Source organism: Ambystoma mexicanum, chromosome 4p, assembly GCF_040938575.1.
Source record: "Ambystoma mexicanum isolate Mex_15411 chromosome 4p, UKY_AmexF1_1, whole genome shotgun sequence".
Lineage (NCBI taxonomy): Eukaryota > Metazoa > Chordata > Amphibia > Caudata > Ambystomatidae > Ambystoma > Ambystoma mexicanum.
The window spans coordinates 1,226,464,560-1,226,536,648 of NC_090927.1; positions in this window are offsets into that span (position 1 = coordinate 1,226,464,560).

Here is a 72,089-nt window from a genome sequence, read left to right on the forward strand (position 1 = left end):
GAGGCAATGTCATTATCGATGACATCGTCTCTATTTGTTGTATTTTTTGTGTCTGTAACAATGGCACTGATCCTCCAATTGCTTTGAAAAAGGCATTAAGGGTGTTTTTTACACCTCTTCTACCAGGCATGTTCTAAGATTTTTTCAAGGAGGACGTAGCCCTTTTGGTAGCTGTTGCGTAGACCTTGTTTTCATGTTGTTCGCAAGTGCAGTTGGGTCTTTTATGGCGTGATCATTATTGTCTGACCCCATCATAGTTGGACCAACAATATCCAAGCTATCAGCATTTGTGTGAAGATCATTATTTCCTGTTGTCTCTTAAACTGGGCGAATGATATCCACAGACAGTGGTAGCAGTGGTTCTGTTTCAACTCATGAGATTATTGGAGGTGTTAAGCAACAGATGGATGCTTGTGCAATGTTATTTTCACATGTAATTACTGAGTTCCCCGGTGTATTTCTTTGGCTGGATGTGTTAAGGTTATAATCCTGGAGTTTCTGGCCATTATTATGAATCCATTGCACTAACTTCTCAAGCTGGACTGCTTGTTTGGTGATTTTAGCATCTAAAACTTCAAATAATTTATATAGGTTCAAGACCGTTGTATTGATGGCAGTGAGTGCCAATTCGATCATATTGGGGTGCTGCACAGGGCCTCCCTGTTGTATTTGCCTGTGTGCCTGAGGAGATGGCTGTGTGAAAAACAGTAGATTTGATCGAGCCTGAGAGGAGATGGAATTATCCGCTTTAGATGCTATGGAACTCGTTACAATTTCATCACGCATCGAAATCGGAGATTTGCACTGGCTTACATTAATTGATAAGCCAGTGCTATCTCTACTAGAGCTTCGACACGATATTGGTGACAACGCTGGTAACTTGCAGTTACTATATTTCTTTTTTACATCTTTCGTTTTTAAGGAATCTACTATGGTTTGATAAGATACCATGGGTTTGTTATTTACATGAAACACTAATCGACTTCGTTTGGCGTGTTCAGGATTTAAGGGAGTGGTAACTGATCCATTAAGGGCCCTCTCCACGTGTACCCTTGAGGGAGAACATAAAGCCATATCTATCCGGGGTGCGGATGATATTGCAGAAGGGTTCGTATTTCTGAGGGGTATGCGTGTATTAATTGGCCTGAGGGTAATGGGGGAAGATGGGACTGAAAAATCTTCGGGGTATAACACGGTAATCGCGCTGATTCAATATGAGCAGGCATATTAGATTTGAGTGAATACGCAGCAAACATCATGTGCAGTTGATACAAAGCAAACAATTACCTCAAGCTCTTTATCAGAAAACAGTCACAGCAATACTTTTTACAGAATAATAGCCCCCTGCTGCTGCATCACGGTAAAGTGGCAAAGCAGTACTTATCCGAGTACTTGCTCGAGTGCGCACACGCTGTGCGCGTGCATGCTGACTTTATGAGCAGAGACCAATCCCCACAGTTCGCAGGCGGGACAAACACCTGTGTCAATCAAGCAGTCCCACTGTAATAGAACAAAGAAGCGGTCAGCTTCATAAATGTAGTTTGTGACAAATATAAGCAGTAACAAAGATCAACAGCCGTGTGAGGAATGAAACGGAAGTCTGGTCACCTTCAACAGCTTTCTTAGACTCTCCAGCAACAATCCAAATATCCATGAAGGAACATTCCCAACAGAGCTTCAGAGCAGCAAAGCGGTACTTATCCGAGTACTTGTTAGAGTGCGCGCACGCTGTGGGCGTGCTTGCTGACTTTATGGGCAGAGACCAATCCACACAGTTCGCAGGTGGGACAAACGCCTGTGTCAATCAAGCAGTCCCACTTCAACAGCTTTCTTAGAGTCGCCAGCAACAATCCAAATATCCATGAAGGAATGTTCCCAAAAGAGCTTCAGAGCGGCAAAGCAGTACTTATCCAAGTACTTTCTCGAAGCTGGTCCTCTACATAATGAAACAGTCAAAATATGAACATTGTGGATAGGTGGTAAGTGGGGGCTTTCTCCTGGACTTCCGTGTGAGCAGCCATATCTCCAACACCACTGAATTCCTTATGTGTTTGTCTGCATGCTGGCGATCATTCAGTTGTGAAGTGACGTGTAACACCTGAACAGAACAGGCACCCTATATTTTAGGACATTCTTCAGAGCACTAGTGTGTGCTGTGAGTTCTTATTTTAGATAACAGCAGCAGTATGTCTGGATTTTCTAGCAGTGTTGGTGGGTGACTTGTCTAGCCTCAGTAGCCCCATCACAACACCGTCATGGGCTAGGAAGACTGACTGCCCCGTGCCACCAATTTCACTTTCCACCAGATCAAATCTCTCCCATGCACATGGGTCTCTCAGCACTCATACCCCACAGCACCACACCGACAGGCCCAGGATCATTCCCACTACAAGGCATCCAACATGCAGGGCACTCATACTCATTACCTCTAATCCTGCCTTTTCCTTTTCATAAAGAAATTGAAGGTCAAACTGCCCTCAAGAGGGACCACCTTAAACATCTAGAGTAAAAACGTTATCCCCAACTTCTAACATTCCTGTATAAAATGCTCCCTCCCCAGCACACCCATTTTTCTGTGTAGCAAAATACTTCTGCTTCGGAGCTGACACTGAAGCTGTGTGCAAGCAACCAAACCATGCAGGTGTCTTTGCAGAGCACAGATAAAAGTTGGTCAACACCCACACCCCCCTTGGAGTTGCTGCATTGCAGATATGAGATGTGGAATTGGAGTGGGTCCTGGATGCCCAATGAAGAATAGGCTGTTGCGGCCTGGTTTGAGGGAGAGGGAAGGACTTCCAATTACTGTACCTCGCTGGACAACTGCCAGTCTATTGGGAGGAAATATACGTTTTTTGATGACAAACAGACAGCGCTGCTGTGAGTCCAATTACATATTGAAGGGAATATAGGTATGCTGGGAACTCCTCCCTTATTATTATCTAGTAGAGGAGCGGCAGGGGCTCTATAGCAGCCACCCCGGTTACCAGCAGAGAGACACTTGGGCCCATCAAAAACTCCCCACCACAAGAACGGAACACTCAGCCAGAGGGCAAAGTTTACTGTCTTTATTATCTAACAAAATGACAGGGATCACACTAGAAAAACATGAATTCTCCAGAGCTCACGTCTTCTGAGCATGTGTAAACCGGTTTTATCCGAAGTGATGTCACAAAATCAAGTTCCGTCCCCAAAACCTATTGGGTGTTCAGAACGGTCAGTTTAGGCAAACTATATATGTGTTCTATAAGGGTTAATTCTAGTATTCGGTAGCCATATCTGGTGGCTCCTCCCGGGAATAACTCTACATTCTACAAAATACAAAGTTGCAGGAAGGTAGGAAGACTATTGGCTCCTGCAACATATTGTACCTTCACGTGGAAGGTGACTCAGGACAGAGTGGGTGCTCCCAGCCCTGGGACACTGGATGGTTACCAGGCTGATTGTACCATGAAGACAATGAGAATGAACATGGAGGGGCTACGTGTTTCCTAATGTTGCCATCTCTGATCACCTAAGCACAGGAGTGTGCATTCAGTTGTTCGTTTGTGAGCAACACTTGTATCATTCCACCTCCGGTTCGATGGTAACAGTTTCTCTGTGTCTACCTTGATTGAATGGACATTGTTTCTGCTCTGCTAGGTCATGTGGTGTTGAGACCATGAAATTGAACTCCCCTGCCTGTAATTATGAGGATGTTAGCCTGCATTTCTTGCAGGTGGCTTATCATCTTGGTAACCAGGAACTTTCCATCTCCACTCGTCCTTGGATGGGGTGCATCATTTCTGCTTGCCTCAGGCTGCAGCGATTGTTTCAGCCCTTGCATGTATTCAAAGTCTGTCTCCCCTTCCTCATTCACTTCAGTGGGCCTATATATTCCAGGTTTGTCCTTATGGCTTTCCATGTTAGTGGCAATCAAACATGTGAAAACTAGGTACTTGTACACTTTGGTGTCTTGCGGTTTCGCTTTGGCAAATAATGCAAATATATATATAGAGATATGTATGTGTGTTTGTCCTCTACCTGCGTGAGTCTTAAGCATGTTTTTCATATCTATATGCAACAAACTAATACATGTTTGTGTAACTTTGTGAATAGATGGCTATGTACTTCATGTCTAAGTGCAGCTATGTCAAGTCAGTGATGACATCTTTGCTTTCTCGATTTGTAGTCAGTCAACTTGTTCGATTGGTGGCATCTCCATCTCTTTCAGATCATTGATCGGGTATGGTTTAAATGGCTGTCTGAGAGTGTTTCTCACATCTGAGATACGCTGATGATGTTGATGAAGGGCCTAAGAATGAGGTGCATCTGTTGTGTCTCTATCTTCAGGCTGAGAGTCGTGTGGGGGTCATGAGGGCAATACTTGGACCTCCATCTTCAATCCCCCTCTGGTTTACGAGTTGATCAAATTACCTACATGACTCTCTCTTTTCACATGTAACTTCGGGAGCCAAACCTTTGCTATTCCTCCAAGATGTCCATGGTACTTTGTATGGTCATCTCAACTCCATGCCAGGTAACTACAGTCTCCCTCAGGGTTGTACCAGACCCATTTCCCCCAATAGTCACAGGTGTTGAATGGCAACTCGAACACCATTCCTGCCGGGAACAGAGGACACTGCGTCAGTTGTGATTTCAGTGCATTGCGTATCCTTGTCTCTTCATCATCTTCAGTCTCTAAGTCTATCAGTACTTTCATCCCTATGGTCTTTTCAGTAGTTTTTGTGCATTGCGTGATGGCTATTCTGATAACACAAAAGGTGAATAACACTAGTATCAATCCACCACCCAACACCTTCAGTCCGTTGCCCATTCAAGTTGGTATACAGGAAAAGATGTATGATGGCCAGCCTTTGTCCTTTCCCACAGCGTTAGTTTCTGCCTCCATTTTAGCATGCAGCTTTGATTGCTGGGTAATGGACTCTGTCAGGATCCCATTGTTTTCATCGTGGGCAGGGAAGAACGTGTAGCAGGAAGACTTGATCTTGGCGCACACTTCTCCATGGCCATGAGAAGCTGTGGAATATTTGTTCTGGAAGGCCATTAACCTCACTGCTCACAGCTCTTCCTTGATGGCATTGAACCCTTTGATGATTGAATTTATCATCTTCATCAGCTCCCAATGAAGCCATTTACCATTTGTTCTCGTTTGGAGTGCCGGAATGATGAATGCAAAGAACATCTCAGTTCTGCTGAGCAGTCTGTGTTCTGGTGGTATTGCATCCAAGGCCTCTTCCATTTTTAATGATGCATAGTTCCTTCTTTTCACTCTGGTCAATGCTACAGATCTCTTCTTTCTATTATGAGTATCAATTTTGGAGAATCCATCTGCTTGTATGTCTTTCCGGGGGACTACCAATGCTGGTGTATTCATCAGTACGAGTGAGCATATTCCTCCCCAGTTGGGTGGCAGCTGCTTGTATGCCTTCGGCCCGCAGGCCCAGTAGTGGTTCATTAGCGCTGTGGTTCCAACCTTCATGCCTGGTATTTCCAAGATCTGCTTACACCCTTTTTTATCTCCAACCTTTACTAGACCATCATTCTGGAACCATAAAGACGTGCCCTCAAGTGGTATAATAGGCATGGTCCCTGCTTCGTTTTCCACCCATGTGAGCATGTTTCACACTTGCTTTCCATTTCTTGAGGCAATTGTCATTTTCCTTTTGCTCTACTTCAACTGGAACTGTTAGGAGCGCATGCGCTTTGCTGCCAACCACTCATTCCTTCCACCCATCTGCTGTGTATACATGTACATACACTTTAATCTGTGGTATTTCTGAGCATCATGGCCTTCCTCCTATCTCCCTTGGTCCTGTCTTGTGGCACTGTAACTCCTTTTGTGTCACTACCTTTGTTTCTCCGTTGTCTGTACCTTCAGTGATATACTCTATGGTTGCGTCTGTACTCCAGTAATAATCCAATTTTTCTTGTGTCTTTATGTAACTATCTTCATACGGGAATATCTTTTTGGACATCCGCTTCAGTGTGCCTCGTCTCCCTTGAAATTGTCCTCTTGTTGTGCAGAATGATGAATGCAAAGAGGCATTGTGCTGTCGCCTGTGGAATTTCAGTTGCTATGAATGTCCGTGTTGCACTCGTGGCGGTGGGGATTAGAGAACCTACGTAACAGCTCTCTCCTGTAGTTTATTTCCCTACCTTCTCTATCACTGCTCTCCTAAACACCCCTTGAAACCATCTAAATCTCGACTCCAACTCTCCTGCGGCTCTCATTCTCCTCGATCTCTGCTCCGCCTTTGACACAGTCAACCATTCCATCCTCATTAAATGACTCTGTGACACCCTCTGCATCATCCACAAGGCCTTCTGGAGGCTGGGACCACACTATCTCCAACTCTCCCTCCCTAAATACTGCCCTTTTAGAGCCCTACACTTCTCTAATTGCAATTCTCTGACTTTCAACTACTTCTCCAAGCAGAGAGTGGGGGTCAGTCTCTCTCCTTGGCTGTTGCCTCCCACTGGAACAGCCTCCCTGCTCCTCTCACACATGAGCTGGACCTGCTAGAGTTCCAGAAACTGCTCAAAACCCTGCTCTTCTCTACCTCTTTTCCTCTTTCCCTTCCCTGCTAATCACCCCACTGCCACTGTGAATGGTGGCCGGATCCTCTTGAACCTCAGTGGATCTCAGGCCCTTCCTCAGAGTCATTACCTGCACCCCCCCACCCCACTGCACTTAGGTGGAAGCCCTGCTCCTGGCTCCCCTTAGCACTTCCATGGCCCTCACCCCGCACTTATCCCCTCCTCCTCTTCCCCTTCCATCCCCTTCCCCTGCACTTCTCTTCATTGCAATTGCACGGCCGAATATCACAGGCCTAGTAGGACCCTGACTGTATATATATATATATCATTATTGTTATTATAATGATATATTATTGTTGTTTTTATTTCTGCCACGTTTATTATTTCTCTGTTCCCTTCCCATTTAGTCTTGTGGCACTTTGAAACACAATTCTGTTGCATAAAGAGCCTTACAAATGTACAATAAATAAATACGGACCGAATCACTTCGATGGGAATTTACCTGGCTGAAGCCTATGTCTGCACTGCGTCTAAGTCTCTTTACTCCTTACCAGTGCTTATCGCCTGCCCAGATATGGCTTTCATGACAGCATGGCTAGGGGTTACGTTAGTAAGGGTCAAGGGTTGTGCATCTGAATAGAAAATCCTTTGTAATATAAGGAGGATAAAGAGACATAGACTACAGACGGCACAGAACATTATCACAACATGTCTAATTATGCTTCCCATTTTGTGATTCCCAAATGTTCTCTTGTGTTGCTCCAAGGGTCTGTAAAACTCACATGAAAAGCCTCAAAAATTGCTTATTATAATGTTAGTGTTTGTTAAGTTAAGCTCTGTGTCTATAGTATTGTGCGAATGCTGCATAAAACAATCGATCTCAGACTATGCAGCTTCTCGAATCACTGAGTAAGTCAGTGATGGATGGGTATCCATGGGTCTACTGTGGCTAGGTCTGGGCTACATAAAGCAGAAAGGTATGGAAAAACAATGGAGGAGGAATCATCCGCTCTGTTTCTGATTGTACCATACATCTAATAAAGTACTCATGAAAGGACATATGCCGAAGGGGGACCATGTATCTAGGACAGTCTGTACTTTCTTGATGAATACCTAATGTAAAGAAAAGATATGTGCCTAATCTAGGTGTGCATAGCGTCCTTTCCTAACTCTTTGGTCTGTGACTGGGTTAGCCACGGTTGTGGTGTTTCTCCTTTATATTGTTCTTCTTCTGTCATTCAATCATCTTCGTTCCGGTGGGAAGAGGTCTCACCTCGGTTGGGCTTAACATTTCCAATATAATTCCAAATCTTCTTGCCACTAAGTTTGACTGCATGGTCTGTAGCCTGACCAATGATGTACCGCCCCTCAAACTTGGGTTTATACCATGGCCTTGTGAAACTCCTCAGCATGGCAGTGTACTCGGGGTAAAGTAGTGGCAGCTTTAAGAGTCCTTCATTCATTTCTGGGATGATATCTTCCTCACTTTTCTTCGACATCTCCCACCGCACTAGCCACAAAAGAAACAATATACTCATGCATTTAATTTCCAAATACAGTGCCCTAGTAGGAGGAGCCAGTGGGAGTCAAATGCGTCACCCAGTTACTACCTCATGGGGCATTATGTGGTGGTCGGATCCAGGCTGATTACGCAATGTGAACAGGGCTAAGGGAAAACAATGGAGCTATCCCTTTTTTAGAGTGGCTTTTATTTTTGCATTCTTCTCTTTGAGCAGGCCGTTGAGGTGCTCACAGTTCTCATTTACTTGTGGGTGATGTCGTGATATACAAAATACAAATTTGCCATTCAGGGCTTTAGATGACAGCATTAGCCACTGAAAGCCGATAGTTTATTCAAAGTATGTACTAAATGCTGACAGTAATCTGTTGTAGCACCTCCATTACGCAGTAGTGAGCTGCAAGGAATATGCAGGCCTAGTAGGGGTGGTAGGTCACATTATGCATAGTAGATAGACAGGTACGGCGGAGGCCCCAGTTCTGTAGCTAATAGAGACATTATTGGAGTGTTTGGAGCATTATGGCACCTATATAGCGCTTAGATAGCCAATCTTAAGTGCTATGGACACTAAGCTATGAGTGCATGCCTTTTAGAGCTTGCTCACATGGGGTTAATTCATCTTGGCTTCTGTTAGAATATTCTGCTTTTCTAACTGTAGCCCTGCATGGCTTTGTAAACAAATCCTGTTTCCCTGAGAAGGCCTGGTACGGCCTTGCCCACACGCTGATAAGGACATTCCAGTGCTTTCGTGGAGAGGGCTCCAAGGGAGGGGTAGGAGCGAGCAGAGAGCATCTCAGAGAGAGTTGGGTTTTTCCATGAGCAAGCCTATATTTTGCACAGGGAAAGTTCTGGAACTATGCGTCATGGTGACTGACAGCATGAGATTACAAAAAAAATGCATGCCCACATGACTCAGGTGGGAGATCGATCCGTGGACTTGGTTCGAGCAAGATCGAGTGTCCGGAACCTGATGCTCTGTCGGCACTCTGCAGCGCTGTCATCTGAGCGGGGCTGGCAACAGCTAGCTTATGAGGGCCAGGGCCTCCCAGCGCTTATTGAAGGGGTGCAAGACTGTGTTTCCCTATGTTCCTCTAAGTTCTATGTTTCTCTATATTTTGTATTTCTCTAAGTTTTGTAATCTTCTCTAACTTGAATCCCAAAGTGTTGCTAAATTTTACTGTTTATGCTTTTGTCTAATAAATGGTAACCATCTTGAAGGTGTAATTTGTCACTAGCATGAGTTCACTGCTCGGCACAATAGAACCTGTATTTTGGGCTGAATTGGGTAATTTTTGCTCTCAAGGGCTGGTCCCGAGGAAGATTTTCCCCTTTTCAAGACATTTGGTGGCAGCTTGGGGATTTGTGCAGAGCAATGCCTTGCTGTGAAATGACAAATTATGTGAGAGAACACAGTGCAGAGTGAGGAGCAGGCTGTCGCATTTCCTTGGTGGTCTCACTGCAGCTCTGAGACGTCAAATAGACAGCACTTTTGTATCGGCTTGCCGCGGCCGATAGCTTGTGTGGTTAAGACTTTCCCCTCCAATAAATCAGTCGTGGCTGACTTACTGCTTGGGAAAAGAGCCAGGGAGCACAAGACGATAAACACGCAGAAAATGGCTATGTTTAAAGCGCTCCGATGAATGTTGAAGAAAGATTTATGTTTAATTAGGAAAGAATTTCTTTCATGCGGTTTCCCTAGTTAAAGTTGTAATTTGGATTGCAAAGTGAGACAGAGTTCTCACTCTATTTTGTCATGAGGGCAGGTAAATAGTTGTATAGGCAAAGAAACAAGCTTGCCGCATGTGTATGGTGCTGACATGTGCACAGGAAAGATAAACAATGATATTCCTGCATTCCATCCCCAGTGAGAGACACCGTCAGTGTGAGCAAAGACAGAGGTGGGGCTGGGAAGCCAGAATGCTGAAACTGGACTGAAGGCAATAATTGCTGTGAGTGAGGAGATGAGAAAGAGCGCAATCTACCTTACACATGCTGATGTACGCATGCTTTCTGACATTGGCATGCAATAACAGAGCTGATCAGAAGTAAAGAATTTGCCCAGTATCAACACTGGAAGGAAAATAAATGCTGTATGCAGATGGCAGGCTGGGCACATCGTGCATCTGAACATTTGGGGAAACTGTGCATCTATGAATGGGCTGAGAAAAGACAGCTGCCCATTTCAATAGACATTGCCGTGCAAGCTGCATCCCAGTGCCCCATGTGATGTGAACTGAAGTAAAGCGCTGTGCACTGGAGAAGAAACCTCCAGGCGCTTTAAGAAGTGAAAATATACAGCTGGCAAAATGCAAGCTACATTGCCAGGGCTGGAGAAACTGACAAAGACATTATGGCGATCCAGATGGAAGCAAAACTGACAAAGGTAGCCGTTTTGCAAGAGACAACATGCAGAGCGGGGTTTTGGAGTATAACATGAACACTGCACATTAGCCATGATCCAGAAGCCTCACGGCTTAGTGCAAGAATGAATTATTTGTTGAAGCAAATAAAGAAACTGACTTAGACTATCGCTCTCAAAGGGGTGGCCCAAGAAATCAGCAGACACCCTTTGGGAAAATGACAAGTGGAAAACCAGAGGCTTGAAAGACACTAGCTGTATGGAGAAAAATAAACAAAGCTGCTTGTGCAACTGCAGACGGTATTGGACCGAAGGACTTTACCTTTGAAATATGGAGTGATGCCAGCAGGGCAACCTACATCAAGATCATGCAACACTGGAAGCAAGTTGGCGCCTGGCATTCGTGATCGCTTTGTTGACAAAGAAAAGCATTGATCCATTGAGAAGTGCGACCTGGGTGCTTATTATATGGCTTTTGTAAAATCACAGATCAGTTTGAAGTACCATTGACCAACTATGATCGCATTGCACAAATGAGTTGGCGATTAGGCAGTTACACCCCGTATGGTTGAGTGCAAATAAGCCCCCAGTAGCAGTAGCTACAGTATCAATGATAAAGTGTGTAGTTACCTGATGAGACTTCTGAAGGTGGGGGTGGTGTTAAGGGAAGGGGTGGATAACGCTGATATTGTAGTTTTGATGACATCCTAACGTGGATAACAATGATGTTGTACTTTTGATGAAATCCTAACATTTCTGTTTGTATTTTGCCTAGGCAAAAAACCAAGACAGTTGCGTGCCATGATTGGGGTAAACGTGTGCAATTGCGGGTGATACTGATCAGTCAAGCAGATGCATTCTCAGAGAAAGCGAGTCACTGCGGGGTGATGTGTGAACCTTGAACCTGTCCTGCACCGCACTCAATGCTGCTAACGTGCGTGACGCATGAGGACATTTGTTCTGCAACCTGCGAGAAGTGTCCAACAGAGTAATAACTTTTGCTGAACTGGCACAGTGCAGACTTGGCTAGTTATCAAACATTTGATGCTGCACATTCAAATGATTCAGTTGCTGGAAATAACCTGGTTGATATGTTTTGCCTTTCTTGTATAAAGGACTGTGAACAATGGGTTGCGGACTGTGACATCATGCACCACAAACAGCTGTGTGGCACAGTACTTGAATTCTAACTCATTGAAAATGGTTTTCAAATGCATTTTTGAGATGAATCTGAAAAAACGAAATGTTTTGCTCTTCCAACTTAATTGCTTTAACCAGAGATGTTTTGCCTTTTCTAAAACTACTACGTTGCACGTAGCCAGGAAAATGATTTATGAATTGTTAAGGCAGGAGGATTATGCAAGCAGGAGCGTAATATTTTTGAGATAAAATGAGTGCGCACACCAAAGTTAGCTGTGCGTAGGTTAAGGTTCTTAATTTGTAGTAATGCTGCCAAGTGTGTGAGCTCTAATTTGAGATGGTAACCTTTGAAACATTGGATACTTTTACAGCCAGCCTTAAGGTGGGTAAATGAAACCAAGACTGACTTGATATTTGATTTTATGACACAGTGTGTGCACACGGTTTTTGTTAAACCAACACGTTTCATGTTTTTATGGGGACGGCTGTCTCCAGCACACTGATGCAAAGAGTCACCTTTTTATTGTAGACATTTAGAGTAATTCATTAGAAAAGCGCTACAAATGAGTATCCACATGGAACTGCTAACGTACTGGCCTGGCACATTGTCGGGCATCTTTTGTCACTGACTCATATGACTGGTGCTTATGAAATATGAGGCCCAAATGTTTCATTGAATGGATCTGACCAAAGAACTGCAGCGAGTGTTCTCGCCAAGATTTTATGGACTATAACTTGACTAAATGCATTTCACACAATTGTACGATGAAACAGCCACTGCCAGATGGTAGTATGGTGTTTGTATCTAAAACTAATATTGTATATGGTAGGCATCCCACTTGGAGAAGGGTATTCTCCAAGTCACACAAGGTAGAAACTGTGAACATGCTAGATTTTCCAGTAGTAAGGCAACATTTAAATTTTAGGCTGGTAATGCACACCTCTATTGTTACAGTGATACACTTAGACATAGATTTATTACGAGCCAATGTTTCCTTAGTACTACCAAGCTGCTACAAATTGAGTAAATTTCTATGACCCATCACCAAAGTGCGCGTAGCTAAGGAGCTAGATTAATTAATTGCGGGAGCAGCGGGTGGTAACAGGCGCTTTAAACAATAGAAACTGTGTGCAATAAGCTAGCCACTATGGGTTCTGATACCAGCTCTGCTATAAAACTTCTAGCCTAGTGGGGCCCATTGATAAGCCCTACCCTGCGCAACACTGCTACAAGTATTGGCAACCAATGGAAATGGCAAAAACATTAGCTATGAAGACATTTTTCTGCCATAGAGCAGGTCAACAAGATTGCTAAATACACACAATGCATTTTATGGCAAACATTGTTAAATCAGCAGGTGTTGGCTTTTCGCTCCGAGTGGGGGCGACCATCCTCAACCCACTGGCACACAGAGCTACAGCTACCAGCAAACATATGGATTAAACCGCTTGCTTTTGATTGCATGAATAACACATGCCATGCTTTAATGCAAATTAGTAGAATTGTTTTTATTTAGATAACCTGGTGCCCATGGGTTCACCTTGCTCATGAAATTAGATGGTTTTTGGTTGGGTTCCACATACATGGGGGAAGTGTCTAATCACACAGCCCATAGTCATGTTTAAATGCCCTGGGATCAGGGGGAGGGTAGGCCCTTAGAGTGAAAGGCTGCCAGGTTTAGAATTCGTAACCATACATAAATGCAATAGTGCATTGTAGATTAGACTACAGCGGATTGCCTTGTTATTCTAACTGCATGCTGCTTTTTAACTGACAATCAGTTATACAATAATTATTTAGGTATTTTTGTGTAGGCCAGGTTTTGGCTAGAATAAATGTCCATGTTCACTTTGTGTAGGTATTTTTTGTGTAGGCCAGGTTTTGGCAAGGGTATATGTCACTGTTCACTTTGTGTATATTTTTGTTTAGGTAGTGTTTTTATTAACCTTGCATGCCACACTGACTAACCGCTAGAAGATAGTTTGCTTAAACCTCTTGCAAAGCCCCAAGGTCTTCAAACACCTCATTTATCACTGCACTACATACTGTGTTGATGAGTATTAGCCAGCATTGTCGCCCACACTTTGAAAAGAGGTGGAATGTCGAGATATACAAAATGCAAATTTGCCATTCAGGGCTTTAGATGATAGCATTAGCCACTGAAAGCCAATAGTTTATTCAAAGTATGTGCTAAATGCTGAAAGTAATGCTGACAGTAATTTGTTGTAGCACCTCCATTGTGCAGTAGTTAGCTACAAGGAATATGCAGGCCTAATAGAGGTGGTAGGTCACATTATGCATTGTAGATAGACATGCAGGGCGGAGGCCCCAGTTCTGTAGCTAATAGAGACATTATTGGAGTGTTTGGAGCATTATGGCACCTATATAGCGCTTAGATAGCCAATCTTAAGCGCTATGGACACTAAGCTATGAGTGTCTGCCTTTTAGAGCTTGCTCACATGGGGTTAATTCATGTTGGCTTCTGTTAGAATATTCTGCTTTTCTAACTGTAGCCCTGCATGTCTTTGTAAACAAATCCTGTTTCCCTGAGAAGGCCTGGTACGGCCTTGCCCACACGCTGATAAGGACATTCCAGTGCTTTCGTGGAGAGGGCTCCAAGGGAGGGGTAGGAGCGAGCAGGGAGCATCTCAGAGAGAGTTGGGTTTTTCCATGAGCAAGCCTATATTTTGCACAGGGAAAGTTCTGGAACTATGCGTCATGGTGACTGACAGCACGAGATTACAAAAAAATGTATGCCCACATGACTGACGTGGGAGATCGATTCGTGGACTTGGTTCGAGCAAGATCGAGTGTCCGGAACCTGATGCTCTGTCGGCACACTGCAGCGCTGTCATCTGAGCGGGGCTGGCAACAGCTAGCTTATGAGGGCCAGGGTCTCCCAGCGCTGATTGAAGGGGCATAAGACTGTGTTTCTCTATGTTCCTCTAAGTTCTATGTTTCTCTATATTTTGTATTTCTCTAAGTTTTGTGTTTTGTAATCTTCTCTAACTTGAATCCCAAAGTGTTGCTAAATTTTACTGTTTATGCTTTTGTCTAATAAATGGTAACCATCTTGAAGGTGTAATTTGTCACTAGCATGAGTTCACTGCTCGGCACAATAGAACCTGTATTTTGGGCTGAATTGGGTAATTTTTGCTCTCAAGGGCTGGTCCCGAGGAAGATTTTCCCCTTTTCAAGACATTTGGTGGCAGCTTGGGGATTTGTGCAGAGCAATGCCTTGCTGTGAAATGACAAATTATGTGAGAGAACACAGTGCAGAGTGAGGAGCAGGCTGTCGCATTTCCTTGGTGGTCTCACTGCAGCTCTGAGACGTCAAATAGACAGCACTTTTGTATCGGCTTGCCGCGGCCGATAGCTTGTGTGGTTAAGACTTTCCCCTCCAGTAAATCAGTCGTGGCTGACTTACTGCTTGGGAAAAGAGCCAGGGAGCACAAGACGATAAACACGCAGAAAATGGCTATGTTTAAAGCGCTCCGATGAATGTTGAAGAAAGATTTATGTTTAATTAGGAAAGAATTTCTTTCATGCGGTTTCCCTAGTTAAAGTTGTAATTTGGATTGCAAAGTGAGACAGAGTTCTCACTCTATTTTGTCATGAGGGCAGGTAAATAGTTGTATAGGCAAAGAAACAAGCTTGCCGCATGTGTATGGCGCTGACATGTGCACAGGAAAGATAAACAATGATATTCCTGCATTCCATCCCCAGTGAGAGACACCGTCAGTGTGAGCAAAGACAGAGGTGGGGCTGCGAAGCCAGAATGCTGAAACTGGACTGAAGGCAATAATTGCTGTGAGTGAGGAGATGAGAAAGAGCGCAATCTACCTTACACATGCTGATGTACGCATGCTTTCTGACACTGGCATGCAATAACAGAGCTGATCAGAAGTAAAGAATTTGCCCAGTATCAACACTGGAAGGAAAATAAATGCTGTATGCAGATGGCAGGCTGGGCACATCGTGCATCTGAACATTTGGGGAAACTGTGCATCTATGAATGGGCTGAGAAAAGACAGCTGCCCATTTCAATAGACATTGCCGTGCAAGCTGCATCCCAGTGCCCCATGTGATGTGAACTGAAGTAAAGCGCTGTGCACTGGAGAAGAAACCTCCAGGCGCTTTAAGAAGTGAAAATATACAGCTGGCAAAATGCAAGCTACATTGCCAGGGCTGGAGAAACTGACAAAGACATTATGGCGATCCAGATGGAAGCAAAACTGACAAAGGCAGCCGTTTTGCAAGAGACAACATGCAGAGCGGGGTTTTGGTGTATAACATGAACACTGCACATTAGCCATGATCCAGAAGCCTCACGGCTTAGTGCAAGAATGAATTATTTGTTGAAGCAAATAAAGAAACTGACTTAGACTATCGCTCTCAAAGGGGTGGCCCAAGAAATCAGCAGACACCCTTTGGGAAAATGACAAGTGGAAAACCAGAGGCTTGAAAGACACTAGCTGTATGGAGAAAAATAAACAAAGCTGCTTGTGCAACTGCAGACGGTATTGGACCGAAGGACTTTACCTTTGAAATATGGAGTGATGCCAGCAGGGCAACCTACATCAAGATCATGAAACACTGGAAGCAAGTTGGCGCCTGGCATTCGTGATCGCTTTGTTGACAAAGAAAAGCATTGATCCATTGAGAAGTGCGACCTGGGTATTTATTATATGGCTTTTGTAAAATCACAGATCAGTTTGAAGTACCATTGACCAACTATGATCGCATTGCACAAATGAGTTGGCGATTAGGCAGTTACACCCCGTATGGTTGAGTGCAAATAAGCCCCCAGTAGCAGTAGCTACAGTATCAATGATAAAGTGTGTAGTTACCTGATGAGACTTCTGAAGGTGGGGGTGGTGTTAAGGGAAGGGGTGGATAACGCTGATATTGTAGTTTTGATGACATCCTAACGTGGATAACAATGATGTTGTACTTTTGATGAAATCCTAACATTTCTGTTTGTATTTTGCCTAGGCAAAAAAACCAAGACAGTTGCGTGCCATGATTGGGGTAAACGTGTGCAATTGCGGGTGATACTGATCAGTCAAGCAGATGCATTCTCAGAGAAAGCGAGTCACTGCGGGGTGATGTGTGAACCTTGAACCTGTCCTGCACCGCACTCAATGCTGCTAACGTGCGTGACGCATGAGGACATTTGTTCTGCAACCTGCGAGAAGTGTCCAACAGAGTAATAACTTTTGCTGAACTGGCACAGTGCAGACTTGGCTAGTTATCAAACATTTGATGCTGCACATTCAAATGATTCAGTTGCTGGAAATAACCTGGTTGATATGTTTTGCCTTTCTTGTATAAAGGACTGTGAACAATGGGTTGCGGACTGTGACATCATGCACCACAAACAGCTGTGTGGCACAGTACTTGAATTCTAACTCATTGAAAATGGTTTTCAAATGCGTTTTTGAGATGAATCTGAAAAAACGAAATGTTTTGCTCTTCCAACTTAATTGCTTTAACCAGAGATGTTTTGCCTTTTCTAAAACTACTACGTTGCACGTAGCCAGGAAAATGATTTATGAATTGTTAAGGCAGGAGGATTATGCAAGCAGGAGCGTAATATTTTTGAGATAAAATGAGTGCGCACACCAAAGTTAGCTGTGCGTAGGTTAAGGTTCTTAATTTGTAGTAATGCTGCCAAGTGTGTGAGCTCTAATTTGAGATGGTAACCTTTGAAACATTGGATACTTTTACAGCCAGCCTTAAGGTGGGTAAATGAAACCAAGACTGACTTGATATTTGATTTTATGACACAGTGTGTGCACACGGTTTTTGTTAAACCAACACGTTTCATGTTTTTATGGGGACGGCTGTCTCCAGCACACTGATGCAAAGAGTCACCTTTTTATTGTAGACATTTAGAGTAATTCATTAGAAAAGCGCTACAAATGAGTATCCACATGGAACTGCTAACGTACTGGCCTGGCACATTGTCGGGCATCTTTTGTCACTGACTCATATGACTGGTGCTTATGAAATTTGAGGCCCAAATGTTTCATTGAATGGATCTGACCAAAGAACTGCAGCGAGTGTTCTCGCCAAGATTTTATGGACTATAACTTGACTAAATGCATTTCACACAATTGTACGATGAAACAGCCACTGCCAGATGGTAGTATGGTGTTTGTATCTAAAACTAATATTGTATATGGTAGGCATCCCACTTGGAGAAGGGTATTCTCCAAGTCACACAAGGTAGAAACTGTGAACATGCTAGATTTTCCAGTAGTAAGGCAACATTTAAATTTTAGGCTGGTAATGCACACCTCTATTGTTACAGTGATACACTTAGACATAGATTTATTACGAGCCAATGTTTCCTTAGTACTACCAAGCTGCTACAAATTGAGTAAATTTCTATGACCCATCACCAAAGTGCGCGTAGCTAAGGAGCTAGATTAATTAATTGCGGGAGCAGCGGGTGGTAACAGGCGCTTTAAACAATAGAAACTGTGTGCAATAAGCTAGCCACTATGGGTTCTGATACCAGCTCTGCTATAAAACTTCTAGCCTAGTGGGGCCCATTGATAAGCCCTACCCTGCGCAACACTGCTACAAGTATTGGCAACCAATGGAAATGGCAAAAACATTAGCTATGAAGACATTTTTCTGCCATAGAGCAGGTCAACAAGATTGCTAAATACACACAATGCATTTTATGGCAAACATTGTTAAATCAGCAGGTGTTGGCTTTTCGCTCCGAGTGGGGGCGACCATCCTCAACCCACTGGCACACAGAGCTACAGCTACCAGCAAACATATGGATTAAACCGCTTGCTTTTGATTGCATGAATAACACATGCCATGCTTTAATGCAAATTAGTAGAATTGTTTTTATTTAGATAACCTGGTGCCCATGGGTTCACCTTGCTCATGAAATTAGATGGTTTTTGGTTGGGTTCCACATACATGGGGGAAGTGTCTAATCACACAGCCCATAGTCATGTTTAAATGCCCTGGGATCAGGGGGAGGGTAGGCCCTTAGAGTGAAAGGCTGCCAGGTTTAGAATTCGTAACCATACATAAATGCAATAGTGCATTGTAGATTAGACTACAGCGGATTGCCTTGTTATTCTAACTGCATGCTGCTTTTTAACTGACAATCAGTTATACAATAATTATTTAGGTATTTTTGTGTAGGCCAGGTTTTGGCTAGAATAAATGTCCATGTTCACTTTGTGTAGGTATTTTTTGTGTAGGCCAGGTTTTGGCAAGGGTATATGTCACTGTTCACTTTGTGTATATTTTTGTTTAGGTAGTGTTTTTATTAACCTTGCATGCCACACTGACTAACCGCTAGAAGATAGTTTGCTTAAACCTCTTGCAAAGCCCCAAGGTCTTCAAACACCTCATTTATCACTGCACTACATACTGTGTTGATGAGTATTAGCCAGCATTGTCGCCCACACTTTGAAAAGAGGTGGAATGTCGAGATATACAAAATGCAAATTTGCCATTCAGGGCTTTAGATGATAGCATTAGCCACTGAAAGCCAATAGTTTATTCAAAGTATGTGCTAAATGCTGAAAGTAATGCTGACAGTAATTTGTTGTAGCACCTCCATTGTGCAGTAGTTAGCTACAAGGAATATGCAGGCCTAATAGAGGTGGTAGGTCACATTATGCATTGTAGATAGACATGCAGGGCGGAGGCCCCAGTTCTGTAGCTAATAGAGACATTATTGGAGTGTTTGGAGCATTATGGCACCTATATAGCGCTTAGATAGCCAATCTTAAGCGCTATGGACACTAAGCTATGAGTGTCTGCCTTTTAGAGCTTGCTCACATGGGGTTAATTCATGTTGGCTTCTGTTAGAATATTCTGCTTTTCTAACTGTAGCCCTGCATGTCTTTGTAAACAAATCCTGTTTCCCTGAGAAGGCCTGGTACGGCCTTGCCCACACGCTGATAAGGACATTCCAGTGCTTTCGTGGAGAGGGCTCCAAGGGAGGGGTAGGAGCGAGCAGGGAGCATCTCAGAGAGAGTTGGGTTTTTCCATGAGCAAGCCTATATTTTGCACAGGGAAAGTTCTGGAACTATGCGTCATGGTGACTGACAGCACGAGATTACAAAAAAATGTATGCCCACATGACTGACGTGGGAGATCGATTCGTGGACTTGGTTCGAGCAAGATCGAGTGTCCGGAACCTGATGCTCTGTCGGCACACTGCAGCGCTGTCATCTGAGCGGGGCTGGCAACAGCTAGCTTATGAGGGCCAGGGTCTCCCAGCGCTGATTGAAGGGGCATAAGACTGTGTTTCTCTATGTTCCTCTAAGTTCTATGTTTCTCTATATTTTGTATTTCTCTAAGTTTTGTGTTTTGTAATCTTCTCTAACTTGAATCCCAAAGTGTTGCTAAATTTTACTGTTTATGCTTTTGTCTAATAAATGGTAACCATCTTGAAGGTGTAATTTGTCACTAGCATGAGTTCACTGCTCGGCACAATAGAACCTGTATTTTGGGCTGAATTGGGTAATTTTTGCTCTCAAGGGCTGGTCCCGAGGAAGATTTTCCCCTTTTCAAGACATTTGGTGGCAGCTTGGGGATTTGTGCAGAGCAATGCCTTGCTGTGAAATGACAAATTATGTGAGAGAACACAGTGCAGAGTGAGGAGCAGGCTGTCGCATTTCCTTGGTGGTCTCACTGCAGCTCTGAGACGTCAAATAGACAGCACTTTTGTATCGGCTTGCCGCGGCCGATAGCTTGTGTGGTTAAGACTTTCCCCTCCAGTAAATCAGTCGTGGCTGACTTACTGCTTGGGAAAAGAGCCAGGGAGCACAAGACGATAAACACGCAGAAAATGGCTATGTTTAAAGCGCTCCGATGAATGTTGAAGAAAGATTTATGTTTAATTAGGAAAGAATTTCTTTCATGCGGTTTCCCTAGTTAAAGTTGTAATTTGGATTGCAAAGTGAGACAGAGTTCTCACTCTATTTTGTCATGAGGGCAGGTAAATAGTTGTATAGGCAAAGAAACAAGCTTGCCGCATGTGTATGGCGCTGACATGTGCACAGGAAAGATAAACAATGATATTCCTGCATTCCATCCCCAGTGAGAGACACCGTCAGTGTGAGCAAAGACAGAGGTGGGGCTGCGAAGCCAGAATGCTGAAACTGGACTGAAGGCAATAATTGCTGTGAGTGAGGAGATGAGAAAGAGCGCAATCTACCTTACACATGCTGATGTACGCATGCTTTCTGACACTGGCATGCAATAACAGAGCTGATCAGAAGTAAAGAATTTGCCCAGTATCAACACTGGAAGGAAAATAAATGCTGTATGCAGATGGCAGGCTGGGCACATCGTGCATCTGAACATTTGGGGAAACTGTGCATCTATGAATGGGCTGAGAAAAGACAGCTGCCCATTTCAATAGACATTGCCGTGCAAGCTGCATCCCAGTGCCCCATGTGATGTGAACTGAAGTAAAGTGCTGTGCACTGGAGAAGAAACCTCCAGGCGCTTTAAGAAGTGAAAATATACAGCTGGCAAAATGCAAGCTACATTGCCAGGGCTGGAGAAACTGACAAAGACATTATGGCGATCCAGATGGAAGCAAAACTGACAAAGGTAGCCGTTTTGCAAGAGACAACATGCAGAGCGGGGTTTTGGTGTATAACATGAACACTGCACATTAGCCATGATCCAGAAGCCTCACGGCTTAGTGCAAGAATGAATTATTTGTTGAAGCAAATAAAGAAACTGACTTAGACTATCGCTCTCAAAGGGGTGGCCCAAGAAATCAGCAGACACCCTTTGGGAAAATGACAAGTGGAAAACCAGAGGCTTGAAAGACACTAGCTGTATGGAGAAAAATAAACAAAGCTGCTTGTGCAACTGCAGACGGTATTGGACCGAAGGACTTTACCTTTGAAATATGGAGTGATGCCAGCAGGGCAACCTACATCAAGATCATGAAACACTGGAAGCAAGTTGGCGCCTGGCATTCGTGATCGCTTTGTTGACAAAGAAAAGCATTGATCCATTGAGAAGTGCGACCTGGGTACTTATTATATGGCTTTTGTAAAATCACAGATCAGTTTGAAGTACCATTGACCAACTATGATCGCATTGCACAAATGAGTTGGCGATTAGGCAGTTACACCCCGTATGGTTGAGTGCAAATAAGCCCCCAGTAGCAGTAGCTACAGTATCAATGATAAAGTGTGTAGTTACCTGATGAGACTTCTGAAGGTGGGGGTGGTGTTAAGGGAAGGGGTGGATAACGCTGATATTGTAGTTTTGATGACATCCTAACGTGGATAACAATGATGTTGTACTTTTGATGAAATCCTAACATTTCTGTTTGTATTTTGCCTAGGCAAAAAAACCAAGACAGTTGCGTGCCATGATTGGGGTAAACGTGTGCAATTGCGGGTGATACTGATCAGTCAAGCAGATGCATTCTCAGAGAAAGCGAGTCACTGCGGGGTGATGTGTGAACCTTGAACCTGTCCTGCACCGCACTCAATGCTGCTAACGTGCGTGACGCATGAGGACATTTGTTCTGCAACCTGCGAGAAGTGTCCAACAGAGTAATAACTTTTGCTGAACTGGCACAGTGCAGACTTGGCTAGTTATCAAACATTTGATGCTGCACATTCAAATGATTCAGTTGCTGGAAATAACCTGGTTGATATGTTTTGCCTTTCTTGTATAAAGGACTGTGAACAATGGGTTGCGGACTGTGACATCATGCACCACAAACAGCTGTGTGGCACAGTACTTGAATTCTAACTCATTGAAAATGGTTTTCAAATGCGTTTTTGAGATGAATCTGAAAAAACGAAATGTTTTGCTCTTCCAACTTAATTGCTTTAACCAGAGATGTTTTGCCTTTTCTAAAACTACTACGTTGCACGTAGCCAGGAAAATGATTTATGAATTGTTAAGGCAGGAGGATTATGCAAGCAGGAGCGTAATATTTTTGAGATAAAATGAGTGCGCACACCAAAGTTAGCTGTGCGTAGGTTAAGGTTCTTAATTTGTAGTAATGCTGCCAAGTGTGTGAGCTCTAATTTGAGATGGTAACCTTTGAAACATTGGATACTTTTACAGCCAGCCTTAAGGTGGGTAAATGAAACCAAGACTGACTTGATATTTGATTTTATGACACAGTGTGTGCACACGGTTTTTGTTAAACCAACACGTTTCATGTTTTTATGGGGACGGCTGTCTCCAGCACACTGATGCAAAGAGTCACCTTTTTATTGTAGACATTTAGAGTAATTCATTAGAAAAGCGCTACAAATGAGTATCCACATGGAACTGCTAACGTACTGGCCTGGCACATTGTCGGGCATCTTTTGTCACTGACTCATATGACTGGTGCTTATGAAATTTGAGGCCCAAATGTTTCATTGAATGGATCTGACCAAAGAACTGCAGCGAGTGTTCTCGCCAGGATTTTATGGACTATAACTTGACTAAATGCATTTCACACAATTGTACGATGAAACAGCCACTGCCGGATGGTAGTATGGTGTTTGTATCTAAAACTAATATTGTATATGGTAGGCATCCCACTTGGAGAAGGGTATTCTCCAAGTCACACAAGGTAGAAACTGTGAACATGCTAGATTTTCCAGTAGTAAGGCAACATTTAAATTTTAGGCTGGTAATGCACACCTCTATTGTTACAGTGATACACTTAGACATAGATTTATTACGAGCCAATGTTTCCTTAGTACTACCAAGCTGCTACAAATTGAGTAAATTTCTATGACCCATCACCAAAGTGCGCGTAGCTAAGGAGCTAGATTAATTAATTGCGGGAGCAGCGGGTGGTAACAGGCGCTTTAAACAATAGAAACTGTGTGCAATAAGCTAGCCACTATGGGTTCTGATACCAGCTCTGCTATAAAACTTCTAGCCTAGTGGGGCCCATTGATAAGCCCTACCCTGCGCAACACTGCTACAAGTATTGGCAACCAATGGAAATGGCAAAAACATTAGCTATGAAGACATTTTTCTGCCATAGAGCAGGTCAACAAGATTGCTAAATACACACAATACATTTTATGGCAAACATTGTTAAATCAGCAGGTGTTGGCTTTTCGCTCCGAGTGGGGGCGACCATCCTCAACCCACTGGCACACAGAGCTACAGCTACCAGCAAACATATGGATTAAACCGCTTGCTTTTGATTGCATGAATAACACATGCCATGCTTTAATGCAAATTAGTAGAATTGTTTTTATTTAGATAACCTGGTGCCCATGGGTTCACCTTGCTCATGAAATTAGATGGTTTTTGGTTGGGTTCCACATACATGGGGGAAGTGTCTAATCACACAGCCCATAGTCATGTTTAAATGCCCTGGGATCAGGGGGAGGGTAGGCCCTTAGAGTGAAAGGCTGCCAGGTTTAGAATTCGTAACCATACATAAATGCAATAGTGCATTGTAGATTAGACTACAGCGGATTGCCTTGTTATTCTAACTGCATGCTGCTTTTTAACTGACAATCAGTTATACAATAATTATTTAGGTATTTTTGTGTAGCCCAGGTTTTGGCTAGAATAAATGTCCATGTTCACTTTGTGTAGGTATTTTTTGTGTAGGCCAGGTTTTGGCAAGGGTATATGTCACTGTTCACTTTGTGTATATTTTTGTTTAGGTAGTGTTTTTATTAACCTTGCATGCCACACTGACTAACCGCTAGAAGATAGTTTGCTTAAACCTCTTGCAAAGCCCCAAGGTCTTCAAACACCTCATTTATCACTGCACTACATACTGTGTTGATGGGTATTAGCCAGCATTGTCGCCCACACTTTGAAAAGAGGTGGAATGTCGAGATATACAAAATGCAAATTTGCCATTCAGGGCTTTAGATGATAGCATTAGCCACTGAAAGCCAATAGTTTATTCAAAGTATGTGCTAAATGCTGAAAGTAATGCTGACAGTAATTTGTTGTAGCACCTCCATTGTGCAGTAGTTAGCTACAAGGAATATGCAGGCCTAATAGAGGTGGTAGGTCACATTATGCATTGTAGATAGACAGGCAGGGCGGAGGCCCCAGTTCTGTAGCTAATAGAGACATTATTGGAGTGTTTGGAGCATTATGGCACCTATATAGCGCTTAGATAGCCAATCTTAAGCGCTATGGACACTAAGCTATGAGTGTCTGCCTTTTAGAGCTTGCTCACATGGGGTTAATTCATGTTGGCTTCTGTTAGAATATTCTGCTTTTCTAACTGTAGCCCTGCATGTCTTTGTAAACAAATCCTGTTTCCCTGAGAAGGCCTGGTACGGCCTTGCCCACACGCTGATAAGGACATTCCAGTGCTTTCGTGGAGAGGGCTCCAAGGGAGGGGTAGGAGCGAGCAGGGAGCATCTCAGAGAGAGTTGGGTTTTTCCATGAGCAAGCCTATATTTTGCACAGGGAAAGTTCTGGAACTATGCGTCATGGTGACTGACAGCACGAGATTACATAAAAATGTATGCCCACATGACTGACGTGGGAGATCGATTCGTGGACTTGGTTCGAGCAAGATCGAGTGTCCGGAACCTGATGCTCTGTCGGCACCCTGCAGCGCTGTCATCTGAGCGGGGCTGGCAACAGCTAGCTTATGAGGGCCAGGGTCTCCCAGCGCTGATTGAAGGGGCGTAAGACTGTGTTTCTCTATGTTCCTCTAAGTTCTATGTTTCTCTATATTTTGTATTTCTCTAAGTTTTGTGTTTTGTAATCTTCTCTAACTTGAATCCCAAAGTGTTGCTAAATTTTACTGTTTATGCTTTTGTCTAATAAATGGTAACCATCTTGAAGGTGTCATTTGTCACTAGCATGAGTTCACTGCTCGGCACACTAGAACCTGTATTTTGGGCTGAATTGGGTAATGTTTGCTCTCAAGGGCAGGTCCCGAGGAAGATTTTCCCCTTTTCAATACAGGTGATAGGCACAGGATAATTTATGCTGTATCCCTAATAGAGTCGGGATGTGCTCAAAAGTTTAATTTATAAAATGGGGTCAATTGTCAGATAGCAAGACCTAACAAACACCCCATCATGGTAACACCTCTCCAACAAGGAATGATGCTGCTCCGAGAGGATTGGGGTGTGAGCAGGGACTGGCCTCAGTCCATCAGTAAAATGGGCACACAACCACTATCATGTAGCACTAGCCCTGGCACACCTAGATCATGCCGATGTAGAATATGTGGAGGTGTTGGAAAGGCCCAATTGGTCGTTGTATGGCTCCTCTCACCAACTTAAAGTATGACCAGTGGTACATTTTTTACAGGTGATACAATTTTCCATGAACTCAGCTATATGCTCTGCCATATTTGGACAGAATCCCTATTCCCCAATGTTTGCAGCAAGTATGTCCTTACCTAGATGAGTAGGGTGGTGAAATTGTGTGAGCGCAATCTGCAATACTGCTGTTGGAATTACTAGCTTGCCTGTGCTCTCCTGTCACCACAAAGCATCAGCGGGGGATATCTGCTTGGCTGGCAAAGTATCATAGCCTTCCTTATTGCGTACACGAATATGTGTGTTTGATGGGGTATCAAAGTCAGTTTCTTCAGGGAAATATGCTGCATGCTTTGCCTCCGCATCTGCCACTTTGTTGCCCTGGGACACTAGGTCCTTACCCCTCGTGTGGGCCTGGCACTTCATAACCACTGTGACTGCTGGTCATTGGAGCACGTCTATGAGCCTCCCATTAGGGGCGCATGCTGCACCGGTGTGCCATCAGCACTTAGGAATCCCCTCCTCTGCCATTGTAACAGTACATAGTGTACTGTAGATGTCAGGTAGGTCGAATCAGAATACACTGTGACTTTGAGGTCCCTGCACGCTTCTAATGCCATTATGAGAGCAACTAATTCTGTCACTTGCCCTGAAAAATGCAAAGGTAATCTCGCACTTGCTGTTACTTCAGCACTCCCATCCGGCTTTATTCTCAAACCTGAGATTCCCTGTATGTCTTTCCCCCATTGCCTGGTCTATTATTGAGGACTCCTCAATGTAAAGAAACTTCTCCCCCTCAAGTGGCTTCTCCCCTACTCCTACTTTGGGAATGTAGTCATACTGTTTCATATACGCAGTAAAGTCATACACATAGTCCCGTTCTTCCACTGGTTCAGCTAGAAATGTCTCTGGGTTTACAATTCGGCATCTCACCACCTTTATTGCTGGATTCGAGATAAGTACCTCATTTGTTATGTTATGTTACTTTGCATTTATATAGCACCTTATGTACCATTGGTATGGTCTCAAGGTGCAGAATCCAGAATCACTCTATGTGGTCAGCATAGTCTTGGCTATCTCAAGGATTGCAAAGATGGCATGCTCCACGTAGAGAGTGGTGCTCCACCCCATCGTAATACTCACCAACTTTTCTACTGCGAATGCGGCAGCAGCCAGAGCTTGGTCTCATGGATAATCTCCTCTCATTACTGGTTCTAAATGTCCACTAAAATAGGCCAGTGGCTTGTCTAGGGCAGTCTTCTGCGTGAGTACCGCAGTCATCATAACTCCATTGGAGTGTGAGAACAAATAGAATTTGTCATAGTAGTCTGGTTTCCCTAACACTTGAGCTGTGCACATTTCTCCAAATGCTTCAGTCATCTTGTGTACCCATAGACACTTGATGCCCCCTCGCTGTGCCTCACTGAGTCCGCTTAACAATGGTCGTGTACATGTCCTAGAATCAAACATCTAGGCTCTGCAATATTTGCAGAGGCCCAAGAACTGCTCCATTTCTCTCACTCTCTTTGGCTTTGGCTTTATGCAGATCGCCTCTGCCCTTTTTGGAGTCACTTTTTGACCTTCCAGTGATAACAACTTCCCAATATATAGCACTTCTTTCTGCCAATATTGTAATTTTGCCTTGTCCACCTTGTAACTCTTCTCTGCCAATACTGTCAACAAATATAGTGAGTCATTTTGACACTGCTCCTCTGACTTCCCACAAATTAAGATGTTGTCTACATAGTCTGTGATGATGCTCCCCATCGGTATGTTGCCATGATCAATCTGGAAGACCCTATTAAAAATAGAAGGTGACTCATAGTACCCCTGTCGGAGTCTTGTGTGTTTCCACTTCCAGTACCTATATAGAAATTAGGTCAAATCCGGTTATTCTTCATGGAGCGGTATAGAGAAGAAGCTGTGCTTCAGGTCTATTAACGTGAAGTGGCTAGCTTCTGTCAGGATGCTACACAGAATTGTCGCTGGATTAGGAACTAATGGAAATTCTGCTTCCTCAATTTGGTTCCAGGGGCGCAAATCCTGAATCAAACACAACGACCCTCCAGTCGGCTTTTTTACTGGGTACAATGAAGTGTTGCATTGCAATTCTGAGGGTACCAGAATGCCTTGCTTCACTAGTGCGGCAATCATCTCATAAATACCTTTGTCTGCTTCCTTCAGTAGAGGATACTGTCTTGCCCTTGGTAAAATAACTACTGGTTTGAGTCTTATCTTTACTGCCACTATCCCATTTAGCAAACCCACATCATAGGGACCACTGGTCCATAAGACGCTGGGTACCCGACTGAAGTCTTACTCGAGAAATGGTGGTGGTGCTTTTTACAACACAGCCATTCTCTGCAGTCACTTCCCTATAATGTATCCTCACTCAATGTGTAATTCCTATGTCAAACTGCATCTTGTGATCCGATCAATCGTCTTGAAACAGTTCCTCATCTGTCATGTCAATCTGTATCCCTCTCACACTGCATTCACCATCCTCCATGATCGTCCTTTGTCATCCATCCCATGTAACACTATTCTCTCCTTTACTATAACTGCCTTGAGTTCTATTGGAATCACACTTCCTTCCTTTTCTTCTAGGGGAATCTCTGGTGTGAATAAGAACTCATTAGGTAAGCGTAACAGTCTGCCTTGCTTCCCTAGAAGCCACACTATCAACACTTCCACTCCATATTGAAACAACTTGAGGTCTGCTGGCATCCCCCCTCTAGGCCCTCTGCCCGCAATATGCCTGGATGAGCGTGCTCATGTTCATATAATGAATTCCAGGTACGAAGCACACTATCCCTTGGTCTGGGAATGAAATGGTCTTGTTAAGTCAGATCATCCTGTCTCCACCCATTATGTTCAATGGTGTCTGTCGGGAATAGAACAGTGGGATGGCCAGGTTGTGTTCTCCTACCAGAAAGTGGAGGTTTGTCAGTAAAAGGAACCAAGTTCGTAGCCCCAGAGAATCCCTGCGCATTCATGGAAACACCTGACATTGGGTATCTTCCTTCCCTAATACAGGACCGAGTCTCCCCCATATCCACGAGAAAAGAAAAAGTCTTGTCACCCCTATACGTTGTTCCTCATCTGGATTGGTTGTAACGGATAGGAGTGAACACATCAGGTCTGTTTGTAGGCTGTCCAATTCCGGGTATAATGACATTCCCGTCCCTATGAATTGATTGCCCCCTACAACAGTAGCTCCACATAGTTTTCACATGAGAGTCTGCATGGTGGAGTCTGCATGTGTCATGGTCATAATATTCTGCTGTGCCGGTGCTTGCTGTGCTGGTTGTGATGGCTGCATTTGTCCCTGGGTCTGCGATGCATGTTTCATGGGCTCATATGGCTGAATTTGTATGCCGTGTGTGTGCATCGGTCGCAGCGAATATCTGTGATTGCGTGTGATCTTGCAAATAATAGTCAGTCTGCTCTATCTGGTATGCAGGTTGGTGATGCCTTCCCCGATTCTGGCGCATCCCACACCTATCGCTACACACTTGAGATATTGACCCATTCTCCCACACACCCAACATTGCTCAGTCCCCCCTCACTCTCTGCTGCCCCACATTAAAGCAATCTGCGCCCTGTTGCATTGGATACCCAAAACTCCTTCCCCAAGGTGTCACTCCTCATCCATGTGACCACTCATTCATGTCAACCCGTCCTGCAAAGCATTACCAGCTACTTGCAGTCCATTCTGCCTATGCTGAGTAACAACTCCCTCTCCACTCATTAGCATGTCCCCTTCCATTGAGCACTTTATCATTTCATCTGGACTAACTTTGCTTCTTCTAGTTTTCTCTCTTCTTTCTTACATTCTCTTACATTAGACTACAATAGTGCTCTATGGTTTGCTGGATTTCTGACCACGGCTTAGCATCCATCCCCACCAGTTTCTTCAGCTGCTTTTGCACCTGCTCAGGCAACCCTTTGCATAATATGTGGTAAAATAGTTCTGCTGTCTTGAATATACTGAATTGGGTTTTCATCCTCATGCATTTTGTATGCCATAATTGTGTTGTTATCCAAGGTGTCTGGGTATTGCACCCTTGGAGCATGCCAAACTGTTGCTCAAGAGTTATTGAAAGGCGCACCATTGTGTGCCGTCATTTGTGCTGTCACTCTGGGATACCCTGCTCTTCTCCATACATTGTCTGCTACCTCCCCAAGAATAGCTGATAGAAAACTATTCATGTCACCCACCACTAATGTCATCCCTGCTGTCAGTTTTTTGAGCTCATGAATCCATTTCCCAGCCCCAGCAGTCAACAAAGGTAGCTAGCATCTTAAATTGTCCTTATCCATTTGTTACCATGAATATGCTGAGGCCACCCACCAGCCGTGTCATATAATGGGAACTCTGTCAGTCTCGTCTCCCCATGCCTTTAGAGGCGGTGAATACCCTTGCGGTCTCTGTCTGTTTCAGTCCTGGCTGGGCCCTGAGCCTCTGCGCATACAGAGTAATATCATCCGCACTGCAAGATTCATTCCTTGGACGCACCAGTCACCCTTTTGATTTCCTCTTCTCCTCTTTCCATGTCTGCTTCGCCTCCCCACACCGTGTCTCTATCAGGGCTTGCTTCCTTGGAGTGGCGATAAGTCCTTCCCTCTTCGTCACCATCACTCCCCGGTCGATCCTCTTCTGACCCCAATATCCCAATACTACTGTCCACGTCTCTCTCATCCCTGAAGCTAAGCTTCCTTAACATTGCATCTTCCTGCTGTGTTCCCTTGGCTCGATCTGTAATCCTGTGTGCCCCCTCAATGAGGGCCCAGTATCATTCCTATCTGCCGGTAGGGCAGCCGTGCTGTTTCTCCTACTCCTGTAAAGCTCCTCTACCCGCTCATCTGCTTTCCTCCTTGCTATGTTTTCAAGCTCTTTCTCTCTTCTCTTCTCTTCTCTTCTCTTCTCTTCTCTTCTCTTCTCTTCTCTTCTCTTCTCTTCTCTTCTCTTCTCTTCTCTTCTCTTCTCTTCTTTTCTCTTCTCTTCTCTTCTCTTCTCTTCTCCTTATCTCTCTTGTGCTTCTGTTCGCTATCTCTCTTTTCGCAACCACTTGCTTTCCTCTTGTTCTTCCCTTCCCCTTATATCTACTTTCTCCATTATCTCTGCCCATTCTTTAGCTTCCTCATCCTTCCCTTTCTCACTTGTGAATTTACTGTCCAATTAGAGCAATATCTGTCCGCCTACACATTCATTTGGAACTATCAATTCTTGGCCATTTTTAAGCCCTGTCTTCTCCAAGTCATTCTCTTTTAGCTTTGCTTGCAGCTCACTTCGCTCCTTGCATTTGCTACCAGTATCCTGTGCTCTTTTACTTGCTTTCTTTGCGCTACTAAGTGTATCTTCGCCACTTAATGCTGGAGGTGCGAAAGTGGCATTGGTGTGTCCCGCCGCTGCTTTTAACTCCTTTTGACTGTAAAATCCCTTACTTCCTGCTGCTACATCTACATCCGTGGTTTGAGGAGGGGGGGTGGAGGGGGAGACGAGGGCAGTTCACCATCCATAGCACGTTGACTCAGCATCCAATGCTGTTGGATCGATTACCCTTTCTCGTCCTGAAACATTTTCCATAAATCAAATTGGCCAGTCGCTTTCTTAATTTGTTCCCTTATAGGCTGCATGTAAATAAGTGGGCATTTGTTGCTGAACACATTTGGAGAAGCTCCTCTCTTTGGGCAATGGCTTTGCCAACTTGCCCTCAGTATCACAAGTCCATTCTGTGCTATACTTGCTGTGAGAGGAGAATCCTGCGTCGGAGAGAACAGCATGCAGTGCGAAGCCGCCAGACCAATGGGTCTCTGTGTGCTATGGCCAGCTATAGTGAAAGTATGCTGCGTGGGAATCCTGTACTGGACGACCTTGAGCACCTGCAGGCACGACCACATACTGAAGCCTGGGAGTGCTTGCGGCTGCTTTCGCCGAACAGCACTCGGGATGAGCATCACTCTCCCTCCAGGGACAGTACACATTTCACCCACACTTACCTGTATAAGGAAACAGGTCCTCGGACGCAGGATAAACCCAATCACAAGGAGAAGTACGGCATGCCATTGGTGCCGGGAGTTGGCATGAGAGGGAACAAGAGTTCCGGGCCACACCAGCATGGCGGCGGCAGCACAGCGCTATGGCGGCTATGGGACTCACTAGTTTGGGAAGGGGAGCTGGCCAGATTATTTCAACTGGCTTACAACAAGGCTCCTGAATGGCCACTGAGCCCAGCCCTCGCAACAAAAGCCTGCAACACTGTTGCTAATACAGATTGTGTCTCTGCAGTTCAAGTCAGTAGAGAGAGAGAGAGAGAGAGAGAGAGAGAGAGAGAGAGAGAGAGAGAGAGAGAGAGAGTGTCGTATGGTGGGTGGGCGCACTGGATATGTGTGCAGCTGGTGTGGTTGTTGCATGATAGCCGCTTCTTATCAGTAGGTGTGGTGCTGAGGAAATCAGTTGGATGTGTTGAGTCTGGAGGGTGGACACCCAGACTGAGTTCTGGCTGCGTTAGGCCTGGGGAGACGTAAACTAGCCGGTATGTGCTCCGCTAGATGTGCTTTATTAGGCTGATGAGGTGTTTGTGGGGTCATGTTAGTATGAGAACAGCTAGGCCGAATGTATCATAGCATAGCTAGGCTCTAGTTGAATGATGGTGTACAAGGGAGACTAAGCGTAGTAGTGTGATATAGTGGTTATCAGTAAAGCACCTGCGACCAAGCACGAGAGCAGGACCGGGGGCGTACATAGCGGCATACGTATATAAAGCGGCAGGATGGATAGGGTAAACATGTGATACAGATAACATGGGGATACAGGTACATGGCATATACATAGCATAAATAGGAGATACAGAGATATACAGAGATATATCCACTCCATCCACTAAACTTTAGCACAGTGATGATATTAAGCACACTTTCTAAATTCAACTATATTACAGTGATGCTATTAGGCACATTTTCTAGATTCAACTATACCACAGTGACACTATTAGGCACACTTTCTAAATTCAACCCCAGCACAGTGACGCTATTAGGCATACTTTCCAGATTCAACTATACCACAGTTACCCTATAAGGCACACTTTCTAAGTTCAAACTTTGGCACAATGACGCTATTAGGCACACTTTCTAGATTCAACCCTAGCAGAGTGACGCTACTCAGGCACACTCTCTAAATTCAACTATACCACAGTTACGCTATTAGGCACACTTTCTCAGTTAGAACTTTGGCACAGTGACGCTATTATGCACACTTTCTAAGTTCAAACATTGGCACAGTGATGATATTAGGCACACTTTCTAAATTCAACTATACCACAATGATGCTATTAGGCACACTTTGTAAGTTCAAACTTTGGCACAGTGACGCTATTAAGCACACATACCACAGTGACGCTACTAGGCACACTTTCTAGATTAAACTTTAGCACAGTGATGATATTAGGCACACTTTCTAGATTCAACTTAAACACAGTGACGCTACTTAGGCACACTTTCTTGAATAAACTTTAGCAGTGATTATATTATGCACAGTTTCTAAATTCAACTTTAACACAGTGACGCTACTTAGGCACACTTTCTACAATAAACTTTAGCAGTGATGATATTAGGCACACTTTCTATGTTCAAACTTTGGCACAGTGATGATATTAGGCACACTTTCTACATTCAACTATACCACAGTGATGCTATTAGGCACACTTTCTAGGTTCAAACTTTGGCACAGTGACGTTATTAGGCACACTTTCTACATTCAACTATACCACAGTGATGCTATTAGGCACACTTTCTAAGTTCAAACTTTGGCACAGTGATGATATTAGGCACACTTCCTAAATTCAAACTTTGACACAGTGATGCTATTAATCACACTTTCTAGATTCAACTATACCACAGTGACGCTACTAGGCACACTTTCTAGATTAAACTTTAGTACAGTGATGATATTAGGCACACTTTCTAGATTCAACTTTAGCACAGTGACGCTAATTAGGCACACTTTCTAGAATAAACTTTAGCAGTGATGATATTAGGCACGCTTTCTAAATTCAACTATACCACAGTGACACTATTAGGCACACTTTCTAAGTTCAAACTTTGGCACAGTGATGATATTAGGCACACTTCCTAAGTTCAAACTTTGGCACAGTGACGCTATTAGGCACACTTTCTAGATTCAACTATACCACAGTGACGCTACTAGGCACACTTTCTAGATTAAACTTTAGCACAGTGATGATATTAGGCACACTTTCCAGATTCAACTATACCACAGTTACCCTATAAGGCGCACTTTCTAAGTTCAAACTTTGGCACAATGACGCTATTAGGCACAGTTTCTAGATTCAACCCTAGCACAGTGACGATACTCGGGCACACTCTCTAAATTCAACTATACCACAGTTACGCTATTAGGCACACTTTCTCAGTTAGAACTTTGGCACAGTGACGCTATTATGCACACTTTCTAAGTTCAAACATTGGCACAGTGATGATATTAGGCACACTTTCTAAATTCAACTATACCACAATGATGCTGTTAGGCACACTTTCTAAGTTCAAACTTTGGCACAGTGACGCTATTAAGCACACATACCACAGTGACGCTACTAGGCACACTTTCTAGATTAAACTTTAGCACAGTGATGATATTAGGCACACTTTCTAGATTCAACTTAAACACAGTGACGCTACTTAGGCACACTTTCTAGAATAAACTTTAGCAGTGATTATATTATGCACAGTTTCTAAATTCAACTTTAACACAGTGACGCTACTTAGGCACACTTTCTACAATAAACTTTAGCAGTGATGATATTAGGCACACTTTCTATGTTCAAACTTTGGCACAGTGATGATATTAGGCACACTTTCTACATTCAACTATACCACAGTGATGCTATTAGGCACACTTTCTAGGTTCAAACTTTGGCACAGTGACGTTATTAGGCACACTTTCTACATTCAACTATACCACAGTGATGCTATTAGGCACACTTTCTAAGTTCAAACTTTGGCACAGTGATGATATTAGGCACACTTCCTAAATTCAAACTTTGACACAGTGATGCTATTAATCACACTTTCTAGATTCAACTATACCACAGTGACGCTACTAGGCACACTTTCTAGATTAAACTTTAGTACAGTGATGATATTAGGCACACTTTCTAGATTCAACTTTAGCACAGTGATGCTAATTAGGCACACTTTCTAGAATAAACTTTAGCAGTGATGATATTTGGCACGCTTTCTAAATTCAACTATACCACAGTGACACTATTAGGCACACTTTCTAAGTTCAAACTTTGGCACAGTCATGATATTAGGCACACTTCCTAAGTTCAAACTTTGGCACAGTGACGCTATTAGGCACACTTTCTAGATTCAACTATACCACAGTGATGCTACTAGGCACACTTTCTAGATTAAACTTTAGCACAGTGATGATATTAGGCACACTTTCCAGATTCAACTATACCACAGTTACCCTATAAGGCGCACTTTCTAAGTTCAAACTTTGGCACAATGACGCTATTAGGCACAGTTTCTAGATTCAACCCTAGCACAGTGACGCTACTCAGGCACACTCTCTAAATTCAACTATACCACAGTAACGCTATTAGGCACACTTTCTCAGTTAGAACTTTGGCACAGTGATGCTATTATGCACACTTTCTAAGTTCAAACATTGGCACAGTGATGATATTAGGCACACTTTCTAAATTCCACTATACCACAATGATGCTATTAGGCACACTTTCTAAGTTCAAACTTTGGCACAGTGACGCTATTAAGCACACATACCACAGTGACGCTACTAGGCACACTTTCTAGATTAAACTTTAGCACAGTGATGATATTAGGCTCACTTTCTAGATTCAACTTAAACACAGTGACGCTACTTAGGCACACTTTCTAGAATAAACTTTAGCAGTGATTATATTATGCACAGTTTCTAAATTCAACTTTAACACAGTGACGCTACTTAGGCACACTTTCTACAATAAACTTTAGCAGTGATGATATTAGGCACACTTTCTATGTTCAAACTTTGGCACAGTGATGATATTAGGCACACTTTCTACATTCAAATATACCACAGTGATGCTATTAGGCACACTTTCTAGGTTCAAACTTTGGCACAGTGACGTTATTAGGCACACTTTCTACATTCAACTATACCACAGTGATGCTATTAGGCACACTTTCTAAGTTCAAACTTTGGCATAGTGATGATATTAGGCACACTTCCTAAATTCAAACTTTGACACAGTGATGCTATTAATCACACTTTCTAGATTCAACTATACCACAGTGACGCTACTAGGCACACTTTCTAGATTAAACTTTAGTACAGTGATGATATTAGGCACACTTTCTAGATTCAACTTTAGCACAGTGACGCTAATTAGGCACACTTTCTAGAATAAACTTTAGCAGTGATGATATTAGGCACGCTTTCCAAATTCAACTATACCACAGTGACACTATTAGGCACACTTTCTAAGTTCATACTTTGGCACAGTGATGATATTAGCACACTTCCTAAATTCAAACTTTGGCACAGTGACACTATTAGGCGCACTTTCTAGATTCAACTATACCACAGTGACGCTACTAGGCACACTTTCTAGATTAAACTTTAGCACAGTGATGATATTAGGCACACTTTCCAGATTCAACTATACCACAGTTACCCTATAAGGCGCACTTTCTAAGTTCAAACTTTGGCACAATGACGCTATTAGGCACAGTTTCGAGATTCAACCCTAGCACAGTGACGCTACTTAGGCACACTCTCTAAATTCAACTATACCACAGTTACGCTATTAGGCACACTTTCTAAGTTCGAACTTTGGCACAGTGAAGCTATTATGCACACTTTCTAAGTTCAAACATTGGCACAGTGATGATATGAGGCACACTTTCTAAATTCAACTATACCACAATGATGCTATTAGGCACACTTTCTAAGTTCAAACTTTGGCACAGTGACGCAATTAAGCACACATACCACAGTGACGCTACTAGGCACACTTTCCAGATTAAACTTTAGCACAGTGATGATATTAGGCACACTTTCTAGATTCAACTTTAGCACAGTGACGCTACTAGGCACACTTTCTAGATTAAACTTTAGCACAATGATGATATTAGGCACACTTTCTAGATTCAACTTTAGCACAGTGACGCTAATTAGGCACACTTTCTAGAATAAACTTTAGCAGTGATGCTATTAGGCACACTTTCTACGTTCAAACATTGTCACAGTGATGCTATTAGGCACACTTTCTAGAATCAACTATACCACAGTGATGCTACTAGTCACACTTTCTAGATTAAATTTTAGCACAGTGATGATATTCGGGACACTTTCTAGATTTAACTTTAGCACAGTGACGCTATTAGGCACACTTTCTAGGTTCAAACTTTGGCACAGTGCTGATATTAGGCACACTTTCTTAATTCAACTATACCACAATGATGCTATTAGGCACACTTTCTAAGTTCAAACTTTGGCACAGTGACGCAATTAAGCACACATACCACAGTGACGCTACTAGGCACACTTTCCAGATTAAACTTTAGCACAGTGATGATATTAGGCACACTTTCTAGATTCAACTTTAGCACAGTGACGCTACTAGGCACACTTTCTAGATTAAACTTTAGCACAGTGATGATATTAGGCACACTTTCCAGATTCAACTATACCACAGTTACCCTATAAGGCGCACTTTCTAAGTTCAAACTTTGGCACAATGACGCTATTAGGCACAGTTTCGAGATTCAACCCTAGCACAGTGACGCTACTTAGGCACACTCTCTAAATTCAACTATACCACAGTTACGCTATTAGGCACACTTTCTAAGTTCGAACTTTGGCACAGTGAAGCTATTATGCACACTTTCTAAGTTCAAACATTGGCACAGTGATGATATGAGGCACACTTTCTAAATTCAACTATACCACAATGATGCTATTAGGCACACTTTCTAAGTTCAAACTTTGGCACAGTGACGCAATTAAGCACACATACCACAGTGACGCTACTAGGCACACTTTCCAGATTAAACTTTAGCACAGTGATGATATTAGGCACACTTTCTAGATTCAACTTTAGCACAGTGACGCTACTAGGCACACTTTCTAGATTAAACTTTAGCACAATGATGATATTAGGCACACTTTCTAGATTCAACTTTAGCACAGTGACGCTAATTAGGCACACTTTCTAGAATAAACTTTAGCAGTGATGCTATTAGGCACACTTTCTACGTTCAAACATTGTCACAGTGATGCTATTAGGCACACTTTCTAGAATCAACTATACCACAGTGATGCTACTAGTCACACTTTCTAGATTAAATTTTAGCACAGTGATGATATTCGGGACACTTTCTAGATTTAACTTTAGCACAGTGACGCTATTAGGCACACTTTCTAGGTTCAAACTTTGGCACAGTGCTGATATTAGGCACACTTTCTTAATTCAACTATACCACAGTGACGCTATTAGGCACACTTTCTAGATTCAACTATACCACAGAGACGCTACTATGCACACTTTCTAGATTAAACTTTAGCACAGTGATGATATTAGGCACACTTTCTAGATTCAACTTTAGTACAGTGACGCTAATTAGGAACACTTTCTACAATAAACTTTAGCAGTGATGATATTAGGCACACTTTCTATGTTCAAACTTTGGCACAGTGATGATACTAGGCAAACTTTCTACATTCTACTATACCACAGTGACGCTATTAGGCACACTTTCTAGGTTCAAACTTTGGCACAGTGACGCTATTAGGCACACTTTCTAAGTTCAAACTTTGGCACAGTGATGATATTAGGCACACTTCCTAAATTCAAACTTTGGCCCAGTGATGCTATTAGTCACACTTTCTAGATTCAACTATACCACAGTGACGCTACTAGGCACACTTTCTAGATTAAACTTTAGCACAGTGATGATATTAGGCACACTTTCTAGATTGAACTTTAGCACAGTGACGCTAATTAGGCACACTTTCTAGAATAAACTTTAGCAGTGATGATGTTAGGCACACTTTCTAAATTCAACTATACCACAGTGACGCTATTAGGCACACTTTCTAAGTTCAAACTTTGGCACAGTGATGATATTAGGCACACTTCCTAATTTCAAACTTTGGCACAGTGACGGTATTAGGCACACTTTCTAGATTCAACTATACCACAGTGACGCTACTAGGCACACTTTCTAGATTAAACTTTAGCACAGTGATGATATTAGGCACACTTTCCAGATTCAACTATACCACAGTTACCCTATAAGGCACACTTTCTAAGTTTAAACTTTGGCACAATAACGCTATTAGGCACACTTTCTAGATTCAACCCTAGCACAGTGACGCTACTCAGGCACACGCTCTAAATTCAACTATACCAGAGTTACGCTATTAGGCACACTTTCTAAGTTCGGACTTTGGCACAGTGACGCTATTATGCACGCTTTCTAAGTTCAAACATTGGCACAGTTATGATATTAGGCACAGTTTCTAAATTCAACTATACCACAATGATGCTATTAGGCACACTTTCTAAGTTCAAACTTTGGCACAGTGACGCTATTAAGCACACATACCACAGTGACGCTACTAGGCACACTTTCTAGATTAAACTTTAGCACAGTGATGATATTAGGCACACTTTCTAGATTCAACTTTAGCACAGTGACGCTACTTAGGCACACTTTCTAGAATAAAATTTAGCAGTGATTATATTATGCACAGTTTCTAAGTTCAAACTTTGGCACAGTGATGGTTTTAGGCACACTTTCTAAATTCAGCTATACCACAGTGACACAATTAGCACACTTTCTAGGTTAAAACTTTGGCACAATGACTCTATTAGGCACACTTTCTAGATTCAACTATACCACAGTGACGCTACGAGGCACACTTTCTAGATTAAACTTTAGCACAGTGATGATATTAGGCACACTTTCTAGATTCAACTTTAGCACAGTGACGCTAATTAGGCACACTTTCTACAATAAACTTTAGCAGTGATGATATTAGGCACACTTTCTATGTTCAAACTTTGGCACAGTGATGATATTAGGCACACTTTCTACATTCAACTATACCACAGTGACGCTATTAGGCACACTTTCTAGGTTCAAACTTTAGCACAGTGACGCTATTAGGCACACTTCCTAAGTTCAAACTTTGGCACAGTGATGCTATTAGTCACACTTTCTAGATTCAACTATACCACAGTGACGCTAATAGGCACACTTTCTAGATTAAACTTTAGCACAGTGATGATATTAGGTACACTTTCTAGATTCAACTTTAGCACAGTGACACTAATTAGGCACACTTTCTAGAATAAACTTTAGCAGTGATGATATTAGTCACACTTTCTAAATTCAACTATACCACAGTGACGCTATTAGGCACACTTTCTAAGTTCAAACTTTGGCACAGTGATGATGTTAGGCACACTTCCTAAGTTCAAACTTTGGCACAGTGACGCTATTAGGCACAGTTTCTAGATTCAACTATACCACAGTGACCCTACTAGGCACACTTTCTAGATTAAACTTTAGCACAGTGATGATATTAGGCACACTTTCTAGATTCAACTTTAGTACAGTGACGCTAATTAGGCACACTTTCTAGAATAAACTTTAGCAGTGATGATATTAGGCACACTTTCTAAATTCAACTGTACCACAGTGATGCTATTAGGCACACTTTCTACGTTCAAATTTTGTCACAGTGATGCCATTAGGCACACTTTTTAGAATCAACTATACCACAGTGATGCTACTAGACACACTTTCTAGATTAAACTTTAGCACAATGATGATATTAGGCACACTTTCTAGATTCAACTTTAGCACAGTGACGCTAATTAGGCACACTTTCTAGAATAAACTTTAGCAGTGATGCTATTAGGCACACTTTCTACGTTCAAACATTGTCACAGTGATGCTATTAGGCACACTTTCTAGAATCAACTATACCACAGTGATGCTACTAGTCACACTTTCTAGATTAAATTTTAGCACAGTGATGATATTCGGGACACTTTCTAGATTTAACTTTAGCACAGTGACGCTATTAGGCACACTTTCTAGGTTCAAACTTTGGCACAGTGCTGATATTAGGCACACTTTCTTAATTCAACTATACCACAATGATGCTATTAGGCACACTTTCTAAGTTCAAACTTTGGCACAGTGACGCAATTAAGCACACATACCACAGTGACGCTACTAGGCACACTTTCCAGATTAAACTTTAGCACAGTGATGATATTAGGCACACTTTCTAGATTCAACTTTAGCACAGTGACGCTACTAGGCACACTTTCTAGATTAAACTTTAGCACAGTGATGATATTAGGCACACTTTCCAGATTCAACTATACCACAGTTACCCTATAAGGCGCACTTTCTAAGTTCAAACTTTGGCACAATGACGCTATTAGGCACAGTTTCGAGATTCAACCCTAGCACAGTGACGCTACTTAGGCACACTCTCTAAATTCAACTATACCACAGTTACGCTATTAGGCACACTTTCTAAGTTCGAACTTTGGCACAGTGAAGCTATTATGCACACTTTCTAAGTTCAAACATTGGCACAGTGATGATATGAGGCACACTTTCTAAATTCAACTATACCACAATGATGCTATTAGGCACACTTTCTAAGTTCAAACTTTGGCACAGTGACGCAATTAAGCACACATACCACAGTGACGCTACTAGGCACACTTTCCAGATTAAACTTTAGCACAGTGATGATATTAGGCACACTTTCTAGATTCAACTTTAGCACAGTGACGCTACTAGGCACACTTTCTAGATTAAACTTTAGCACAATGATGATATTAGGCACACTTTCTAGATTCAACTTTAGCACAGTGACGCTAATTAGGCACACTTTCTAGAATAAACTTTAGCAGTGATGCTATTAGGCACACTTTCTACGTTCAAACATTGTCACAGTGATGCTATTAGGCACACTTTCTAGAATCAACTATACCACAGTGATGCTACTAGTCACACTTTCTAGATTAAATTTTAGCACAGTGATGATATTCGGGACACTTTCTAGATTTAACTTTAGCACAGTGACGCTATTAGGCACACTTTCTAGGTTCAAACTTTGGCACAGTGCTGATATTAGGCACACTTTCTTAATTCAACTATACCACAGTGACGCTATTAGGCACACTTTCTAGATTCAACTATACCACAGAGACGCTACTATGCACACTTTCTAGATTAAACTTTAGCACAGTGATGATATTAGGCACACTTTCTAGATTCAACTTTAGTACAGTGACGCTAATTAGGAACACTTTCTACAATAAACTTTAGCAGTGATGATATTAGGCACACTTTCTATGTTCAAACTTTGGCACAGTGATGATACTAGGCAAACTTTCTACATTCTACTATACCACAGTGACGCTATTAGGCACACTTTCTAGGTTCAAACTTTGGCACAGTGACGCTATTAGGCACACTTTCTAAGTTCAAACTTTGGCACAGTGATGATATTAGGCACACTTCCTAAATTCAAACTTTGGCCCAGTGATGCTATTAGTCACACTTTCTAGATTCAACTATACCACAGTGACGCTACTAGGCACACTTTCTAGATTAAACTTTAGCACAGTGATGATATTAGGCACACTTTCTAGATTGAACTTTAGCACAGTGACGCTAATTAGGCACACTTTCTAGAATAAACTTTAGCAGTGATGATGTTAGGCACACTTTCTAAATTCAACTATACCACAGTGACGCTATTAGGCACACTTTCTAAGTTCAAACTTTGGCACAGTGATGATATTAGGCACACTTCCTAATTTCAAACTTTGGCACAGTGACGGTATTAGGCACACTTTCTAGATTCAACTATACCACAGTGACGCTACTAGGCACACTTTCTAGATTAAACTTTAGCACAGTGATGATATTAGGCACACTTTCCAGATTCAACTATACCACAGTTACCCTATAAGGCACACTTTCTAAGTTTAAACTTTGGCACAATAACGCTATTAGGCACACTTTCTAGATTCAACCCTAGCACAGTGACGCTACTCAGGCACACGCTCTAAATTCAACTATACCAGAGTTACGCTATTAGGCACACTTTCTAAGTTCGGACTTTGGCACAGTGACGCTATTATGCACGCTTTCTAAGTTCAAACATTGGCACAGTTATGATATTAGGCACAGTTTCTAAATTCAACTATACCACAATGATGCTATTAGGCACACTTTCTAAGTTCAAACTTTGGCACAGTGACGCTATTAAGCACACATACCACAGTGACGCTACTAGGCACACTTTCTAGATTAAACTTTAGCACAGTGATGATATTAGGCACACTTTCTAGATTCAACTTTAGCACAGTGACGCTACTTAGGCACACTTTCTAGAATAAAATTTAGCAGTGATTATATTATGCACAGTTTCTAAGTTCAAACTTTGGCACAGTGATGGTTTTAGGCACACTTTCTAAATTCAGCTATACCACAGTGACACAATTAGCACACTTTCTAGGTTAAAACTTTGGCACAATGACTCTATTAGGCACACTTTCTAGATTCAACTATACCACAGTGACGCTACGAGGCACACTTTCTAGATTAAACTTTAGCACAGTGATGATATTAGGCACACTTTCTAGATTCAACTTTAGCACAGTGACGCTAATTAGGCACACTTTCTACAATAAACTTTAGCAGTGATGATATTAGGCACACTTTCTATGTTCAAACTTTGGCACAGTGATGATATTAGGCACACTTTCTACATTCAACTATACCACAGTGACGCTATTAGGCACACTTTCTAGGTTCAAACTTTAGCACAGTGACGCTATTAGGCACACTTCCTAAGTTCAAACTTTGGCACAGTGATGCTATTAGTCACACTTTCTAGATTCAACTATACCACAGTGACGCTAATAGGCACACTTTCTAGATTAAACTTTAGCACAGTGATGATATTAGGTACACTTTCTAGATTCAACTTTAGCACAGTGACACTAATTAGGCACACTTTCTAGAATAAACTTTAGCAGTGATGATATTAGTCACACTTTCTAAATTCAACTATACCACAGTGACGCTATTAGGCACACTTTCTAAGTTCAAACTTTGGCACAGTGATGATGTTAGGCACACTTCCTAAGTTCAAACTTTGGCACAGTGACGCTATTAGGCACAGTTTCTAGATTCAACTATACCACAGTGACCCTACTAGGCACACTTTCTAGATTAAACTTTAGCACAGTGATGATATTAGGCACACTTTCTAGATTCAACTTTAGTACAGTGACGCTAATTAGGCACACTTTCTAGAATAAACTTTAGCAGTGATGATATTAGGCACACTTTCTAAATTCAACTGTACCACAGTGATGCTATTAGGCACACTTTCTACGTTCAAATTTTGTCACAGTGATGCCATTAGGCACACTTTTTAGAATCAACTATACCACAGTGATGCTACTAGACACACTTTCTAGATTAAACTTTAGCACAGTGATGATATTAGGGACACTTTCTAGATGTAACTTTAGCACATTGACGCTATTAGGCACACTTTCTAGGTTAAAACTTTGGCACAGTGATGTAATTAGCCACACTTTCTTAATTCAACTATACCTCCGTGACGCTATTAGGCACACTTTCTAGATTCAACTATACCACAGTGATGCTACTAGGCACACTTTCTAGATTAAACTTTAGCACAGTTATGATATTAGGGACACTTTCTAGATTCAACTTTAGCACAGAGACGCTAATAGACACACTTTCTAAGTGCAAACTTTGGCACAGTGATGATATTAGGCACACTTTCGAAGTTCAAACTTTGGCACAGTAACGCTATCAGGGCACACCCGATGTTGGGAGCACAGTCTAGATGGAGGGTTTAATATTGTGATGCTATTAGGCTACGAATTATTATTTGACCTTAATATGTGACAGTACAATATAACACAATGATACTTTTAAGATTTTTTAAGTAGAAGTGGTAGGGCTTTCTGGCGTGAAGTAATTGCTTCAGTACCCACTCTTGCCACACTTACTTTTTGGTTGGTGGTGGATGATCGCAGGCTACTGGCTTCTCCTACGGATACCTGCAGATAATATCTGGAGCTGCCTCGTTGGAGCCGTCCTTTGCCTTGGGGTCCTAAGCCGAGGGGGCTGAGTGATCACTAATGTCCTCTTTGAATGGCCAATCGGGTCGCGGGAGGCGGGCTAGGGAGGCGGATTAGGCAAGACCTGGAGGCGGGAGCGAGGGGGTGCGGGTGGGCGGGCAGGGGGATTTTTTGAAGTTATTTTGGACAGAATGGTTGTCTCAGAAGGAGGCTCCACTCACCTTGGGCACCACGACGGAAAGGGGTCTGGGGGGCACTTACAGTGATCTCTATCCACACAGGGGCAGGAGGGCCAAACGGGTCGCGGGCTAGGGAGGTGGGTTAGGCAAGACCAGGAAGCGGGATCGAGGGGGTGCGGGCGGGCGGGCGGGCAGGGGGATTTTTTAAAGTTATTTTGGACAGAATGGGGGCCTCAGAGGGAGGCTCCACTCACATTGGGCACCACAAAGGAAAGGGGGCCTGGGGGGAACTCACAGTGATTTCTATCCACACAGCGGTAGGTGGGCCAATCGGGTCACGGGAGGTGGGCTAGGGAGGTAGGTTAGGCAAGACCAGGAAGCGGGAGCGAGGGGGTTCAGGAGGGCGGACAGAGGGATTTTTTTTAATTGTTTTGGACAGAATGGGGGGCTCAGAAGGAGGCTCCACTCTTCTTGGCCACCACGAAGGAAAAGGGTCATGGGGGGGCGCTCACAGTGATCTCTATCCACACAGGGGCAGGAGGGACAATCGGGTCACGGGAGGCAGGCTAGGGAGGCAAGTTAGGTAAGACCAGGAAGTGGGAGCGAGGGGGTGCGGGCAGGCGAGCAGGGGGATTTTTTAAGTTATTTGGACAGAATGGGGGGCTCAGAAGGAGGCTGCAATCATCTTGGGTACCATGAAGGAAAGGGAGCCTGGGGGGCGCTCACAGTGATCTCTATCCACACTGGGGCAGGAGGGCCAATCGGGTCGTGGGAGGCAGGCTAGGGAGGCGGGTTAGGCAAGACCAAGTAGCGGGAGTGAGGGGGTGCAGCCGGGCGGACAGGGGGATTTTTGAAGTTATTTGGACAGAACGGGGGGCACAGAAGGAGGCTCCACTCACCTTGGGCACCAAAAAGGAAAAGGGGCCTGGGGCGCGCTCAAAGTGATCTCTATCCACACAAGGGCAGGAGGACCAATTGGGTTAAGGGAGGCGGGCTAGGGAGGCTATAGAGGCGTGTTAGGCAAGACCAGGAAGCTGGAGCGAGGGGTGTGGGCGGGCTGGCAGGGGGATTTTTTAAAGTTATTTTGGACAGAATGGGGGGCTCAGAAGGAGGCTCCTCTCACCTTGGGCACCACGACTTGGGCACCGCCAGGCTCGGACTGGCCTATAGGGTGATGTCCGTACCAAAAATGCAAAATGCTAGTGTAGGCCAGTGAAAATGGGCCACTTTTTTGGCCAATATGGGCCAATTCGAGGAGTTACTTCACTTTGCAGCTCGTGACCATTGTTGAATAAATATTCTTTCAATATCACAATTTGCTTACATTTTAACAAAAACACCCCCTAGGGTACTATTCAAACAGTCTGTGACTAAAGGAATGAAAATCCATTTGTAACTGCGGGCCACTTTTTCATTGGTGCCTGCAACAATTTTATGGTCCAGTCCGACCACGTGAGCTTCCCCTGCCCATTTCTTCCAATCTAAAAAAATAAATATATCTATATATGTTTTACATTTCATGCTCTTCTATAGCGTTGCCATATAGGAATGCATGTCAGAGAGATTAATTAGGAAACCACCTTCCGTGATATAAGCTAGCTTTTCCCACTAACACTGACACCCAGGTAAACCATCCATAATCATATATGAACCAAGATGAATTGCCTATCTCACAGGGAAACAATTTTTTATTTTCCAAAGTATTTCCATCCGCAAGCTAAGTTGACCGTCCAAGCTGACTGCCCAAACTGAACACTTAAAGAATGGGTGATCCTTACACAAAACATTTCCTTCCCCCCACATTTGCCATATAGCTGAGCCTAAACTTACACTCAGTGATTCGCTGAAGCCCCTCGGACACCGACTCTCTCACAACCTGCAACTCTGCTGTCCAGTATGCTAGGTGTCCCACGGGAAGTGGGCAGGAATTCCCCCCAAAGGCTAAGCTTGTCAGACACAAACACGCTTTGGGGGTCATTACAAGCCCGGCGGCCGGTGCTACTGGCGGGTTGCTGATGGACTGTCAAACCCTTTCCGCAACCTGAGATGCCGGTGCCACAGGACATTACAGGTCCTGATGGCCCAGGATATCAGCCGGCGGAAAATGTTAGTCCCCATTGCCATGGCATCCCATAGGAATCCATGGGAATTGGGACTAGGAAGCACTGGCACCATTAGTAACGGTTCTGGTGCTTCGATGGCAATTGTGCCTAGTGGGGGCATTGCGTCCAGCAGGTCAGCCCGGGCGCACATAACTGCACCGGCAGGCACAGTCGTAGTCTGCTGGTTCGGAAAGGGTGCCTTTACGTTGCTACCGGCACCCTTATTTCCAGACGGGCAGACTTGTAATTACCCCCTTGGTCTCCGAGGTCAGTGGAGGATTGTAATTTCTTCCTACCAGGATCTTAAAAGTTCAGAATGGTCTCTTATAACAATCTCGGAAAGAAGGCACCGTATTTTCCTCAAGCCACACTGTTTGGCATGATAGGTCCACAGAAATGGACAGGCGACTGACAGATGAAAATCTCCAATGGTGAGGGTGAGTGTTATGATTCCTATTTGTACTACAAATTCCAAAGGAATGGTCTTGAGTAAATTAGGGGTTGAAGGCATAACTATGAAATGATTAAGCAGCTGCATCACACAGTAGAGAAGAGTTGTTGCATGCCTCGATCCTTTCACCATCTGTTAAATTACTATGTGCAGGCCAGCGAAATTGCATTGCCTTAAGCAACTACAGTGCCAGATACGAATAACTGCAACCCATGCAGCATTCATGGAAAGAGAATAAAATATGACAGGTATCTTGTAATATCCAGGCCTCAAGTCGAGGCTACACACGGGGGATGGAGTCCACCCACTTTATTCATAGGGTGGACTCAATCCCCCAGCTAAAAGAGAAGCATTGGATGTCCTCTTTGAATTTATGAATTAAAGCCGAGATTAAACCGCAGTCGTTGCGTTTGTAGGCCGGACATTTCACCACTGCACTATATAACCTGACGAAAAATAACGAACAAATAAATGTGAAATATTCCATTTTGGTACTCCACGTCCCAGGAAGTTCTTGAAGTTTAAAACATGCAAACCTTTTAGCATTTTCAAAAACACTATTCGAAGAAAATATCCGGTCTTGGTTTTGTCTGTGTGCTGATTTTATGAAAGGCAAATGCCATTCGTCCTGTTCAATTTGGGTGGCTACGCAAAGCCAATTTAAGGAAACGTGCATATTTCACCTTGATATGCTAATTTCTGGTGACGTCACATCTGATTGCGTTTGTTGATGAGTCGCCCCACTTAAATGTTTAGGACTTGACCCCTAGTGATATCCAAAGTGTTCTTTTGCTAATTAATAAAGTGAATAAAGTGCAACCTAAAAATGGGCCACAATCACCATTTGGGGCAACTCCTAGATCAACCATAATGCATCCCCATGTCTCTAATCAGGTTATGACACCTTATGCATATTGAAGAAACTTCCCAGTCCAAGCCAGTGGCTCTTCCACCCACAAAGTAAGAACTGACTTGCTTCCCTGGAATGCCACACTGGCCCCTTTTACCCGGGAGGCCTCTCTGGAACTGACGCAGAGCATGACACAACCTAGATACCTCTGTAATAGAGATGTGACGTGCACACACAAACGCCTCTCCCAACATATATTCCAAATAAAATATATACTGTGCAAGCCATTATGCCTTCAGAAGTGCACTGATGTAGCACATTTCAGACATGCATAAAGCAAAGGGTTTCTTGATTCTGAGCCACAGAACCAACCTTTTACATGGAGAAACACACATCATTAATAGGCCAATCATAAAGATGACAGTGCTTCCTAAGAGCCAAATGGCAACATCACAACCATATGCACTTACATTGTGACCTCATGAAACATGTTCTGGCAGCAGCTAAGACATCAGAAGAGAGACTGAAGGTTTGCTCCTCATGAAACAAGATCTTACATTGAGCAATTAAAAGGTGAGGCCTTGGTGCAATGGAGCAAGAGTTTGTTTTTTAGATGAAGCAGCTCTATGAACCAAGGCTAACAAATCTATACAGGTGCGATGAGCACTTAAATATTAAGGCCTCTTTTGGCTGGCTCTTGCATTTCTGCTGTATTTTCTTAGTTATGGATGTCAGAGATATGGCATGGATCAATGCTTTCATCCATCCCAAGACACACACTTTAGATAAATGATGTTAGGCTGAGTGACAAAATCATGTATTGTGAGGAAAACCGCAACCCTGAAGATGTCCTCAAAGACTGAAAAAGTTTTCTCCTCTAATGTGGATTTTCAGGGTGCCAGTGATGAGATGCACGGAGTGCCCACTCCAAAATGTCCCTCGCCCTCTGGCATAGGTATGGAAAGTGAGTTGCTTCTTGCTTTCTGATGTGTTAAAGGCCTTTAGTTGTGTTGGTGTATATCATGACTTCTTTCAAATCAATGACTGGGAGGCCTTCAAAGTCCAAAAGATTGCGCTTGCCCCCGGTATATGGCGTAATGAATCTGACCTATTTCACAGAACGTTTTTGCAAAATCTTCTGCCATCTACCTCAGCAACCGAACTTGCAATAGCCTTTGTTGTTGGGCATTTGAAGAATGAGGAGGGAAGCAGATTGAACAACCACACAGGAAATTGCCAATCTTAGGCCGCCAGTGCATACATGACAGAAGGTAGTGATTCCAACAAATACACACATGCATACATGCATATATGCAAGTCTGTCATGCAGTCTATCCTACAGTGTGACACTTTCAAGATCACTAATCTTTGAAACCAGTACCCTGGAGTCTCCGGGTGTTACAGGATAAAACGGTGTGGTCTCCTGGATTGCTACAACTCTCTTCCACAGAAGTAAGGGTTGTACAAGTGCTTGGGACATCAAGATCAGCAGGGGGCTTGAGGTATCTGCTCTGGTAGGGCATTCCAGAATAAAACCGAAAAATATGATGGGTGAACCATTATGAATCAATCTTAACCACTTGAATTCCTCCGGGCAACCTTCATGGCACTGCTTGTTAGCCTGCCTGTGCCATTGCGGAAGGGGAGTGGCCATATGCAAACAAGCCATGGCACTGCCACCAATGGGAGCAGTCCAGCCCGATCTGCTAGGCCACATCCCGTCGGCATGGAAACACACGTAACCAGCCATTCTGGGAGGTCACAGGATGTCAGGATCAGCATGGGGCTTTAGGATTTTGGCACGTAGGGATCTGTTTGATTGTGACACTTCAGTACGCCAGCACGGCATTGCATCTCAGGCATCAGTAGCAGGATGAAGAAACTATTGAAATCACCATGCCAATCAGTGATAGCAGGACCTAACAGCTTGCTCCAGCCACAATCTAAACACATTTGTTCATCAAATTCCCACAAATGTGCAGGAAACAAGAGACTTTTTGCAGACTTTACAGCAGATATATCGAAACCTATGACTGCTCTCCTAATTGTATTGACAGTAGAAGTGATTAATCAACACACCTCAATTCCACAAGCAGATTGGACGACAGCTGTACTGTGTTCATTTGCAAACAACAAATGTACAGGCATCAAGCGATGTCTTCTTACTGCGAGTTGATTTATGCAGTTCTATATTATAATTATTTCCACTTCCAGCAATGAAATCTATTATTGTCTCTTGTATGCAAATATTTTCAAGTATTACCTTTGGAATAAGTACATCTCCGGTAACACATTCTCTTCCTCCCATGCCACACGTTGGACGAGATACTGTATGTGGACAACCATTTTTATGGTAAAGGATGGTTCACTGATCTTGTTGACCAAATGCAATGAACACCTAAACTCAGTTCACTCCAGAATTAAATACACAATGAATATCACCACCCCTTCAGCACATTGGGCCTCATTACAAGAACAGCTTTGTGGGAAAATGCACCACCGTACTACAATTTTGGAGCTGAGGTAGAGGAAAAACCTCCAGCAAAAATTCTGCTGTTCTATCACCAAAAAAACACACAAATCGGTGGAATGACAACAGTGGTAATTATGCCCAAATCCCCCCGGAGTCCTATGAACTCCATAAATGAGGACTAACACCGCCATACCACGACTTGTAATCCGGTGGTAATTCTGCCAGACCAACTGGCATAAACGGTAATTCTGTTTGGCAGTTTTCCAGCAGATTTACCACTGGAATACCACCAAACTGTAATGAGTCCCAATATCTAGAAGTCGTGGTCTAAACTGAAAAATTGACATATTTAGCACACACCAATTATTTGAGGGTCAATGGCCATCATAATGTTGGAATCTTTTATCCAATTGGTATAACGGTGCACGTGATTAAATCCGATAATAGCCTGAAAAAGTAGAAAGGGGAGTAAAGGTAACATTGGACAAAGGCAAGCTGTACTCTTAGAGGTGTGAGTAAGCAGCAGCTGATGCCCCCAAATAAATATAGTATGGTAACTGCTCAAATAAAAGGAATATCCAGGAAAGTATTTATAAAGCTAGGTGCCCTACTTTAATTACACACGCCTAAATATTAATATCACTATAAACCCACACCTGTAAGGAATCGACATAGATAAAGCTGACTCGATATAAATGGATCGTACAATCTGCGCATTACACAGTAGCAGGGGAAATGCAGGCCAAAATCAATAAACACTAAACAAAACACATGTCACTGGTAAGGTGGGCAAAGAGAACCTAGCTAGGGATGGGCAAGCCTTAAAGCGCTCGCCTGGTTTCAACCTTTGAATAAAAGGTTTGAATCGCCTCGACCCATTTCGAGTCACAGGTCACTTTCAAAAGACTTTCAAAATCCTTGTGGATTTTAAGAAAGGATGGGGTAGATTCTCAAAATGATATTCTGGCACAATTGATGAGATGCAATTGCTCATCTCATCACTTTTTCCAAAAAAACATGCACGCTGTTCTGAAATCAGATGCCCTATACCGCTCCCTATGCACATTGGGAACAACAGGGGCGTGTTTCTGCATATTTCAAAGTGCATCCCAAATCCAGAAACAGAATGCTCTTTGAAATGTGCAAAAACAGTCACATTCCTCTGTGCCTTTTTGAAAATGATGTAATAGGAAGCACAACGCATGACAGGGTCATTTCTGACTGTGATAACTAGTTTTGTTAAAATGGAGTAGCAATAATATTAACCACAGCTGTCTCACTTGCTTTTCATCTCTCAACCAGGCATACAAATGCTTATTAGATTATATATATTTTATATGCTAATTTTCTTTCTTTTTAGGTAATGATTTTTTTTTCCTTATTTGTACTTAGATTTGTATTCAGATTATGTATTGTTATTGTTATTTTAAAGGTTTGTGTAAAGTTTATAATTTAAACTATAACACAATAAATATTATATTATAATGCTTATTTTTTTACATTTCACAATGTCTTTGTGAAAGGCGCTCCCACCACCCAGATGGGTTCAAAAACGACTCCCATTACACTGACCAAGGGGAGCGGGGGTTGCAGGAGTGTCCCCTGTGCCCCTTGGTCAGTGTAATAGGAGTTGGGGGTTGCAGGGGTGACCCCACGTCCATTACATGGTAAGTGGGGGGATAAAAAGCAAAAGTAATTTGGAAAAAATGTCCCTGCATCCCCAGCTTCGACCTACGTAAGTGGGAGGGAACTGAAGTCACAGGAATATAGAGGAAAATAGAAAAGAAAAGGGTAAGCAGGTATGAGGACAAGGGAATGGGTAATCTATGTGATCACGGTGCCTAGCCATTATTGCATTTGGCATTGTTTTAGTCGACATTTTCGGCGGCGCAGTGATCGCATAGATCCCCTAAGAATACCTTAGATGCTGCAACTAGTCCACAAAATGACTACCTTTGTCTCTTAAGCAGGCTCAACAGAGTTAAGAAGAATTGTTAGTGCTTAGTGGAAATAGCAGATGTGGCAAGTTGGCTTGAAGAGGCTTGATTTTCGGAGAGTGGATTGGGAACAGATGTTTCTGCTTTCATCCGGGAAGGCACAGTGAGGCAAGGGAGCGATGTTCACACCGCATTTCTCTCTCAAAGGTGGTTCGTTGAAGGCTTGTCAGACTTAAAAGCATCTCAAATGCACATTTTGAAATGCTAAGAACATCAATTGCAAGCATGATGACCTTGGACCTATAATGTCGCAGGGTCCAATTACAGGAATCTTACATGGTCTGACGCCCTCATCTGAACCTCCCAGGCTTTACAAAGGTACCTAGAGAATGAATTGTAGCTAGACTTCAGTTTCTTCCAGTGTTTGGTATCATTGTTCTTCTGAGACCTTTTAGAGGAAATGCCTTGCTGCTTGTTTGAATCAATGGGTTTCCCCCTATAGAAATGAACATTGAGCTATCAGTAACTCCAACAACAATCCAACAGACTAGTGAGTGACCAGACTATATATAGTGAAACCCTAGCAGGGGAGCGGGTTATTTTCAGACCTCCTGTTAAGATCCATTGAGGATCACATCTTAGAAAAGTGTCCACCCTCCTCAACTTAACCCTAATGTCTTAATCCCCAGAATATCCACATATGATAGAGTGATAGAGAGGATTCCAAGATAGCAAGATTGATGTATTCCTATCCTTAAGCGTTGTATAGATATCCATCTTAGGTTTTTGGGATGCCTGCCTGATCTCAGTAGTTGAAGGCTCCTAGTGTTGTTAGACCTTTCTGCTGCCTTCAAGACAGCAGACCATAACTTACTCCTCCATAGATGATCCACAATGGCTTTTTCTCCCCAAGATTTCCTTTGATTGTTTAACAACCTTTTGTAAATTTGGTCACAAAAAGTTAAACTTGGTGTCTGTTTGCGGCATGGGAACAGGATCCTCATTTCCCCCTGTTCTCTATTATTTATCTGGGTGATTTATTTGAGGTCCGTGAATCTCACAAAGTGGGAATCCAAACATAATACGGGAAACACCCAGAAATATTTTAAGATGCATAGTGTCCAAGATTAAGTCTTTCCCCTCCATGTCTGCCTTAGGGACATTCGGTCCTGGATGTGAACTAGTTTGTTACAACTTAATGAGGCAAAAATTAAGTGATTGTTTTTGGAACAAAAGGTGGCCATCATCTTCTTTCATTGAGTTTACCTCCGCTTCTAGGTGGAACTTTACCTTTGCGCACCAAAGTGAAGAATCTGGGCTTTAGTAGCCAATTCTGGATTAGTAACATTTTTTTCCAGGTGAAATTGCTAAATTAAATGATCCCCCTCCACCCAACGGAACTAAGTCAGCTTTAATGTGAATTCTGGATGAATTAAGATCGCAAGTTGATGAGGCACACACAAAGTCATGGCCATTATTCAACCTGTTGGTGGCCTTTGACGCAGTAGATCACACATTTCTGAGGGATAGTCTCAGAGAAGGTTTGCCATTGTAGGGTAAAATAACAGTGGATTGCATCCTTCTTAGCAGGCAGAGCTGTGGTCCTTTCACTTCCCCCTTTAAGTAATCTTTTTTCTGTGCATAATTAGGTGGTCCCACAGGCTGTATCACTATCCCTTTTTTATTTAATGTGTATGCGGTCCTCGTATGTCATTAATAAAACATATGTTTTTTCATTATTAATAATAACATGTGTACCTGATAGTGATCTGTGTACATATTGCTTCTTTATCAAGTCAATAAGCCACTTTGCCCAAGAGCTTGGCACTGGTTTGAGCGCAATGTATCTCGGATATTGGCTGCACACAGCCTTTTGAGATGCTGTTAACCATTTCACCACTACATCACTTGTTGCCATTCAATGGTGTGAAAGTGATCCACTTTCACTTGCTGGCCCTGGTCATAGGGTCACTTAAATTGAGGGTGAGGACAACATAAGAGTTCTTTCAAGCACACAGGCACTTAGGGACTCTAAGCTCTTTGCAGCTGAAATAGCCGTAGGGGTGTGCTGTACCAGGTGCAACCATATGGGGACCAGGGTGCAAAGTGCTCCATCAATGTTACTTTAAATATGTGCAATGCATCATTAATATTACACTAGTGGCATTTATTCAATTTTATATAATCTGATTTTGGGGTGCGTTAAACATATAAAGGAAATACGTCTCTTGCATGTTTGTTGTTGCTAGTTTATTTATTTTTTACAGTAGTTATCCCCTACTGTGTTCTATTCATACAACACTCCACACAAACAGAAACAATCTATTATACAGTACACTTTTAAAATAGCGCCAAAGTCATCATCTTGTTCAAAAGTGGTGTTTCACTCAGGCTGACCCCCTCTCACTCAATTCAACTCACCCATCCGTTTACACAGTGACAGTACCTGGTTTATTTTTTTGAGAAGGTGAACAGACTCTTGCTACTCTTACTGCAGAGTGTCACATTAACACCTGGTTTCAATCCTTTCTCCTGACACAGACTTTAGTAATTTGCCTTTAATGGGACACTAATTAGTTCATGATTGTGGGCCAGGCACCAAAGATGTTTGCTTTACCCTCTGGCACCAGCAGCTATCAGAAAAGGTTATTCACTTCGATGCCTCATGTTGTCCCATTAAAATAGTTGTTATCCAGCCCCAAACATGGTTTTTGGTGGCTGCTTCCAGCCTTGGCCGGTGGTCAGAAATTGAGTTTGGGGTGGTGGATGGACATGACATTTCTCAGTACAACGTTAAAAATTGATCAAGAGTGGACAACAACATCTTTTCCATATAGTGTACATAAAATTTAAAGTTAAAAGTTGAAAACTACTGAGTCCGTGAATATAGCAAGCTATGTTACGGGGTGCAGAGAGGCTATTATATCAAAAGGGAGCTGCTGGGTGCACGCTTTGCCAACCCCAAACAAACAACTAAAAAGGGATACTGTATATACTGTTTATACCTACTTTATCAACCTCATCAGAGGGGTTGTCCAATCACACGATTTCTTGTGGGAAAAAATTAGCCAATATTTCAAGTTATTTAATTAGTTGAATCACTCAAGCTTAATTTCTATAACATGGTTTCACATTTTGCTTGTACAGTGGCTGGCCTACAACACGCACATCTGTACAAAAACACACAACACACACATTTGTCCAAAAACATGTAATATACACACATTTCAGAAGACAATTTCAAGTGATGAGAAAATCTACAAACCACATTAATATAATTACATTTTGAAAAAGAATCAATCAATTCCAAACTCCCTAAAACAATCTGTGCATAGATAAAAAGAAAACTTAATGACATACAAAAACTCAAAATGTAAGAACAACATTCAGTATAACAGAACACAGAGGTAAACTGCAATTTCACTAATTCCCAAAACATCCAGAGAGGGCAAGCATGTGTTATGCCCTATCAATAATAGTTATGCTCTCAGACCGGTTTCATTTAAATGTCTATTTATTTCTGGCCTCTTATCAACTGGGTAGACATTTATACCTAATTAAAAACAATATAGCCTAATAAATAGAAATGCAAACCCACCTTAACATTTTGTATAAACAGACTTATTTTAAAAACACATTATTTTCTTTTGTGTAGACAGTCACATTTTGTAGTGTCATCCCTGCAGGATGAAACAAGCACATACTAATTATAAAATTATATTAAGAACTGATTGTATATTAAATGATGTTTGTTCTGATTTATATGCAGTGTTTTAGGTAGGTAAGTTACTCTATGAGGTAACCATGAAAAGATGTTATGGAAATTAGGGTGATTCACTCGCAAAATTAAATAATTGCTGAAAAAGTTGATGAATTTATTCAGCAAGAAAAACAATCCAGTGTATTATTCATACTGTATTCACCTACTGTGACACACAATTCAGCAGATTCAGGACCACAATCAGAATATTACAATTACTGCACATGCTTTGCTCACTTCTTCCACCCTCCTAATCCCAGCCCATAGCCTTGCACCATATCTCTGGCTTTTCTCCCCTGTGGGGTCATCACAATTCGAATATAAATATCTCTGCAGCCTGGACCGTGGTCTCTGTGTGCTTAAATGACAAGGACATATTCTGATGTTCCACTGTTGCTCTTAGTATTGCACTACTCGTCACCTTGGAAGAAAAGCACTGCTACCGGACTTGCACCCTGCAACCAAAAATAGCACCAAGATGTTGGAATGCTACAAAAAGAATGGGATGTCAAAATGCCCGGAAAGCTGCTCACCAAATCTACCAATGTGGCACACAAGGAAAGGGTGTTCGGAAATGAACTGCGTAAGGATTGTACTATCCACCAGGTGAACTCTGTGGGCCTCATTCCGAGATTGGAGGCAGTCATGGCGCAATTAGCGGCATGACTGCCTCCAATAACGGTACCGAGTCTACCCTGGTTCAATGGGCACTTACCGGTCTATTCCGACCTTTGCGGGACCGGTAAGTCCCCATTGAAAATGGCAATCCCCATTCCCATTTGAGCCCACATAGGGCTCAATGTGAAAGGGGAGGGCGCAAATAACGGCCCCGCACATGCCAAGGCCGTTATTTGCGCCTGGTCCCCTAACGGGAACCGAAAGGTACTTTTGGTCCAACCAAACGTACCTTACGGTCCTGTTGGGGGACCTCGGAATAGGGCGCAAAGGGATTACCGGCACCGGTGTCCTTGCCGGTGCCCGGTATCCCTTTGCGCCCGGGTCAGAATGAGGCCCTATATCTCAGAGGCATTGTACGCAGTACATTCGACTTTCATTATGTTATGTTTTGTTAATAGGATGTCTACTGCACAAAATCAGTGAAGAGTAGTATGGCATGGTATTGTTTATTTATAAAGTGATTAGACACAAAACAAATGCTTCAAAGCACGCCAAGAGGGGTGCAAGATGGGATACAATAATTCATAAGGCCTTCGAGAATTCTGAATGGTATACAATAATAATAAGCATACTAGGCCTGTCAACATTTCTGCTGATTCAAGTGTGTTGACAAATAGTGTGGGAAAGCAGGGAGGAGGCGCAAAACAACTCACCAGCCATATTAGAGGACATATCTTGCTAATGAAAACAAGTAGACATTGACATAAGGGGAGAGGATCAGGGTAGGGGCGGGGAGTGGTTAAGCTGCTTGAGCTTTTTATAATGTGCCACTAACACAGGTGTTTGAGTTGTACAATGCTAGGGGGGACAAGGGGAGAGAAGGGGCATACAGACATCGAAATTACTGAGGCAGGTGCATTCAGTCAGTGTAAGTGTGCAGACAGGAAGTGTGAGGGATGGGAGAAGGGAGAAGTGCTCCTAGTCCAGGAGGGCCAGGTTATGTGCAGAGGGTTATCTCTTTGGGAAGTGTGTAGTGCAGCAAGTAGCGTGGGGGCCCGGGAGCAATGCAGGGACTGGTGTGGGTGACTGGGAGCTGAAAGGTTCTGGGAGCTGTAAGGTTCTGAGGTTATCCAGGAACTGAGTCAAGCTAGCTGAGCAGACAGAGGTGGTGGCAGGTAGGGAGCAGAGGTTAGCAGGGGAGAAGTAGAGAGAAGGAAGAGAAGAAGAGGAGGGTCTTGAGGATTTTCTGGAATTTAAGGAAATTCGGCATGAGGCAGAGAGAAGCTGGGAGACTGTTGCAGATGGTGGCCCCTGCAGAGGATAGAGATCTACCCCCAGTCTCTCTTTGGACAAACGGCTCACTCTGAAAGAGTTGGAGGAGGATGAGCGGAGTGCTCTAGCGGGAGTGTATTGGGGAAGAGTGAGTTGTAAGTAGTGCGGGCCCCAGCACCAGAAAGCCTTGTGAACAATGCAGAGGGTCTCGTACTTGATCCTTGCAGCCACAGGGAGCCAGTGGAGGGATTTCAGTGTCAGAGAATTGTGGTCCCTGGGCTTGGGCCAAGGGTAAGTCTCACAGTTCTGTTCTGGATGAGTTGTAAAGATCGGATTGTAGAAGTAGGGAGATTGAGAAAGAGGCTCTTACAGTAGTCAAGTCTATAGAGAACCAGAGCTCTGGAGACAACGAGTCTCTAGGGGGAAAGTGAGAAAAGGTAAGCTACCACGGAAAAGGTGCAGCTGGTAGTCAGATTTTTCGGATATGTCTGAGATGTGAGAGGAGAAGGACAGAGTGGAATCCAAAATCACCCCCAGATTGTTTGCCTCACTGGTGGGTGTGGGTGCAGGGCCAAGGGAGGCCGGTGGAGTATGAGCGGGAAAACGGGAGCAAGAGTCCCAGTGAGAACAATCTCTATTTTACTGGCATTAAACTGAAGGAAGAGATCTGTCTATGTGGTTATGTATCTGTCCCTTCATGACTGTCTCTATATTTCTATCCCTATGCAATGGGTGCTGCCTAGATTCTGCACTAATTACATTATGTTACCTTATTGTTATTTATACCAAACAGCTCTCTATCTAACGCTCTCATGCTTCTGTATCTTGCTCTCTCATGCACTCTCCCTTTATTTTGTAACTTACTGCAACTGCAATGTGTTCTACAATGTGGTAAATGCGCCAGGATCATATAGTAGCCCCCAATATCATCCATCTGCAGAAGCAAGAAATTGGGCCTCGTTACAGTGGTGGCACTAACAATGGAGGTAATTAGGCAGTTATTCCATTACCACCACATTACTGACTACCGCCCGGCCGTACTACAACTTTGGCAGTGAAGTGAAGAATTTACCTCCAGCAACAAGGTGGAGGTGAATCTGCCACTTAACCACCAAAAATCAGCAAAATTACTGCAGCAGAATTTCCTCTGGCAATAATGATCTGGAAGAAGTGAATAGGAACAAGCTATTTGAAACCATTTCAAACAATAAATGAATGTATGCATCTGATTTAACGCAATGAAACATGTCCAAAATATACTGACTATTTTTGTGAAAATAAGAGATGTTCATCTAAGTAATTAACATGTTTTTACGACCATATTAATAACACATATGATGGAATAACAAAATGTAATAATAGTGTATTAAACATTTCAGGGGAATTAGTACTAAACAGGCCTGTGTGCATCTCCTGACAGTCCACCCACAAGTCACTTTGCACGCAACTGCTGGATTTGTTAGCATCTGTAGACGCCCCTGGGTGAATTGAAGCCAGCATGAGAATTTGCATGAGGATTTGGGTACTCAGAAAGATTCGGGAAAGTTCTAGGGCAACAAGCATGCTTGGGCACCTATAAAGAAATTTGCAACTTCTTGTTTACTTTGTGAGCTGAGCTTCCCTATAGGAATGAGTACCTGAGCTCGTCCATAAGAGTTGGAGTTTTTGGAAGGCGATTAGGCAGCAACTTGGCATCTTACCAGTGAGGTGAGAAGCAAGTGTGTGTGTGTGTGTGTGTGTGTGTGTAGGACATTTTCTGTTTATGCAGCAGCAGCCTTGTATGTATCTCTAAGGAGGGAAGTGTTTATAACACATTTACAAAGCATAGGCATTTCCTTGATTCTGGAATCCTCTCTTTCCTGGGCCTAGTGACATCTCTCACCAAAAACCAGCCATGAATAATGCACTTCTATGCTGTAGTTGCATAGGCTTTTTTCCATTTGCTCCAGGAAAGGTCACACGTTCACAACAGACTGCAGACTTTAGCAAAGAAAATCAATATTGATTTTCCGCATCATCTGCTAGTATTCCTTTTTAATCACAAGCACAATTCACATCCCACAAAAATCTTGTCGAACAGACAGAACAGATGTCACAGCCTTTCACCAAAAAACTAAATGATCCTGACGTGAACTTGACAAAATTATTGCTGAGCATAACTTTAATCCATTTTGTTACATGAGGGCAGGAACCTGAATGTTTAACCAGCATTAAAATACATGCATAGTTCTGTAAAGCTTCCCATCCATTTGAACAATACGGCAAATATCTGTAATATGTACCTTTTTTATGGGATATAGTGCCACAGACAGACCTCTTCTTCAGGAATGAATATTTTCATATGATTATATTAGCAAAACCCCAACCAGTCCTAACCTCCCTGATTGCCCCCATCTGGTGAGTATCATGCTTGCAATTGGACAGAGATTAGGGGCTAAATTAGCATTGTCCGGTTGCCTTGCACAACACTTGAAATGCAGCCTGAAAAGCTGAAGCATTATCAGATGTGAGCCCTGCCACCAATTCCACATGCCCATTTACATTGAACCCTGTCAGGCAGCACTCACACCCCATGAACCCCACAGCAAACATTGTTTACTGCATTCCAAAAATGCACACATGTCTGTCAAGTACAGTAATCTGAATAAATATGTATATGAAAAAGACATTTGGAAAACATATCTTCTTATCAGCAGATGCTGCTCACTTCATTGTAAAGCAGCAAAACAGCAGAAACATAAAGCAGTTGCCATCTTGAGAAGAAACATAGCATCCTCCTGTACATCTGCCTTTGAAACTGAATCAACGTGAGATTGCAATGGGTGGGATTAGGGCATGGGTGGGTGGTCAGGGGTGTGGATTTATATAGTAATGGAACGGTCAAGGTCATGCACTTGGTTGGCACTGTGAACAGTCAGAAATGAGAGACGGACACAAGGTAGATGTCTTTACAAACAAAGACATTTTTATTAAATACAAAGGGGCTGGAAAAAGGCCTCTCTAGCACTATTCTAAAGAGGAAGTTCCATACCAAGAAACTAATATTAAGGATCTGTCTGAGTCAGTATGTATGTAACTGAAAAGCCAGTCTTGTGTCTAAAACAACCTATCTGACCCTCACACTCATAAACAAACAAAAGATCCAAGGAATTGTCTTTATCTTAATGTTGGAAACAGTGTTCAAAACCAAAAGTGTACGAATGCCTCCAACAAAAATAGTCCCAAAGATAAAGACCCTTCGATCCAGAGGATGGTCCACTTCCCCTGGCTTCTTAAACAGGATGGAAAAAGTCTCTTTAGTTAACAGTTCCTTAGTGTCTTTACTGGACTCACAAAGTTCTTGTTTAACCAAAAGATCTGTTCAAGTAAAAAGGGCCTGTAACAAATCTTTCTGTAAGAGTTTGTGTATCTATGCAGATTACCTGGTATACTCTCCTGCCAAAAATCTCTGTACAATTTACAACGCCTGGTGTACTTGCCTGCCAGGACTTCTCTTTAGGATTCCCAGATCTCCTGGTGTACTCTCCTGCCAAAATCTTTGCACAATCCCATCTGCCTGGTATACTCATCTGCTAGGATTTCCTCTGTGTTTCACAGTTATCAGATTCAACTTTAGTTTCCTGGGGTATTCACCTCCCATGGTTTTTATGCACTTCACAGTTCTTTGATGTACCACGGTATCATATACCATGTGTTGCTCAGAATATCTGGTTGTGGTAATATTATACTCAAGTGTACTTGCTCATACTTCTCCCCCATATTGACATCTCATGCTTCTGTATTTCATAAAGGTTTATCTTTATACTTTGTCTTATCAGCATTCAAATGTTCTTCTCATTGAAACTTGCCTTTGTGCTTTTCCTTGGTGGCATTCAAACAAACGTTGCCCTTCTTTACGCTTTGCCTTGGTGGCATTCAAATTGCATTTGTATTTTGCCCCTCCACATTCAAACAAATTTTACATTTGTATTTTTCCTGCATCAAACATTCTGCTTATTGAGTGCTGAATTTGTACTTTGCCTTGGCTGTATTCAAGTAAATGTTGCCTTTGTATATTTCCTGCATCAGCAAACTTGTACCACTCAATCACTGCTTTGAGGGGTTGTCGGAACATCCCAGGGTCCCCAGCCACTCTAGGTGGACTTACCATTCTTCTCCAGCATTCCGATGTTGCTCACGCCTCTGCGTTATGGCTTCCAAGTAGGAGTGTGCAGACGCTTTTCCAGCACCCAGCACAGCTTTTCAGCCCACAGCGAAGCCTGATGCCTCGTTGAGTGACCTCAAGAGCTTCAATACTCCTCCTTGCATCTCCACAGCCCTTCCTGCTCCATTGCAGCATGCCTCTTCGATTCCTAGCAGCCTCCTCTGCTTTGCTGGCTCCGTCAGTGTGCTGTGCATTCAGTAGCCCTGGCATGAATGACAACCTCTCCTTCAGTGCAACTCGTTGTACCTGCATTTCCCTCCTCCTCAGCTCTGTTGCCATTTTTAAATGTCACACTGATTAGAGGTTTAGAAAAAAAACTAGTCTCCATGTTGAACTTCAGGTTCTTGTCACTCTGCACAAACTCCATTGTCCTCCTCCTCGTCTCAGTACCTGAGTGGTTATGGGAGTCGAATTACAACCCTTTCTTTGGGCTTTCACCTACTACATGGTTTTCCTCATAGTTTTCACAAAAAGGCACATCAAGAACAACAGGTGTTATGTGTGAGTTGTGAGCATTTGGATGGAAGGTGGAGCCTGACTAAAATGACAATAGGCCATAAGAACTCAGGTATCAGAGAGTCTTCCTCATGGGGAAGTGGGGAAAACTGTGACTCCTCCAATGAAGTCATAACATCTCCCCGCTTGTTGTCTCCTCCCATGTGATCCTCCCTCATGAAACCAACCCCAGGTTCAGGATCAGGTTGTGGCCACCGTCTCCTGATTACATGGGAGGAGGTCGCTCAGGGGAATCTGTGATGACTCAATTGGATTCATCACAGCAGATAGCCACACAACACCAGCTGGCTATGTTTCCTGCCTCGCATGCCATGTAACCCTTACCCTTAATTCACATGCCAATAGTGTTGGCTTATGAGATGAACCATTAGCACCACATAGTAGACATGTAGGGTATTTACTGCATGGCTGCTGAGAAAATCCTAAATTGGTGTAAATGATGCATATTTGCTGCTGCAGCACTGTCTACATACCCCATTAGATATATACATGTGATCTAAACTCATAATTATGTAATATATTAAAAAATAAGCTGTATTTAAGGTACCACGTGTGCCACCCATACTCATAATGATGGCCTAGAGCATCTGTTATGGAGTTTTCAGAGTGTGGTCTTCATATCTTTGGGCAGGATACTGATTCTTATCAGTTGGTTCTGATGACTTGATATCTTTTCTATTCTTTCTCAGATAGCATTACATTTCCTCTAGTTGTTTGTAAATGTAATGATATTACATTAAGGTGCACTGTGCGCAACAAAAGCTGGAACACAGACTACCTCCTACTTCTGCATAACAGGTGATTTGTCAATTATCACAACCAGATGTACACCTAGAAGTTTTTAAACATATCAACTTCTTCTTGACCAGACCTCAATTGAAAAACGATTTTGAAAACAGGAAAACCTATTTTTATTCTTTGCATATCTTGAGTACCTGTTTTTCACAAAACCATTATTTTCTATTTAAAAAACATAAAACATGTATCACACACAATACAGTTATATTAAACACATTTCTAAACCAATACATTACATTAGAATCACAGGTGTATCACAGAGGTGGGTGGTGTACTAAAATTTCCACTCCACTTCTATTACTTTCCAGAGACTTTGTTCTCCAAAGTTTTTTGTATTAGGTTACTAAAGAAAAATAAGTTTTTGATAATTCCTAAGGTGTTCACTACCTATCACCTCTAGGGGAGTGGTTAGCAATGTATGAGATTCCAAAACATTGTGTCAACGAGGTGCATTTCGGCCCATATGCTGGAGACTGCATCCAGCCTTGGTCTTCTCTTTATTCATGCCGGGCCTTCATCAGGACAGGAGTAAGCGGTCTTTAGGGATCTTTTATTCTTATGACCCCAGTGATACTTTTATATTCTAAAAACAACACATTAAATCTGAGTAAAAAATGTAGGGTCTATAGTTGGTCAAAAAACACTCATGTTAATGGAGCATCTAAGCGTGGTCATTTGGTCGAGGTCCACTCACTTATTTGTGTTGGACAGAGCAGGGACAGAATGGTTAATTAAAGGCATCACTCGCAGACTGTTGTGACTGTAGACCTGTTAGATTTAATCATAGAATATTCCTACTTGAGTCTAAGAACAATTTCTCATTTTCAAATTTCGATAAAACAAGGCTGGGTGTGATGGTCCATACTTCTTCTGTGGCGTTTTGTGTCTTCAAAGAAGCAGAGGTCTATTTTCTGTTGCAGGAGTAAGTGCTGAAGGACATATGTTACTGTGCCCACATCAAACACAATTGTCGTGTCTCCTGTGCAGGACCTATAAATTACAGCACAAAAACTAATTGGATTGTGTATTTCATCAGATGAAAATGTGTGTGCTTTTAGAGACTATTACGCACGACATCAATGCCCCATGTTTCTCAGAGTATGATGCTGATCACTATGCATACAGGCTCATGTCTAGCTTAAATTGCATAGTGAAACATACTTATTTTTCGTTGTCAGGAGATGTGAAACGTTTTTCGACACCTCAAACACTTTGAGTGGCAGCGACTCCGAACAGGGAGGAGACACCAGTGCAGGTGCGCATAACGCCCCACCCCAATGTTTTTTTCGAGGACGTGAGGGGAGACGGGGGAAGACACGTCGACCAAGGCAATCAAATGAATACGGACTCTGCACGAGACAATGGAGCAGCCGTCACGAAGAGACATGGTAGCACCTATTTTCAACTTGACGACACATATTTTGACGCAAAATGAAGAACAGGTCCTTTCAAAAGGCCTTAGTTTTGTACCTATGAAAGTTGCAGATGATTTCAAGACAGAGATGGAATTAAGGCGTTTTTTCAGAACATTAAGACTGAAATTTTTTTTTCGGAACCAAGAAGAGATGGGCAAAAATAAAGAGAGAACTGAGAATGTCACAGGACTTAAACCTCCGTCAACATTTATCCCACCAGCGGCTGCCATTAGCCCAGAGATACAAGCTTTGGAAAATAAGGTTCTCTGTGAAGTCAAGAAATATACTAAAACCAAAAGTTACACCAGAGACAATTTGACACCTGAAGAACGGCAAGCGATATAACACCTTGATAACAACCCTGACTTTTTGATAAAACCCGCCGACAAGGGCGGGGCATTGTTCTATGGGGCCGTAAAGATTATCGGATTGCAGCCCTGAAATTTTTGGAGAATCATGTTCATTACAAACCATTGTCCATTGATGCAACAAAAAGACTACAAGAGGAGATCAGTAGTCTGACCATCTATACTGCCTTAGAGGGATGGATTGATGAAAATGAAAAACTATTTCTGAACAAAGTACATCCTACTACAGCAGCATTTTACATACTACCAAAAGTCCATAATAATAGCCAAACTCCACCTGGCCGACGCATTGTATCAGCTATTGGGTCTATTTTGGTACTGCTGTCACAGTATGCAGATTTATTTCTCAGGCCATTCGTCATGAAAATGAAGTCGTACATACAGGATACCACTGAGAGGATTAACGTTCTTAACAGCCTGGAAACAGAACATGATGACATTCTCGTGCGCTTCGATGTAGAAGCATTATATAATACCTTTCTTAGTAGGTTTTCCTTCTGTTGCTGCCATCCTGCTCGTTTTCTGACAGCTGTGCAGACTCGTCTCCCTAAAGTGCACACAGGACAAACATTAAGTATCGCAGTTCTCAATGGGTATCTAGAAACAAGACCCCATGCTGCCACCACCAGGGCACCAACTTCATTCATCCTTGAATGTATAAGATTAGCCCTGACTGAGAATTATTTCATTTTTGAAGACACCCTGTTTCAACGAGTACATGGAACGAGCATGGGCGCTACATTTGTGCCCGACATTGCCAACTTATGTATGGATTCTTTTGAAACTAAATATATCTATAACAATGTAAATCCTTTTAAGGGAAACATAAAAAACTGGCATCACTATATAGATGATGTTTTTGTGATCTGTAGAGGAACAACAACAGACCTGGAAGCCTTTACAGTATGGCTCAACACACAAGATATATACCTCAAATTCACAATGACTTCAGACAAAAATGTGCTACATTTCTTAGATCTCATGATTCAGAAAGACCAAGAAGGCAGGCTGGGAACAACCTGTACCGTAAGCCCACAGACAAAAACACTCTGTTGCATTATTGAAGCTACAATCCTACTAATTTGAAAACCAACTTACCCTATGGACAATTCCTTCGTATCAGAAGAAATTGCAGTTCTAACCAACAGTTTGAAAACCACGCCAATGATCTGGTGGAACGCCTGAGTCAACGCGATTATCCACAAAAAGCCATAAAAAATGTAAAGAAAAGGGCAAAATACACACCGCGGGAGGTTTGTCTGACCAAACATGTTAAAACAAAGGAAGATAAAATTACTTGCGTAACGACATACAGCCCTGTAAGTAACATCTTAAAAAAGACTATCCTCAAACATTGATCTCTGATCATGACCCCGAATTTTCATTTAGAAAAACCAAGATCTGCTTTTAACCCCTTAAGTGCCAAGGACGAGATATGTCATCCTTGACATTACCTCCGTAGTGCCAAGGATGAGATAGCTAGTCCTTTTTGGCACATTGTTTTGAGCGATCCCTGCAAAGCAGGGATCGCTCAAAATTGTAATCCAAACCCGGACTATGTTAATGTTAATGTTAAAGGACTTTTGCACCGCGCACTATCACCACCGTAGTGGTCCCTTGGCACTCTGGCAGCTCTGAAAGAGGAGGGGAGGTTGAGTCAGTGGGAGGAAGCAGGAAAAGTGCAAGAGAGCAGTGATGTGCTATTGGCGGCCTCAGCCCGGTGGGTCCGTTGGCTGGGCCTGGGGTGTTTGCGGCCGGTAGTCGTTGTGCACTGTTGTGCAAGGCTATGTGTGTTTTTGTTTTGTTGTTGCAATGTAGTGTAGTTTGTGCGGTTTGCTGTGCTGTAGGTTTTGGTTGTGTTTGGTTTGGAGTTTGAGAGGTGTATGCAGAAAGGGAAATTGTTAGTAGGGTTGGTTAGTTTGCGTCTCTATCCTGAATTGAAGCGCTCGGCTTGCATAGTCTCCCCTGTTGCGGATCTGTCCTGATCTGGGTCTGACTGGCATACATGCTAACATTAAAAATCCTATCCAGATGCGACGCAACCCAATGTTCACTATTCTATCTAGGTGTGGACATGCTAATATTCACAATTCTATCTAAGTGTGAGGGGGAGGTCCCCCCTCACTGCTTGGGGGCTGGATTACCGTCAGCTTCACGTCGGCATGCACGCGGCGTGAAAGTAATTTTCACTGCGGCTGCCATTTTGGGCTGCCGCAGTGAAACTGAAAGGTGAGTCTGCACCTTTCTCCCCCTCGATCTCCGGCTGTATTTCAAGCTGGAGATCGAGGAAGGTGTCGTTGGAAAGGGGAGATTCTCCCCTTTCCAACGACACCTTTTGTGAAATCATTGCTGGGCACGGATCGGGCACAGAGCACTCGATCGGCACCCAGCACTGCCCACTAGACACCAGGGATCTGTCTGAGAGGCGGGGGAGGTGGGAGCTGCTTACAGTAAGCATCCGTCCCCCCCTGACCTCCAAAGCATGGGGGCACATATGTGCAGAACCCTGGGGGCAGATGGCTGATCATCTGCCCCCAGGGAGGGGGGCAAATTGAACAGAAATAAAAATGCAACGGGGATGGAGTGGGGGGCCACTAGGCACCAGGGATTTTTTTACTCATGAAAGGGTGGTGGCCCTCCCTTCCCACACCAAGTGGAAGGGCCCCCCTTCCCCAGGCAGGAGTACATGAGGTGGCCCCCATCCAATTGGAGGGGGTGAGGGCCAGCAGGAATAAGTGTGCAGGCCACCCAAAGGATGGGGTCTGCAGTTTAGGGCCCCCCTGGGGGCAGATGGCTGATCATCTGCCCCCCCAGGGAAGGGGAAAAGTGAAAAAAAAAAAAAACACATAAGGGAGATTTGGGTGGGAGTGGGGGGGCACTAGCCACCAGGCATTTATTTTATGGAAAAGGGGGTGTCCCTCTCCCCCTCACCCCAAGGGGAAATGGAGCACTCCTTGTAGCCCTCCCTGTGGGCAGATGTCCTAGGAAGGGGCATCTGACCCCAGGGAGGGCGGCATGAGATGCCCCACTCTTATCTGCTCCCAGGGAGGGCTGAATGAGATGCCCCCCTGCATTTGGTGTGGGGGGAGAGGGTCACCCCCATTTAATTAGAAAATTACCGGGCAGTTTAGGGTGCCCCTCAGCCCCCCTCCCTGCAGTCTGCCATTTTCATTTTTTTCTTTGTTTACCAAACTTGCCTTGGCGCAGAGGGGCAAATTGGTGTGCCAATCTGGCCCCAGGATGCCCGAACCTTACTGCACCACTCATTGGGGGGCCTGTCCCACAATTTTCATTGGGACACGTGTTGGGACGCGGGAAGGTAGGCCAACAACACATGGCCTACCTTCCCGTGTCCCGAAACGTGTCTCGATGAAAAGAGTACCTCACATGTGTGGGTGCACCTATCTGTGGTGCAAAAGGAAAAGGGTAACCCACTAGTAACCCAAAGCCTTTCGGCACAGCACCTTCTGTTCATGTGGGCAACCTACAGATTTGGGCCTAAGGCGTCAAAGTCATCAAGGAAAACAGAGATTGTTGGGTAGATTACTAAAGTGTTCTGGGAATCAAAGTTTTCTCCCAAAAAAGTACCAGCCCAATCGTCAGAGGGCATTTGAATGTGCCTTAGATGCGCACATTCAGATGCCCTTAATCACCCCTTTGGATTTTACTGCAAATCAAGGAATATCACTGCGCTTTTTAAAGTGCATCTTGAATCCATAAATGGGGTGTGTTTTAAAATGCAAAAAAAACAAGCTATCCCCCTGCGTCCATTTGAAACAGGAACAAAAGGGGGAGAGCATTGCATGACATGGCCCCTCAAATGGGGATTGAAATGTTTTTTTCTTTTTCTCGCATTTCACAGTGCCAGGGCCTGTGAAATACACTCCCAGCAGCCATACGTTTGCCAGGAGCCAGTTAAATATTTGTGTAGGGAGTAGGCTCCTGACTCTGTTGTACCCTCTATTTGCTGCATTGTGTTTCCTTCAGCCTTAGCGAGAATTGAACTTGATTGAGGCATACACTGCACTGGGTCTCTTTCTGCCGTAGCTAAAACTGAACTTGACGGTATACTTGCTGTTACCACTCTTACTATCGCTCCTTGCTCTGGGCTCAACTGTTATTTACTACGTTTTTACAAACAGCGGTTGCTTTTGAAAACATCCTGCACTCATTCCTGCATGGCCTACCTTGTCCTCAGTGCCCCCCTTCACACCCTCTTGTCCCCCCAGCCCCTGTATTTTCATCCCGCATGCGCTCTCCTCCCCAACCCCTCCCATGTGCCGCACTACATCAGACTGGTAAGTGTCCTCATCACCATTGCAGCTAGCTATTACATTACCTATCCCTCCTATCTTCTCTAACTGTTTCTCTATTTCCTGTCCCTCTCCTATCACAAAAACTGGCCAGAAGAAACATAAGAAGGACATAATGGGGGTCCAACCCAGGCCTTCCTATTGCAGGCACCTATGTCATGGCTTCTACCAGATAGTCTCTCACAGACATCCTCTTTGTCATCACCTCATCCGACCTATGGACCCGGCACATTACCGCCTTTCTCTCTCCTATCGCCTCTTCTGCCATCAATGGTGGCACCCGCTGGGAGGTCCTCCTTGAACTCTTTGCCATTTCCAGGGTCATCATTAACCTCTATCTGAATGGAACCATCATAGTTCAAGGTCCCCAACCCAACCTTCTTCTCTTTGACATGCTCCTACCTCGCCTCTCAGACCTTAATTCCTGTCCCTGGACAGGCTCCATTGACTGCTGTGCCCTCCCCATCCTCCTCTGCACAGGCTCCCTTGCTTACTCTGCCTTCCTCCTCCTTTGCACAGGTTCGCTAGCCTGCTGTGCCCTCATCCTCCTCTGCACAGACACCCTTACACTGTCGCACTGTCCCAGCTCCCTTATCTGCCTTGGCCCCTCCGCCATCTGCTACTGTCCCTCTGGCTCTCTTGCCACCCTCGGGGGGGACCACCGTCCCTTGCCCCCCCTCGAGGAAGACTTTCAAAGATGGAAAGCTGCTCCATTTTGCCATGCTAAACTCTCGCTCAGCTGTCAAACACGCGTCGGACATCTGCTACCTCCTTGAACGCTAGGATCTTGATGTGCTCACCATCACAGAGACATGGTTCAATGACAGCTCTGTCACAAGCTTTGACACACTCCTCCCTGAAGGATACAAGATCCTCTCTGTGCCCAGCCCAAGGGGTTCAGGAGGGGGAGTGGCGCTGATCTTCTCAGAATGGATACCTGTGTCTATCATCCCCACTCAGTCCTACTCCTCCTTTGAATCCTTAGTCTGCAGGCTCTCACTCTCTCTTATATCTTCTCTCCTAATGGCCACCTTCTATCGCCCACCAGGACAGTCCACTCTCTTCCTCTCAGAATGGGCTGACCTGGACTCCTCTCTCCTCTCATCCTCCTCTCAACTCCTACTGGGTGACCTCAACATCCATCTGGACTCTCCCGACTCCTCAGGACCTTTCTGCATACTGTGTGATTCTCTCTCCCTCTCTATCTTACCTTCGGGCTCCACACACACAGCACGTCAAAATTTGGATGCTATCATCTATACCGACATCCCTCTCTCTATCCCTCTCACTACCTCTCTCTATTGGATGGACCACTCGCTGCTTACTTCACACTTGAAGCTCTGCTCTCCTCTTGCATCGGCACACCCAGCATGGCCACTAGGTTTCAAAGTCACCAGACTCATGAAAAGAGTGACAGCCGCTGCCTTCACCACCACCTACTCTCCACCTCCTACTCCTGCGGCTGACTCCCACCCTGACACAGCCCTCACTAATCTCAATCTCTCTATCTCTAACAACCTTGATATCCTTGCCCCTGTCATCAGTGTCCGAATGAAGCCTTCCAAAAAGTGCAACTCTTGGTATGGCTGTGATCTGGGATCCCTTTAAAGCAAGTGTAAGGCAGCTGAACGGAAATGGATTGCATCAAGCGGACCCTCTGACAAACTGGCCTACCGTCTCCTTCAAAGGCAATATCGACTTTGCATCCGCACCAAGAAAAGAGTCTTTATTCAAGCCTGCATCTCTGCTGCATCAAACAACACAACCACATTTTTCAAATTCTGCAAGGAACTGGCCAATCCTGCAGCAGCCTCCTCTTCTATCACACCCACCCAAGACCTTTGCTCGGC